Raw genomic sequence first — 70,785 nt, 5'->3', positions numbered from 1 at the left:
TGTCCTCCCTGTTGATAGAGTGAAAAAATTATTCTTTGTCTCCCTAAAAAGGAAAAAAGCCCAGAATTAGGTAAAAAGAAATCTCATAGGACCTTGGAGACTTCACCTCAAACTTAAGGATAGCTAATTGGACAGAAGCCAAGAAGTCCCACCTAAGCAATTTACTTGAAAAGTAAGAGAACAAAGGAACTAATGGCTTTCGTGAGGTGTTTTACCTGGAGCAAGAACCTCTTGCCCTGGTTCAGTTTTTCTCTGTAGAGAGCTTTGTTATTTTGCCTTTTATTAAAACTTTTTTGTTTCCAACACTGCCACAGAAGCCATCCTGCTGATTTTATGCCAGCTGAGGGGGCTGAGCTATCTCAGGTGTGATATGGATCTGCAAGAGTTTATAAGACCTGGCTTGGGGAGACCTTTATATCAATCCTGCCCTGTCCTGGGAGCTGATGGGCAATGCCAGGCTGGAAAAGGGCAGTACAAGCTGTTTCCTCCTCCATCTAAACCCTTGAGTTTATTAATTATTTTATAGCACTTTCCCCATACCTAAAGGGGCTTCAGGAGACCTGGAGAGAAACTTCGGACAAGGGCATGGACGGACAGCACAAGGGGGAATGGTGTTTCACCCCACAGACACTTTTGGCTGTGGGTGTGTGGTGTTTCACCCCACAGACACTTTTGGCTGTGGGTGTGTGGTGTTTCACCCCACAGACACTTTGGGCTGGCTGGGTGTGTGGTGTTTCACCCCACAGACACTTTGGGCTGCCTGGGTGTGTGGTGTTTCACCCCACAGACACTTTGGGCTGGCTGGGTGTGTGGTGTTTCACCCCACAGACACTTTGGGCCGGCTGGGTGTGTGGTGTTTCACCCCACAGACACTTTGGGCTGGCTGGGTGCTGCAGCTGGGCCCGTGGGGACAAGTCCAGGCCTGCAGGAGCTCTGGTGGTGGTGGGATGGAACTTCCCCCCATAACAGGGGCTGCTCCTCAGGTTTCCCTCTGTGGAGAAGCTTTTAAGGGGATGGTGAAGGAAAGGAGTCGGTTCTGATGGAGGGTTTGGATCCAGAGCTTTATTCTGGCCCACAGGCCTCTGAATGCAGCACCAGCTCCAACAGAACTCCCTGAGCCCGTGGTTGCTGTTCCTCTGAACCCAGGGAGAGGGGCAGGGAAAGGGGCAGGGAGCCACCAAGCAGGGACAGGAGGGGAGGGACAAAGGGACAAAGGACACCTGGATGGCCCAGTGCCCCCCAGGGGTAGAGGGCATCCTTTGGATCTGCCAATCACTCGAGGCCCTTCTGCAATTCCAGGACTGACAGACAGTGCTGGGAGGGGTCAGAGTGGGGAAAGGAGAGGGGACTGACACACCTGGGAGGGAAACTGCAGGGGAGGGACCCGGGGTTCTGAGGTCAACCATGAAATCACACTGCAGCACTCCCCAGCTGTTCCAACCCGCTGCTCAGTTTAGGAAAGCAAAGCACAGCCACTCAAGGGCTGCTTCCAACTTGGCTCTCGCTGCTGCTCTTAACCCCAGCGACCTCTCCAGCTCTGCCCTGCCAACACAGAGGAAAACAAGCCACTTGACAGGCTCCCTTCTGCTCCAGAGGAACATTTCCTCAGGAAAGGAAGATCAAGGAAAGCACCAGCTCTCAGTCTAAAAGATGAGGAGATATATTCCAGCTGACATTCAGCACTATCAACATTTTATGAGCTTTGGAATCCAGTTAGTTAGCCAATATTTTACTTAACTCCAGTTTAGATTTAAAAACTTGACCTTCTCTGAGCGTGTGTCTGTGTCACATTTCACTCGGCTGTGTGCAGCTCTGTGTGTAAAGTACCAGGTTATTTATCCCCCCTTTTTATTGCTGCACTGTTATTTGTTCATTTGTAGTGGTCAAAAATCAATAAAAAGATGGGGGTCCCTGAACATGCGCATGGGGCACCCACATGGCTGTCCAAGGTGCTTATCACACGTAGCAAAGGGCAAATCACCCAGAGCAGCTCTTCTCCTGGCCAGAGGGTTGTAAATCAGGGCACAAAGCAGCCCTGCTCCTCTTGGTGAGGGGGCAGCAAATTGCTTTCTAGCTCAGTGTAGGGGAGCAGTTTGGTGTTGGAGCGTCAGGGGTAGGACGGTGGGGATGGACAGAGACGAGAGATCTCTGCAGCCAGGTCTGGAACTTGGGGTTTATTGCAAAGGGCCTGGGTGCAGGGCCCTGCTGGGAGCTGCAGCCACAGCTCAGAGCAGGGCTGAGAGAAGAGAGGGGGAGAGAGGATGAGAGGGTGAGAGAGTAAGAGAATAAAAGGGGTAAGAGAGTAAAAGCATAAGAGAGTAAAAGACAATAGCTAAGAGAATGAAGTTCTCATTACAATACAATAAATCTTCTTCTGTGTTGAATATTCTGATTCTCACTAACCAGTCTAGTACAAGATTCAAATCCTATAGCATTTACATACAGCCTGTAAGAATCACTACATTACCATACTGTGTTATATTTTAAACCCTAAAAACTCCTCTTTGGGCCCCTTCTGCCAAGCTGTAGGGTCTGCTCTGACCCTTGGGCCTGTCTGCAAGCAGAGGGTGTTGTTCCATCAAAAGGGGATCACCTTCAGCCGGCCACACCATTGTTTTCCAGTTGTTCAGTAACTGAGGGATCTCAAAGCTTGCTTTCATTTCATCCTCACTTATAGTTCCCATATTCTCAAAATCTTTTGCCAGGCAATCACATTGATAAGGCTTTCCGGTTTCATCTTCCCCAACAGTTTGGATGTTCACACACACACCAGAGCCCCTTTGTGCCTGGAACTGCGAGGAAAAATCACCAGCGTTTGGTCATGGAAAAGGTCTGAGCACAGGGCAAGGCACCAATTTCAGCTCTAGATGAAACAAAGCACATGGAGCAAGGAGGGAAAGGGAGCAGTGGAACACCCATCCAAAATATCAGAGCTGGAGGATCAAAAGTGTCAAAGGTGGAAGATCACCCCAGGAGTGTGAGGAATGGGTGACAACAGCAGTGACAGGGCAGCAGCACAGGCACCTGGATCCTTTGCCTCCTCCTTGCAGACAGAAACATTGCACTAATGAGGCTAATTAACACCCCAACACCTGGCTGGACATGCAGCTTCCCAGAACATGCTCCTCACTCCACCTGCCTGTCTGGGATCACACACCATACCCAGCACTTCCCTGATCACATCTCAGCACAAGCAGCTTGTGGTAGGCAAATGACCCCATCCCCCTCCTCACACCACCTGCCTAAAGTAATACTGGATGAAAGAAATGTGTTTTAATAAAGAAAATTGATTTAGTTTGGTTTATTCATTAACACGTCGATCAGGAATGATTTATGGCCACAATTTGCCAAATTATTCCTCTATTGATCAGCCCAGGGTTGTTTTGTTGTAGGTTCAGTCAATTAGGAGTACCACTCAGGTGGGTAAATTAATCAGCCTTAAGTAGAGCCTGCCCATGGAGAGGGGCTTGGCAAGCCCTGGTGCCAATGCAAAGCCTCACTGAGCAACCCTGCTGAGGTGAGATTTCTCCTCACAAAACAGCCAGCAAAAAGTGTTCAGCACCTCCTACTTCCCAACAAACTCAGGCTTCAAAACTTTGTTCTGCTTCCCATCACAAGCAGAGTGATTCCAGCCTGCAAAGCTTCAGCCTCTCTGAGCCCAGCTTATCTCAGAATCCCAGATTGGTTTGGGTTGGGAAGGGACCTTCAAGCTCAACTTGTTCCAGCCCCATCCCTTTCCTTTTACCAGGCTGCTCCCAGCCCTGTCCAGCCTGGCCTTGGGCACTGCCAGGGATCCAGGGGCAGCCCCAGCTGCTCTGGGCACCCTGTGCCAGGGCCTGCCCACCCTCACAGGGAACAATTCCCAATTCCCAATATCCCATCCAGCCCTGCCCTCTGGCAGTGGGAGCCATTCCCTGTGTCCTGTCCCTCCATCCTTGTCCCCAGTCCCTCTCCAGCTCCCCTGGAGCCCCCCTTAGGCACTGGCAGGGACTCCGAGTGCTCCCTGGAGCTTCTCCAGATAATCACTCCTATCTCTCCCAGGCTGGCTCCAGAGCAGAGGAGCTCCATTCCTTGCAGCATCTCCGTGGCCTCCTCTGGGCTCCTCCAGCAGCTCCAGCTCCTCCCTGTGCTGGGAGCCCCGAGCTGGAGGCAGCTCTGCAGGTGGGGTCTCACCTGGGGGGCAGAGGGGCAGAATCCCCCCCTGCCCTGCTGCCCAGGTGTTGGGGTCTCTGCTGCTCAGAGTGACCCCGAGAAGAGTTCAAAATTCTCTTTTCCCAGCCCAGCCCATGAAGGAGGAGTCAGAGCTCTTCATTTCTTGGTCTCAAGGTTGTTTATTGTTTCTTATCTATAAAATTCTTTCTCCTGCCCTGCCAAGGTCCATCCAGCAGGAGTTCCAGGCACTCTGCCTGCCCCCAGGGCACTGTTATGTCTTTATACTAAAAACTACCTGTACAATGTTTACAATTACTTCCCAATACCTATCACCTGTGTTAGACAGTGAGCTTCTACTCTAAACCATCTAAAAGTGCCACCATCACAGCAGAAGATGGAGGCCAAGAAGAAGAAGGAGAAAGGCTTGACACACACAGATTCCTCCATCTTGCCTCCTGAACCCACGTTCCAAAAACCCCAAAATCTACTTTTCCACCCCATGATAACTTCACTATCATTCTACCTAAAATGTTGTGGCTTGCGAGTCTTCATATAAGGTTGGTAACTTGCTCCATGGACATAATCAAAACCACAGGGGCATTTTGGGCTCTGTGCCAGGGTCTCTGAGACCCCTGGGAGGGGTCCTGGCCATTCTGGACAGCCAGAGAGATGTCCTGGGTCCTGACACCCACGCTGGAGTTCAGCCAGGTCACAGTTGGATTTCTGGGCTGCCAGTGCCCATCCCCAGGCCTGGCCCAGCCTTTCCTCCACAGCACCTCCAATTCCTCCTCAGCAGGGCTGGACTCCACCCGGAGTCATTGGCACCCCTTGCTTGCAGCCAGCAGCTCCTGCTCTGGACAGACCCTCCCTGGATGCTGCCACCAGGAATCAGCAGAATAAAGGAAAAAATCCAGGGAAAGCAGCATCCCCATGGATCTGCATGGGCAGGGAGCAGCACAGAGCAGATGGACACATCCATGGCAGAGCAGCCCAGCCCCTCTGCTGGGGACAGGGGACAGGCACACAGTGCCAGCAAACCTCTGAGCATGGCTTGATGCTGTCCTGGCCCTGCTGTGCCCTCTCCTTATCTGCTCCAGCTCCAGGCAGCCCTGGGGCTGGGGAAGCCCAGGCTGAGGCACGCAGGGTACAATCACAGGGGCTCATCTCTGCTCCCAAACCCAGCTCTTAAGGACCATTTAAGGCACTTTCCTTAATCTCAGTTTGCAGCACAGCCCAATAAATCACAGCTCAAGTCCCCACAACACTGCTCCCTGCAAATGCTGCTCATCCCAGGTTTTTCCTCATGCCAGAGGGAAGCATCCCTTCAAATGCTGCTCTTCCGAGGTTACTTCCTCATGCCAGAGGGAAGCATCCCTTCAAATGCTGCTCTTCCCAGGTTTTCCTGGATGCATCCCTGCAAATGCTGCTCTTTCCAGGTTTTTCCCTAATGCTATAGGAAAGCATCCCTGCATACGCTGCCCTTCCCAGCCTTTTCCCCCATTCCAGAAGGAAGGATCCCTGCAAGTGCAACTCTTCCCAGGTTTTCCTTAATGCCAGAGAGATGCATCCCTGCAAATGCTGCTCTTTCCAGGTTTTCCTGGATGCATCCCTACAAACTCTGCTCTTCCCAGGTCTTTCCCCCCATGCCAGAAGGAAGCATCCCTGCAAATGTTGCTCTTCCCAGGTTTATCCCTAATGCCAGAACGATGCATTGCTGCTCTTCCCAGGACTTTCCCCTCATTCCAGAGTGATGCATCCCTGAAAATCATGCTCTTCCCAGGTTTCCCCCATTCCAGAAGGAAGCATCCCTGCTGCTGTGCTGAACCTTACAGGTACCACATGCTCAGGGCACAGAGTCCCTGGCCGAGCTCCCCGAGCGATGCTCAGCGCGGCTCAGGGCTCGTCTCTGTCTTTGCAAATGTCAGGGCTTATTCTTTCCTGAATGAGATATGGATGTGGCAGCATGATATTAAATTACAAGTCAAATAGTACAAAGGCTTTTAATTACACGCCAAACACAAGCTGCTGTCAGAGAGGAGACAGGGGCTCGATGGCCCATCAGGCTGTTCCGCTCTGGCAATTCCCATCTAGCCGGGAAAAGTCCAGGAAATTGGATCAGTAATGGGAACGGGGGCCTTTCACCTCCAGCCCAGCCATTCACATCCAGCCCAGGAGGGAGAAGGAAAGTCATTACCAACCTGATGGCCGGGCTGGAGTGACTTGGTGGGGCTGCAAAGCATGAGGAAAATGAGGAGTGGTGTTATGGTGTTCACAGGGGTCCCAGGATGAGAGAAGAGATGAGGATCTGACTCCATGTTTCAGAAGGCTTGATTTATTATTTTATGATATATATTATATTAAAACTATACTAAAGGAATAGAAGAAAGGATTTCATCAGAAGGCTGGCTAAGAATAGAAAAAGAAAGAAGAACAAAGGTTTGTGTCTCAGAGTCCAAGCCAGCTGACTGTGATTGGCCATTAATTAGAAACAACCAACATGGGCCAATCACAGATGCACCTGTTGCATTCCACAGCAGCAGATAATCAATGTTCACATTTTGTTCCTGAGGCCTGTCAGCTTCTCAGGAGAGATAATTCTAAGGAAAGGATTTTTCATAAAATGTGTCCATGACAGAGTGGGTGTCACTGTTGAGTTAGGGACAGGTGAGTGAGCAACTCACAGACTCTAGGTGTCTTCAGCAGGCTAATACCAAATTTATTAGAAATTAATTCTTTTACACACTGTTCTGATAGAGGTGGACCTGACTGGTCATTTAATCAACACCCTTCACACTATTGGCTAATTAAGGAGACACCCTTTGGTAAACATCTTATCAGATATTAGGAAGAATTTTTTCACCGAAAGCATGATAAAGCACTGGAATGATCTTCCCTGGGAGGTGGATTCACCATCTCTGGATGTGTTTAAAAAAAGATTGGACATGGCACTTGGTGCTATGGTCTAGTTGAGGGGTCAGGGCACAGGTTGGACTCAATGATCTTAGAAGTCTCTTCCAACCTCATTATTCCGTGATTCTTTAAAAACAGCTGGTTAAAACACCAGCTGCAAATTGTTTTAATTCTTTCTCTCAGCCTTCTCAAAACTCCCCAGAACAGTTCCTGGGGAAGTTTATCTGGTTTCTCTCTCTAACCAGGCTGTTGTAGGTGGGTTGTAGCCCCTCTGAACAGCAGTTTGGGGTGACAAAGTCATTGGGAGCTGGAGAGAGCAGCCCCTCAGCTCCAGCACTCTCTGCCAGCGGGGATCTGCAGAGCACCTCATCCCCATCCTGGCTACAGCCTGAGGATATTCCCTCCTATTTATGGAAAACACTGGAATATTTACACTCCTCTCTCAGCAAGGGTGCTGCCTCGCTCTGGTCCTGCAGAGATGAAGAACACACTTTGATGCTGGCTGGTTTTAACAACCTCTCACTGCAAAGCCCTCCCCTCCTCAAGTGATGTTCTCGCACCCTCTCAGCACCCTGGGAGGTGGAAAAGCTCTGAATTCATCAAGGACAAGGAACCACAGCAGCAAGGGATGAGGGACCTCAGAGCCATCAGAGAACAGCCACGTTTCATCCTGCTCCATGAACAACTTTCCTCCTCCTTCCAACTCCCCAGGGATGCTGAGGCAAGGAAGGACTGAGCTGCCTTGCCAGCATGATTTAGCCAAGGTGTAAATTGCAAAAACAAAAGGGGGGGAAAGGCCTCTGAGTGTCATTTTTTTTGGCATTTCGCAGGAATTCCCATGCTTTGGTACCCAGGCTGTCACATCTGCAAGCTCTGCCTCCAATCTGTAAGGCTAATTTGTTCAACAGCTTTGTTCCCCCTTGGGAATGGGGGTTGCTGGTCACAGAAGATTGATTAAGCTTTTGGTGCATCACCATTAATGAAAATCAACACTAATGAGTGTTTTTTATGGCAGCCCCATAAAAAGCATTAGGACAGGTAAACACAGGAACAGCCAGGCAGATCAACAAGGTCCTGTGCTCCTACAAGCTGGGCTTGCCTTTGCCAGCTCCTCACATTCCTTGCAGATTTATCCACAGGATTATTCAGCTTTACCTCCCAGTGAGCCCCCGGTGAGAGGCACAGTGAATTTATAATCCTGGAAAGGTTTGGGTTGGAAGGATCATAAAGATAATTTAGTTCCACATCCCAAAAGGGGCAGGGACACCTTCCACTAGACCAGGCTGCTCCAATCCCTCCTAAAAGGGCCCTGCACACTCCTGGGGGTGGAGCAGCCACAGTTTCTCTGGGTTTCATCTCTGCACATTTAGGATGCTTTCATCCTTACATACCCCCTTTCTGTCCTCAGGGATAAATTTGACTAAACTGGCGCAAGGTTGGGGTTTATTTTTTTTTCACTCCCCACAAAACAGGCAAAAAGCAGAATAAAAGACCACCCTGAGTCAAGGATTTGGTTCCTGAGACCAGCCAGCCTCCAAGAATGGAGACAAAGGTGTTTTAGGACAAACAGCACCAGACAAAAAACCTTCCTGGCTGCCCTCTGGGCCCCAAAACGATGCTCAGTTGGAGAAATCATAGATAACCAAATTGTTTCCCCCTTCCAGACTTCAACTGTGGCATCAGGGCTTCAGAACCAGCACAGCCATAGCCTGGCAGGAATTTTTTATTCCTTCCCAAGGTGCTTCAGCCCTTCAGATTTTGCAAGCCATCCTTTAGAGGTTCCAGATCTAAATGGGATGATTGCAGGAGGCTTCTTGTTACAGGACATCATTAAAAATAATGTATGTGCTTGAACTGCAGTCAGCAGGGCCGTGCCAGGGATGAGCGAGGGGAAAGGAGAGTTCTCTGATCTTGGAAAGAGAGAACAACCTATTAAAGAGGAATTTAGTTCTCATGTAGAGCTATCAAACCCTGCTCTCTGCCTCGAGCTCTTGTCCCTTTCAAGGACAGCAAAACTCCAGGTTTAAGCCCTTCTGCTGTATTTGAATATTTAATTTTTTTTTAAAGTCAGCTCTTGTAGTGCTTTGGCACCAACTCATTTGACCAGGAGAGCTGAGGCCCGGGCAGCTCCTGCAGCTTTAGTCAGTGATAGTATCTTCCCCTTGAAACGCCAGCCCCAGTCACTCCAGTGGAACAGAAATAATCTCTTTTGTTAAATATACCAAAAAAAACCTTCTAAGGCTGAAATTCTCACTGAGGTTTGACAGAGGAGAGATGTACACGGCGCCCAGCTGGGAATTCCCTCCTTGTCACGGGGATGACAGCGAGGAGGCAGCTCAGGGATTCCTCTCTCAGCCTCCCTCCCTCAGCACCCCCAGCCCCAGCAGGAGCAGCCCCAGCACCTCCTGCCTCTGAAAAGGCTCCTGCAGACACCACTGCAGGTGAATGAGGAACACACAGACTCTGGGGCTCTTCAGATGTTGGAACTCAGTACATCCCTTCAGGTGTCCAGAGTTGCCAGGGGGCTCAGAGACCCTGGCACACAGCCCAGAGCACCTGGGGATTTGATTTTGACCCCTGAAGCAAATTACCAGCTTTGTATGAGGACCTGAAACCACAGAAGTTTAAATATTTATAATAATAAAATTATCACAGGGTGAAAATGTAGATTTTAGGACTTTTGGTATGGGGGTTATGGGGACAAGATGGAGGAACTTGGGCGTGTCCAGCCTTTCTTCTTCTTCTTCTTCTTCTTCTTCTTCTTGGCCTCCATCTTCTGCTGTGATGGTGGCACTTTGGGATTGGTTTAGAACAGAAGTGCACTGTCTAACATAGGTGATAGGTATTGGGAATTAAGTGTAAATATGTTATACGTAGTTTGTAGTATAAAAGGACAACACAGAGTGCCTGTGGCTGCCGTGCTGAGCAGATCTCAGCTGGGCAGAAAGAAAATTTTATAGATAATAATTAATAAACAACCTCAAGACCGAAAAGTGAAGAGCTCTGACTCGTTCTTCAGACGCGCGGGCCAAAGCAGAGACACCCTGCACATCTCGGGGCAGCAATAACAACCAAAACCCAAGATTCAGCAGGCTAATCTGAGTTTATTAGAAACCCATTCTTCTAGACACCATTCTGATAGAGATGGACCTGACTGGTCATTTAATCAACACCCCTCACACCATTGGCTAATTCAGGAGACACCCTTTGGTAAACATCTTATGAGAAAACAACTGCCCAAAAACCAGCTGCAAGATTGTTTTAATTCTTTCTCTCAGCCTTCTCAAAACTCCCCAGAACAATTCCTAGGGAAGTTTATCTGGCTTCTCTCTCCGACCAGACTGTCACGTCCACAAGTAGGGTTGAAGCCCCTTTAAACAGCAGTTTGGGGTGACAAAGTTGTTGGGAGCTGGAGAGAGTCCCAAATCCTTGGGACTGCTGTAAGAGCTGCTGTGAATCTTCACTAACAGAAAAAAAACAAATTTTTCACTGCTCAGAGAAGCTGTGGCTTCCCCATCCCCAGGAGTGTTCCAGGCCAGGCTGGACAGGGCTGGGACAGCCTGGGACAGTGGGAGGTGTGGGATGACCTCAGAGGATGGGTGAGATGAGCTTTTAGCTCCTTTCCAACCCAAACCATATTGGGTTCCTGTGATTTTTGATAGGGACAAACGAGCTCCTGCACAGCCTTGCACCCAGCCCCTCATTGCTCCACTCCTCTGTGGCATTCACATTTTCTGAAAAATCCCATTGCCCAGGATTCTTCTCCTGGAAAGCTGGAAGCCTCAGAGAAAAAGGAAAACAATAATTATCTCATGTGTTTCTCCTCTGTTTTGCTGCTTTGGAATGTGTCTGGAAATTATTTTGATGGTTTTCTCTGAATTGTTTTGACTCTTTGGCCAATCAGGGCCAAGCTGTGTCAGGGCTCTGGAGAGAGTCACGAGTTTTCATTATTATCTTTTTAGCCTTCTGTCAGAATCCTTTCTGTATTCTTTAGTATAGTTTAGTATTCTTTAATATAATATAGTGTCATAAAATAATAAATTAGTCTTCCGAGAACATGGAGTCAGATTCATCATTCCTTCCTCCTGGGGCAACCCAGATACAAACCCAAATACACAAATACTTCTCCACCTGTTCCCAGTCTCCCCAAAAACCAGACCCACTCCTCATCTCCCCAGTCTGCAGCTCTGCACACCCTTGCACAGATAAAATCCAGCAGACTATTTTACCACACAGACTGTTTTATCCATACCACAGTCCCCCTGCACACAGCCCCTTATATCTCTTTGGCCTTAGCAATGTGTTTATTATTCATGCACTCATTTCTTCCTGCACCAGCTGAGAAAAGTGGAGAAAGATTAATTCCCGAGGAAAAGAAAAATAAAATAAAATAAACAAATAAAATAAATAAATAAAAGCAGGATTGCTGCCTTTTTTTTTTTTTTTCTTTTTAGGGCCTCTGATCCATTCAAAGAGCTGCCTTCTCCAGGCCTCCTGTGTCACTGTTGATTGAGTTTGTTCCCTCCTCACCTCCTGGTTCTGTTGGAGTATCTTGTCTCCTCAGTATTACTGTCGCACTTCCTTTTCATATGCCTGAAATACACACTATTGTGTTCTGACTTTTAGTTTTTGTGCAGGGATCCCTTTCATGTCTCGTCTTCTGTAAAGTCCTTTTTTCTTGGCAGTCAAGTGTATGAATGTTTGCTGCCAGGAGATTTTGCTTCTATTGTATTCCAGACATATTATAAGGGGGTTTTTTTTGTTTTTTTGGTTTTTTTTTTGTTCTATATTGTCTCTGAGGTGTTCTATGTTTTTTTTTTCCCCATGCTGGCATGACTTTTCCCATGTCTTTGCCCCTGTGCACACGGGAACAGCATCCTCAGAAATGAGCATGAGAAGGGGTAAGAGGGCAGGAGTGGGACTGCACTGCCCAGGGACACAATGGAATCATCTCTCCCCACATTACACATCATTCCCTTTGCAGAACTGGGACAGGGAACAGCAGAGTGGTCTATGCCACATCAGGATACAACTATGACCAAAAAAATATAAGTAAAATAAGATTTTGATTCCAGGGTCCATGAAAGGACTTTTCCATTAATCCTGATTTAAACAGCCACTGGATTTTCTTCTGCTAAAATTCACCTCTTCAGGCAACTTCACTGGCAGATTTCAGTCCTAAGAACAGCAAAATCCAGATGAGCAAAACAAAAAGGGAAAATGTGTTTTTAGGAAAGCCAAGGGTGGGATGAGGCAGAGCAGAGCCCAGGAATCCCCGTCCATCACACCCCGTTCTGTCTCCCCAGTCAAACTGGGATACTGAACCCAGTAAAAAGAACCAGTAAAAGGTTTCTCAAAAGATGGATCCCCCAACTCGGAGCATTTATCACATCCCGTTTTCCTCCTGAACTGGAGCAGGGATCTCCCAAAGGGCTGGTGACTTCTGCCCAGGGAAGTGGGGAGTCCCCACTCCTGGAGGGATTTAAAAACCCCATTGTCACAGACATCTTCTATGAAAAATCCTTTCCTTAGGATTTTTTCTCCTGAGAAGCTGAGAGGGCTCAGGAACAAAATGTAAACAATGGTTATCTGCTGCTGTGGAATGCAACAGGTGAATCTGTGATTGGTCTCATGTGGTTGTTTCTAATTAATGGCCAATCACAGCCAGCTGGCTCAGACAGACAGCCGAGCCACAAGCCTTTGTTATTAATTCTTTCTTTTTCTACTCTTAGCTAGCCTTCTGATGAAATCCTTTCTTCTATTCTTTTAGTGTAGTTTTAATGTAATAAATATAATAAAATAATAAATCAAGCCTTCTGAAACACGGAGTCAGATCCTCATCCCTTCCCTCAACCTCAGACCCCTGTGAACACGGTCACACCCCATCACCCATCAAGAACACACATTTTGGTCACTCAGCAGTGCCAAAACTTCCCTCCTCACCTCTCTGCCAAGCTGAAGGAGCCCTTCCTGCAGCTCAGCCTGGTTCCCTGAGCTCTGCTCACCTCACACCCACCTCTCCAGGTCAAGGAAAAACTCTGCAGCCCCTTTAATCAGCGTACACAGCTCCACCAGTATAACCCAGTCACGCTTCAAGAGCAACAGCCTCAGCACATGGGGTGTTTCTAATCCTCCAGAAGTGGAAACATCAGAAAACCCAGAGTTTATAGGACTTCAAACAACTCCACTGGGGGCCTGAAGTCAGAACAGCTTCTAGAGAGATTAGTTCTCCCGTAACACGCTCGTGCCCAGGCTTTCTGATCTCTATCAGCATCCCTCAAAGAGCAGCTCCTTTTTCCATCCATTCTTTGGACCCCTCTCCTCAACTCTTTGACTAATTATAGTTTGTTGGTTGTTATGGCAACCACAGATTTCTCTCGGCGTCCAACTCTCACAATTTGGCTGTAAATTGCAACAGTGGACGAATACAAATAGAGTTTTAAATCCTCCTTTCTTGCCAAGCTTCCTGGTAAATCCCCCCACAATGCAAGAGCTGCCCTGCTGGCTTGATGTGATTGAGGCTGCTCAGGGAGCCTGCAGAGCCCTCAGAATGCCAGGGTGGGTGGGGAATGCCATAATTCCAGACTCCCAGCACACCCCCAGCCCAAGGGGTACGAGCAGGACTCCTCACTGAGCAGACATTAATGTACAATATCCCCCTCTGCAGCTCACCTCTGCTGGGACACTGCTCCCCACAGCTGCTGAGGGATAATTTAATCCAGAGATGCCCCAGGAGTTGGGTTAAAGGCAATTCCACCATTCCAGGCGAGAATGGATGCTCCAGCAGGACTGCACAGCCAAGCTTGGGGTCGCTTTTTCAGCTGAGGCAAAAGCACAGCTAGGAGACCAAACCAAGGGCTTCCTTCCCTTCCCTTCCCTTCCCTTCCCTTCCCTTCCCTTCCCTTCCCTTCCCTTCCCTTCCCTTCCCTTCCCTTCCCTTCCCTTCCCTTCCCTTCCCTTCCCTTCCCTTCCCTTCCCTTCCCTTCCCTTCCCTTCCCTTCCCTTCTGTCCTCATCCCCTGGGGCACACTCAGATGATGGATTTGCACAGCTCAGGGATGTCAGGCTGACTCCAGCAGCAGGTACCAGGTCAAATTAATTTGCCAAACCTCTGACTGGAACCCTCTGTGCTCTTGAGAGCTGGATCACAGCTCAGGAGGGTGCTGCTGTCTCTGCAAGTTCAGGACAAGTGATTTTTTTTTTCCCCCCTCACTTTACCCATTGTGGTGGTGTTCACAGGGGTCTGAGGATGAGGGAAGAGATGAGGATCTGACTCCATGTTTCAGAAGGTTTGATTTATTATTTTATTATATATATTATATTAAAATTATACTAAAAGAATAGAAGAGAGGATTTCATCAGAAGGCTGGCTAAGAATAGAAAAAGAACAATAACAAAGGTTTGTGACGCAAAGAGTCTGAGCCAGCTGACTGCAATTGGCCATTAATTAGAAACAACCACACGAGACCAATCACAGATGCACCTGTTGCATTCCACAGCAGCAGATAACCATTGTTTACATTTTGTTCCTGAGGCTTCTCAGCTTCTCAGGAGGAAAAATGCTAAGGAAAGGATTTTTCATAAAGGATTTGTCGTGTGTCCGTGACATCCCATCTGGTCACCCTGCACTGCCAAGGAACAAGATCCTGCTCCTCACCCCAAGGACAGATGGATGTCCCTGGGTCCTTCCACAATATTTGAGTCAGAGACAGTGGAAACACTGCTGTGGACCCCATTTCTTAGCAGACAGGGTTTTCCATGGCTGGAATGGACAGGCAATGTCATCTGGACAGCTCCAGCAGAGTTTGGAGCCCTGCACTCGCTCAGCTCAGTGTCCCCTGCATGGGGACAGAGCAGGGCACAGCTTTCCCAGAGCACAGGGAATCAGCTCCAAAGCAAACACTGCACTCTGCTCATTTTCACCCACATCAGCACTACAGGGTGACCAGATGGGTAAAATGAGAGGGAAAAAAATCAAATCACTTGTCCTGAACTTGCAGAGACAGCAGCACCCTCCTGAGCTGTGATTCAGCTCCCAAGAGCACAGAGGGTTCCAGTCAGAGGTTTGGCAAATTAATATGCCCCACACACTGCTGGGTTCTGCAGAGTAAAACATTCCCTGCCTTACACTGCATTACCAGCCAGAAAAAATGCAGATCTCATCCACTCCTGACCTGCTGTTATCCATCACAGGTCTCTGCTCACATCCACCTGAACCTGCCATGTTCCAGGAAGGATATTCTGCTCCCTGTCCTCAAGGACCTGCAGCCAGAGCTTTGCAAGTGATGGATTATTTTGGCTCAGCCATGAAACCACAAAGGCTGGCACATACCAAACTAGACCAACTTTCTCCTCACCAGAACTAAACATGAGATTGATGGGGATGAGGGTAGAGCAAACAATTTGGTTTTCCTGTATGTGATGGAATGCAAAAAGAACAACCCCAAAAGATGGATGCCCCAATTTGCAGCATGGATCACATCCCATTTTCCTCCTGAACTGGAGCAGGGATCTCCCACAGAGCTCGTGATTTCTGGCACAGGATGTGGGGAGTCCCCATTCCTGGAGGGATTGAAAAGCCACGTGGAAGTGGTACTTGGAGATGAGGGTTAGTGGTTCTACTCAATATCTTAAACCAAACAAAATAATTCTGTGAATCTTCCACCCCTCTGGTGGGTAGAACTCACTTTTCTTAGGAGCACATGTAATGGGAAGCTCCATAAAGCACCACCAGCAAGTCACCAGCCCACAGCATAAAGAGGACATGATCACCTGCCTGCCACCTGCAGCCTCCCAGGATATTTGTGCTAAAGAAATCCAGCTTTAGGACCACAAAAAAAAAAAAAAAAAAAAAAAAAGAAAAAGGACAGTGGGTGTGCGAGGGATGGCACAAATTCTTCCTCCCCCCCTCAAAAGGCTTCATCCTTTCCTTGCTGTGCTCTGGATGAGGAGGATGTGGCTCTGTAACATTCTGCTGATGGTGGGCTCTGTTTACCAGGCCAGCTGGGGAGGGACCCACCAGCAGCTCCCAGCGTGTGGGAGATCAATACTGTAATTGGGGCTGTTTGTAGCACATGAGCTATTGGAGCAATTGGGGCAGGGAGTGGGGAACAGGCTTAGCAGGGCCTTGCTGCCCTCTGCTGAGCTGTGGGGGCCTCCTTTGCTGTTTTTGGGATGGGGGATGGAGATGGGATTGCATCCCAAGTGCACCATCAGGGAGCACTGCAAACCCACTGCCCCCCCTCCTATGCCAGGTGAGCCCCCCACATCCCCTCTGCAGGCAGGTAAAGGGCTGGAGTCCTCTCCTTTCAACTTAAAAACACATTTACACACAGCACATCTCAAACTGGTTTCAAAGAGGCAGGGAGGAGGGAGGAGAAAACCCAACAGCTGCTTGGATTAGGAGGAAACAAAGGAAATTAAGAATTGACAGGTGGCAGTGATCAATAAAGCATCAGGAGCTGCCAGCAGCCCTGCACCTGGGGCAGCAATCAGGAGCTGATGAGGGAACCCCCCTGCAGAAAGGGGGATGGGGAGGGGACACTGACACTGCCATGTCAGAATTGCTGAGTGGGCCGCCAGCCAGGCTACAGAGGGAAGGGACATCAGCTTCATCTTAGAGGAAATAAAGTGATGGAAGGAAGGTTCTCTCTGCCTCCTTCGACCCCTGGAAGTGTCCAAGGCCAGGCTGCCAGAGGGAAGGGTCATCAGCTTCATCTTAGAGAAAATAAAGTGATGGAAGGAAGGTTCTCTCTGTCTCCTTCCATTCCTGGGAGTGTCCAAGGGGGCATCAGCTTCATCTTAGAGCAAATAAAGTGATGGAAGGAAGGTTCTCTCTGTCTCCTTCCACCCCTGGGAGTGTCCAAATCCAGGCTGGACAGGGCTTGGAGCAGCCTGATCTAGTGGAAACTGTCCCTGCCTGTGGTGAGAGTGGGGGAAAACGAGATGAGCTTTAAATGTCCCTCCCCACCCAAACCATTCTATGACTCTTCAGCTTCTCCCAAAGCAAATCATGGCTTTGGATGTGCTCAAAGAGCCCCAAACATTGAGTTTTTGGCCAGGCTGCCAGAGGGAAGGGGCATTATCTTCATCTTAGAGAAAATAAAGTGATTGAAGGAAGGTCCTCTCTATCTCCTTCCACCCCTGGGAGTGTCCAAATCCAGGCTGGATAGGGCTTGGAGCAGCCTGGTCTATGGAAGGTGTCCCTGCCCGTGGTGGGAGTGGGGGACAACGAGATGAGCTTTAAATGTCCCTCCCCACCCCAAGCATCCCATGACTCTTCAGCTTCTCCCACAGCAACTCATGGCTTTGGATGTTGTGAAAAGTGCACATGATAGGGCTCTACACAGATATTCACCATATGTGTTTTGATAATATGATAAATGTAGTCTTGAAATTAAAAGGTAACTTTTGTAGAACTATGTTAGTAGGATTTTTTAAAGAAAGGAACGAGGCACTTGCACCAGATAGCAGCTACAGGACACCTGAATCTTTCACAGAAAAGGAATTTATTGCTGTCTTATCAGAAGAAACGAACTTCTTCCCACCTCGAAGGCGCTGTTAGGATTAGAAGGAAGAAGTTGATGATGACCAGACAGAATCCTGTGTTTTAATTGAATTTATGCATCATGTATGAGGTGTATGAATATGCAACAGGCTGTTGTTTTTAAGGGTTAATCCTCTGTTAATGAGTCATTTTTTGGGCTTATGCTGCCCAGAAAAAGGTACCCGGACTGTCCATAACTCTTTGTTTTTATTGTCTCACATTGTCCTAATTCAAATTGTCCAAATTATTATTACTCTAATAGCATTACTATTTTTATAACCATTTTATTACTATTAAACTTTAAAAATTTTCAAACCAAGTGATTGGCGTTTTTCACAGTCGTGCTCAAAGAGCCCCAAACGCGGAGTTTTTGGCCAGGCGGGCAGCTCAGACCAAGGCGTGGTTTCACCCCCAGCCCAGCCCGGAGGTGCTCAGGTGCTGCATGGGCACCGTCTGCCATCTCGTGGGCACTGGGAGATTTTCCCGCAGGGCTTTTTCCTCTCCTTTGTCCTCATCGAGCATTTATCCCATGTCCAGGCTCCCCCAGCATCGCTTCATAGGTCACTGAGCTGGCTCTACATGGAGGGGAATTATTCATAGGCCAGTATCAAATATTAAAAGCAGAGTTGTATTGACATATTCTTTGTATATTCAACACTTTTACCAGCAAATTTTCTTTTTTCACACTGCTCCTTTGGAGTCTTTCCTGAGCACCCTGAGGGCTTGCTGCTGCATCTTGCTGCGTAATTGCATCTTTACACTCCCTCACACTCTCCAGCTGGAGCTTTCTGGAGGCACAGAAATCACCTGGGCCAGCAGGCTGCAAATTCTCCAGCAAGGAAAGCCTTCAGCCCAGCTTCTCCCACCTGCCCTGCTCAGCTCAGCAACCAGAGAGCAAATCCTGCTGCCAGTATTTGAAGGAAACGTGACCTCTTTGGTATCACACAAAGTCTTGTGTTCTGCCCAGGAGAAACTCAGAGGAAATCATCGACACCACCGCCTATTCCAACTGCTCTGGAAAATGGAATGGAAATTTTGGAATTTTGGAATGGAAATTTTGGAAATTTGGAATGGAAAACCCTCAGCTCCAAGTCCCAAACCATCCCAAAATGCATCCCAGAGCGTTGGAGTCACCTCCACTTCCAACGGAACGAGGCCTGACCTCACCTTTCCTCCCCTCTGACACCTGCAGCCTCCCAAGAAGGATTTGAAAGAAGAACTAGAAGGAAGAAGGACAAGAAAAAGGGAATATCAAGAAGGACAAGAATAAGGGAATATCAGGCACCATTTCCACAGGGACATGCAGCACTGATGGACTTGGAGGAGCCAGTCCAGCCCCAGCAGCACCTGAGGGATGGGTCCAGAGAGCGCAGCAGGATGGGAGGGGGACAACCCAGGAAGAAAGTGCCATCAGAGGTCCTGGGGAGCTTTTTTACAGCTGGGATGAAGAGTTTTCCTCCTCCTAAGCAACCGTGGAGCTGCTCCAGAGCAGGTTTCACACGCGGCAGGTGGAGACGCAGCCCCAGCCACTTACCGGAACATTAAAGTTCTCCTGAGCCGCCGAGTTAATTCCTCAAACGCCCTTTCAAAGAGCCAGATAAATACAATCTGGGAGCATCTCCGCTCCCTGGGCTCACATATCTTTAGTCAGGCAGAGAGATAACATTTCATACAGATTGAGACAGTTTAAGCAAAGGTTGCTGGTTAACCTTTCCAGCAGTGGCTTTTCCTGCGCTCAGGTTTCCCTCCCCACTGAGCAGAGCCTGTGCCAGCCCAGCCCCTGCCCCAGCACTTCCAGAGTTAGGGCAGGGTGCTGCCTCCCCCAGCCGGTGTTTCCAAAGTATCACCTGAGTTTTGTCAGCTCTGTGACGCTGATGCCTCTGCGAGAGATGAGGAATGCCATGGTTGACTCTCACAATTGAAAGGAGTTAAACAGTCCAGCTAAACTAACTAAAACTCCTCCTAATATATATAAATATATATATAAAATATATATATTTTATATAAATAAAGATATATAAATATTTAATGTATATATATTAGGAGGAGTTTTAGTTAGTTTAGCTGGACTGTTTTTCCTTTCCCTTTTTTGGACCTACTCAAACCTGCTCTTGATTGGGACCTGGGAAACACCGAGTTTGCACCTTGTGGCTGCAGCAGCTGCCCCAGCACAGGACGGACTGATAACAGAGTGAGCATCCACAGGAGAGACTTTCTGAATTTGTCATCTTTTTCAGAGCGGTGAAAGAGTGGTGTCACATGGTATTGTTCATTCTGTGTGCTGGGGGTGCTGTGCCTGATAAATAAACAGGTTCTTTCCACTTCTCTCTGAGGTATCCTTCCTGACCCAGTTGTGGGCAGGGGCTGTGTGGGTTTTCTTTCTGGAGGGGCCCCTTTGGAGGTTTTCTCACAAATTTGCTCTAAACCAGGACAAAGGGACACCGAGGATCTTGCTCCAAACCCCTTGTCCCAGGATGATATGATGCTTGTATCCCCAGTTGCTGTTCTGTTTATGCTGGATATTATGTTCTGTGCCTTCAAGACTGGCTCTGAAGAGCAAATGTTTTGTTTTGGTTTTGCTATCAGCCACCCCCCACTGCTGGTGGGACACAGAGACAGGGCAGTACATGGTGCTGCTTTTGCTTTTTGCTCTTGCTCCTGCTTTGCTCCTGGTTTTGCTCATTAGTTAGTTTAGCTAGGCAGTCTGAATTTTCCCTGGACTGTTTTTCTGTCCCTTTCTTGGAACTGTTCAAACCTGCTCTGGTCTGGGACCTGGGAGCACCAAGAGTTTGCACCTTGAGGCCTAGTGGGGCCTGCTCTGGGCCACAGCCTTTCCCAGTGCCGGAGGGACTGATAACAGAGTGAGCATCCACAGGAGAGACTTTCTGAATTTGTCATCTTTTCCAGAGTGGTGTCATCTGGTATTGTTCATTTTATGTGCCTGTTAAATAAACAGGTTCTTTCCACTTCTCTCCAAGGAATCCTTCCCAAACCAGTATGGGCACAGGGGCCATGTGGGTTTGCTCTCTGGAGGGGTCCCCTTTTGGAGGTTTTTTCCCAAATTTCCCTTAACTAGGACACACAGCCCAAATCCAGCTTTGAAGCCTCAGAGGGATGAGTTTGGAGTGAGGGTTTTAGCAGAAACTGTCAGCCACAGGGTCCAAGCAGGGCACAGCCCCATCACAGGCTCGGCTGGGATGGCTCCAAGGGCAGCAGAACTGGATTCCTTCATCACTCACCCTCACCACAGGAGCCCCTGGACAAACAGGCAGCACCAGAGCCAGGTGGGGAACATCTCCAAAGCCATGGCTGGCACGGGAAGGAAGGAGGAATGCTGGCAAATGACAGAGCCCTTATCTTAATTACAGGCTTATTTGCATTTAAATGAAGGTTATTCTATAATTACTACCAAATGTTTTGTGTTGCAGCTGAAATACCTCTCCATGGGCTGTCAAGCTCCTTCCCATTTTCATTTTCTCTTGCCATTCTTCTGCTTTCTAATCAGCTGGCACACGCAGGGAGGGACCCACAGCGGCATCCCATCCCTCAGAGGAGGCTTGGGTACCACCCCAGTCCAGAATTCCTCCCAGGGACAGGGAAAGGATGCAGCTCCCTCTTCCTCCAGCAGCATCACGGGTGATGAGCAGCTCTGAAGATGATTTACTGGGGTTTTGCAGGCTTCAGATTCAAAACTGGAGTTTTCTCTGTGCACACGCACATTAATTCATTAATTAGCTCAAACTTGTTGCACCAGGGTGCTGTGAGAGGCACAAGTGTGGGGAAAATCTGTAAGAAATCAAATCCAAGGGAGAAAAGGGATTTGGAGCAAGAGCAGTCTCACACAGGCAGCTCAGAATTCCCTCAGCACAGGCTGCTGGAAACCAGCATCCAAGCACATCTGCAGCTTTTCCTGTCGTTTTGTTGTCCCCGGTTTTTCCTGCAGGCAGGATGGACACACAGCAGAACCCAGGAGCTGTGTTTGCACTGGAGCTCACACTTCCTGCAAGGAGACAAAGCTCTCCCACGGAGAAAATAACACCCAATTACATCATTTCGAGCAATCACAGTGAACAAACCCATGCAAATGGCCAAATTAAGGCTTGAAAGGAGCCTTCTGCCATTTCCTAAATTGTTATACCTTTCATCAAACCCCTTTAACAATCTCTCTGAACCTTTTCTCTGTCTAGCCAGGAGATCCACATTAACCAACCGGCCCACCCAGGGCTGAACACAACAACAGCGATTACAGACACAAAGTCTGCTGTTTACGAGGGGCTAGAAATGAAAATAGACACTTATCTCTCTCTAGACCCATCGCTTCTCTCCCTGCTCAATCCTGCACAGCCTCTGCCTCCCCCTGCCAAACTCCAAGTCTCTGCCTCCATCTCATGGAGAGACTGGATCTCTTCAGCTTCACTGAGTTATTTTTTTCCCTTAAACCAGACAAAATCCACCCCCTCTCCCCCAATTTCACATAGCCCCAGGCAGGCTTACAGCATGGAAATTTTTAGCCTGAACAATTACTGCTTGGCAGAGAGTTAACTGGCTGCAAACAGGATCCTATAATGGGCACTCTTGGCTATAAACAACTTGCCTGGCTTCATTTTAAGCAAGTTCATACCTCAGGATAGCTCTGCCCCCCCTGCCTCTCCCGAAGTCCATTTCACAGCTATTTATGTTTAATAAGAGGCAGCACCAGCAGCATGGGAAATCAGCAGCACATCCACCATGCAGGTTGGGTGCTGGTGCACACACTAAACCAATTTATCTTCTTCCTCCATCACAGACAGCACAGATTGAGGTGCAGTGAGTCTCCCCAGTTCAGGACAGCCAGCTCCTCTTGTCCCAGCAATCCCAGCAAGGGATGGAACAACAGATCCCTCCACTGGCCCCACATCCAGAGCTGCCTTTCTGCTATTTCCAAGGGCAAATGCCACAGCTGAGCTGTTTCATCCTCACTCTCAGCCCCCAGACACTGCTGGTTTTCCACATGGAGCTCAGGAGACCCTGGGGAAAATGCTATTTTTACAGTCCAGTCACCCTAAGTTGCACAGCAAGCCTTGAGCAGGGATGCTCTGAGGTGCTGCTGGAATTTTGAGTGGGATATTTTAGCTGCAGAAGCCTCTGCCCATGAAAACTCCAGCAACTCATCACCCAATAACACCCTTACAAAACCTGAAAGGCTGTGTGCTTCCTTTGCCTCCCCCCAGCAACATTTTCATTATCCCACACGGATCCCCAGCTCTAAATTGCATTAGGGGAAGACAATCCTGCAGGCCTGGCTCCCCTGGCAGAGCAGCCTTGTCACAGGAGTTGTCACAGGAGCTGTCAGGACTGTGATGAGCCTTTGGACAGGGACTGCTGGGATGGAGTCACGGGCTGGTAATTAAGTGACAGCATTTTCCTGACGCTGAGCTGGAGCCAGGAGAGGAGGAAGGAGCCACTCCAGGAGATGCTGCAGAGCCTGGAGGGAGATACAGCTGCAGCACAGAACCCTGGGTGAAGCTCAAAGCTGGCAAAGATCTGCTCAGGCAACACAAGACCCTCATCTTCCACCCTGATGGAGAATGACACCTGGCCCTGTCCAAACTGATGGCACAAGGGGAAAAAAATAAGGCAGGAAAGTGCCACATAATACAAGTTTTGCTACTTTCTCTTGTGAAAAAATCATGATAAAGTGGGCCATCCACTGTGCTGGAAGGTCTGGAGGTAGATTAATATTTTTTTTCCCCAAAAAGTTTTAGAAGGTATTTCAAGAGGGGGATACAGCTGCAGCACAGAACCTTGGGTGCAGCTCAGAGCTGGAAAAGATCTGTTCAGGCAACACAAGACCCTCATCTTCCACCCTGATGGAGAATGACACCTGGCCCTGTCCAAACTGATGGCACAAGGGGAAAAAAATAACACAGGAAAGTGCCACATAATACAAGTTTTGCTACTTTCAAGTTTTGCTACTTTCAAGTTTTGCTACTTTCTGTTGTGAAAAAATCATGATAAAGTGGACCATCCACTGTGTTAAGGGTCTGGAGGCAGATTAATATTTTTTTTCCCCCAAAAGTTTTAGAAGGTCTTTCAATAGCAAACCCGTGGTTGTCAGATTCTCTAAACAGAGAGAGACATAATTATCTCTCCAGGATTTTTCCTAATTCTCTTCTCCAGGATTTTTCCTGGAGAAGGCAGTGAGAAAGCTCAGAGGGAGAAGAAGGAAAACAATTGTTATCTCTACTTATGCTCCTGTTGTTTGGCACATGTGGAATGTGTTATGGGGATTGTTTACCAAGAGCGATTTGTGAATTGGACACCAATGATGGCTGTTTGGATTGATTGGCCAATTAGGTCAAAGTTGTGTCATGTCTGAGACAGTCAAGGATTTTTCTTTAATATCTCTTTAGTATAGTGTCTTTTTAGTATTTTATCTCTTTAATATAGTATAGCATTAATGTAATTTAACGTAGCTTAATAAAGCATTTGTTCAGCCTTCTGAAATCATGGAATCAGAGCACATTATTCCCTACATTGGGGTCATTGATACAAACCACTGAATTTTCCAACACATCCAAGTTTGGAGAAATACCTGTTTTTATATAATTTGCTGTAATGCAGATTGTTAATGTGTCAATATTACATGACATGACTGCTGGTGTAATTTTAGTGTATGGATTGATGTGTGGTAAGAGCAGCCAAGGATGCAAGATCAAGCATTTGGAGATGGAAAGTTCTGTTTCAGACTGAGATGAATAGCAGATTTCTCTTTCCAAACAAGCTGTGGGTCTGCTGGCAGATAAAACTGGCACTGAGAGATAAAAGAAACAATGGGAAGGATTCCACTGATTAATAAAATGGAAAAAGATATTTGCTTTTATAAATAAACTGTAGGTTTGCTGAAAAATTAAATTAGACATTGAAAGATGAAAGAAACAATGGGGAAGAAAAACCCCTAAATTCCATAAGAATTAAGAATTAAGAGGGAGGGTTATACATTAGAGGGAAATCTTTGGGATCAGCTGTTTTGGGAAGTCTGAACCTCTCAAGTACTTCAGCCAATGGGGAAAGAGAGAAGGCAAATGTGGCTGGGAAATTGGGATAAAAAGGAGGCTGCATCCTCCAAAAATTGGAGAGACCCCAGGGGATGCCCCATGGCCTCTGCCTTGATTGGAATAAAGTAAAAGGACTCCTCTGTCTCCTTTTTGGACACAAACCTCTGGTTTTTGTGGATTAATTTTCCTAGCAAGACCCATCTTTAAGACACTGGGCTGCACAGAAAGGAGCTTCCCGGTGTTCTGTCTGAAGGCCTGGAAGAGCCCAGCACTGCAGGAATGCCAGACATCCCACCCTGGAGTCAGTGCTACTCTTCCCCATTACTGTCAGGGCTTTCAGCACAAAATGAAACTCTTCTGAGCTTCTAATCAAGTTAAAAATCTCTTACAAACCTTCCCTCCTCTGGAAAGGAAAAAAAAAATAAAAAGAAGCAAGAAACATCGCATCTCTTTTCCTTCTCCATCTCCCTCCCCTCTGCCTTCAAGTGCTCCTTGGAGTGTCTCTGCAGATCATGTTTATATGCAGTGAGTGCTGTTGTTAGTTAATAACATCGCGATCGCTGAACCTCCCTAATGAAAGAGAGAGACAACATAAACTGTCATTTCAAACAAACATGCAATCAGGGTACCAGCAGCTCTGAAAATATTATCTTCCCCAATTTCACGGGCTTCATGCAGGAAATAGGCTGCTTTTCATGGAGATTCTGGTGCATGGCTCCTCACACCCAGGGCTGGGGAGCGGTGGGGACACATTAAAGCCATGAAATTGTCTGGGCTATGAAGGAGGAATTGTTTTAACAGCTGCAGCCAGGAAAGGACAAATAGCAGCAGTGATTATATCTTCATTGCTCGTCGTAACCAATGCACCAGGCAAGTTGTAATTAGGCTGTGAAAGGCTGAAGGTTTGATAGCAAAAGCTTTGAGCTCGTGATTAGACACAGCACATTTGTCCTGCCCCACGGCCACCCTGGCCCCTTCAAAAGCGGGGAGCTAATCTCCTGTCAGGCTCTCTGAGTGCTGAAAATGCTTCTCAACCTGCAGAAAGCACTGCCCAGGGTTCTGTGGCTGCACACTTCTCCCCCTTCTTCCTCACAACCCACGTCATAGAAGCCCAGAAGGGTCTGGGTTAGGAGTGACCCCAAAAAAACATCTCATTGCAACCCCTTGCCATGCTGTGACACCTCCCACTGGAACAAATTGCTCCAAGCTCTGTCCAGCCTGGCCTTGAACATTTCTGTCTCCACAGCTTTTGAAAAAACACCATTTTCCAGCTTTGGGGTGATCTCCAGCTGACAAAGCTGATTTAGAGCAGCTGATCAGCTCCATGTTCTGAAGACCTCAATAATCCAAAGTGCCAATTGTCCTAAAGAGCCACAGTGATGATGGCAATGGTCCTTCCCATGCAGAGGATGTTTCCCTCCAGGTTCAAAGACTTGCTGAGGGCTTGACAAGACACTGGAGCTTGGAGACCTTGGGAGGGATGGGTTGTCTTCCCAGCCACAACCCACCTTGCTCAGAGCCAATGGAGGCAGCAGGAATCCTACCTGGCTTTACCTGGAATGACCTTACACACCCAAAAATATGGGAACCAAACCCAGAATGGATCCACCTCACATGGTCTGACCCTTGGATGTGCTTGGACAAACTGGTTCTTGTATTTTATTCTAACCAGAATTAGTGTCTGACAGTCTGTGCTCCTGCTCAGGCTTAAATGAACACCTCAGCTGAACAGAGAGCAGGCAGAGCCAGAGCTGACACCCTCCGAGGGCTCTCCCTCAGCCCTTTCCCCCATAAACATGAGGGATCCCTCTGGGAAGCAAGACTGAAAGATGAAACCTCCTCTTCCTCCTGATGCCATCACCATCAAGTGATGCCATCACTTCCAAGGCAAGTGGAAGACGGTCAGGGGAATTAATTGGAGGAGAAAAACTTGGAGAAAAAGGACTGAGTTTTCCCTTGCTAAACATTTCTTTTTGGGCACCATTTAAAAAAAACAAAACACTTCAGGAAAAGCCAGACTTCACTTATTTACTGGCCCATGTCTGACCATTATAGGATTGAAGGAAAAGAGAGTGGGAACAGCTCAGCCCCACCCCAATGCCTGTGGAAAGGGACAGGATAAGGGAGGTAAATCACAGCAAAAACTTTCTTCCTGTAGGTAAAAAAGGGGCTAATTTCCCCTCACCCCAACTACTTAATCAACACCCACACACTGAGAGGACCATGTGGGAGAGCCACGCAGGAGGTGACAGCACTGCCACCCAAGCCTGGCAGCCGCATTCAAATCGTGTTTGAAAACTCTCCTGACATTTAAGAAAAATCAACAAGCATCTCAAGTGATGAGGGGACCAGGCATCTCACTGGCTGAATGTCACATTTAAAGCTGCAGAGATAGCAGCTGCTTTATCTCCTCAAGCAGGTGGTTGGGCTGGTAAACAAGGCACTGAGGGTCAGATTCTGCTCCTGCACCTGCATTTCTCCATTGGCAGCAGCTCTGGATTTGCACCAAGTGACAGACAGCCAGGGCAGGACTGGAGAGTCTATTAAACTTTAATACTTTGAGCATCAACAATGAGTGTGCTACCAGCCCCCTGCCTGGACTCCCAATATCTCTATGGGTCACAGCAGTAAAAAATTATTGATTTAAATTGGCGGTGCCCTTTTGGAATCAGTTGTCGTTCTGACTGATGTACAGATATGAGCAAAAGGACATTTGAAGCATTTTAATGCACTTTTTACTGCATTATCTCTCACCAGGATCTTCGCTGCTTCAAGGAAATGACTCACATAGCAAGTAGAAGAACCCAATGTAATTAACGACCTGGCAACTCTATAATGATCCTTTCTACATAAAAAGGTCTTCCCTATGCTATGAATAGACTTCAAGTAATTTATTGTGAGCCATATAAAGAAGAGACTGCTTTGACCTTGGGGATTTTAAGTTGTGGTGGGGTTTTTTTTAACAACCATAATTGCAAAGAATATTTTAAGTGATAGCCCTTAAAGAAAATTTTTTCAATGCAATGTGAAAAGTGAAGAATCATCACAAGCAGCCATCCAAGAGAGTATTAACAAGGATCCTCTACATAATTTAGGGATTTCAAGACTAAACAATAGATTCCTTCCATTTCTGATGGGTGTTACTCTAAGCCTCAATGAACTGAAACACAGGTGGGGTTTTACTCCCTCAAGTAGCTCCCAGGAATTAATGACTTTGCAGAAAAACCCACGGGGAAGCCAAGAATGAGCAGTTTCACTGCATTCTCCAGGCTGTCCCATGAAGCCTTTTATGAACTGAGCCAGGACGAGCCATAGTTTTCACAGAATTATAGAATATCCTGAATGGGAAGGGACCTGCAAGGACTGAGTCCAACCTCTGGCCCTGCACAGACACCCCAAAATCCCACCCTGTCCATCCCTGGCAGTGCTGTCCAAACCCTCCTGGAGCTCTGGCAGCCTCGGGGCTGTGCCCATTCCTGGGGAGCCTGGGCAGTGCCAGCACCCTCTGGGGGCAGAACCTTTCCCCGAGCTCCAGCTTGGGCACAGCTCCAGCCATTCTCTCTGCTCCTGTCCCTGTCCCAGAGCAGAGATCACAGCTGCCCCTCAGCAGAAAGTTGCACACCAGACAGGGTCTCTCTACTCAGTATCTGCTCCAGGCTGGAGGGATGTGTTTTAGACATATCCAGCCCCCACACCCTCCCCCTCCACCTCCTGCTCCTGCTTTCCTTTGCTCCCCATCCCGAGCTCCCTCTGCTCACATCAGCATGGACACCAGAAGGAGCTCAGCTGTGATTTACTGTGGCAGGACTCTGGGTAAATTGTTGGCTTTATGTCCAGCCTGATTGTTTCATTTTGGCTTTTCCCTTTTGCAGTGAAGCCTTCACTCCCTCCCTCTCACTCACACCTTCTCTGCCCGTGCGTGTTTCCTGCTTTCCCCTCATTTCTCATTTCATCTGCCTTTCATATCCCCCAGTCCCCTGCATTTTCACAGGGACAGAGGCATAGGCAGGTGATTTAAGCAGGAGTTGAGTTCAGTCTATCAGGGCTCTTTTCAAGGTCTTTGAGAGAGGCAGGGACACCTGGAAAGGGGTCACATCACACGCAGGATTAGTTGTGGCAGGACATCTAACACGGCGTGCTAGAGCGACTTCCACCCTTTGAAGTACCCAGAGCTGTTTTGATTTCTTTCCCAGAGCTTTGGGGATGTCTCGATTGCAAGGAAACATGTTGAGCAAAGGAATAAATCTGGCCCAGGAAAAGGTAAGTAGCGAGTTTGACTGGAAACAGCTGGGATGGAACCACTTTCCATCAGAGAAATGAGATTTGTTGGAAGAGAAGCACTTTGCGGAGTCAGGTCTTTTTCTGCAGAAATTTCATTTCACAGAAGAGGGAGAAAAAAATCACATCTGACAACTTTGAATCATCCTGCTTTGATACTCCTCAAATCCGGTATTTGCATTGTTTCAAAACAACTTTAACCTCAGTCTTGTTTTCCCTCAATTGTTTCCCTGTTGTGCCTTTGCAACAAAGACATAAATAAGGTAATGCAAACCCAAGATATGTTCCTGCCTGTAATGTTTTAAAGGAGTGAGGAAACGCAGCTTTTCATTCTTATTCAAATCAAAGCCACCAAAACTCACAGCAGAAGACAGAATTTCACTAGTGGAAGGGCATAAAAATGTGTTTCAAATGTATTTCAAAATTGGATGAGGATAGAGTCACCCTTTCCATCAAGTGGAAGTGCTTGAAGTAGTCAAGAAGCATCAAATTGATGACAGCAAAACACCATTTATTCACCTCTTCTAGGCTGTTGTATCATATTAAATATACAGGACTAAATTTTCATATGATTTAAGCTTAAGTATAATTCTCACATTTAATTAAAGAGAAACAAAGCAGCGACGTGTCAATACCTGCTATTTTGATTTCAAATCAGTTCAAATGCTGGTAGAAGTGACTAGGCTCAAAAAAACCTCCAAGAAGAAAGTTATTCCTCCCAAAAAAAAGAAGAATAAAAGCCCTCAGCCATCCTGCTTCCCATTGACTACCAGATCACATCACTCTCAATCGCTACCATAGCTCACATTAAAAAATTAAGTCCATAACTGCAGAGAAGCATCTACCCATTTCTTTTATAGCTTCTTGCCACAACGAGCAATACATCTCCATTATCCCAGCACTCTCACCAACACACAATAGATCTGAGCCAGCATCATAAATAACATTTCGTGTAACGAAGTTACGCTGAGGAGAGCAGGCATAAATTAACACTCAGCCGTGTAACTCTAAATAGTATTTTAGGCCTTGTCAAAAACCAATTATGCAAAATATCCTCCTCACCAAGATCTGCTCGTGATACTTCAAAGGATTACCTCGTTTCCAGCAGCATGGTCAAGGCACGGGGATGTGGATTGGGAAAGGAGGGCTTAGCTGGGGGGTGCTCAGATGATTAAACCCTCTGAAGTCATCTAATTACTGACATCATGGCTCGAAAGCATCTGTGCACTCCCAAACAATGTTTTAATTTGCTGTTTGTAATGAAGATGCTTCCACTCAGAGCCGAGCCCGTTATCCCAAGTCAGCCAACATCCTGAAGCAGGAGGGACTACCAGGAATGAGATTTGCAAGGTTTAATCAAAGATAATACCAGTAAAGCTTGTGCTGCCTGTACCTTTACACTGTTTTGGCCATAACCCAAAGGAATACAGCATCACCTTATTCCAGCCAGGAATGAAGATTAAACACCTTTCTCAAGGTCACACACAACCGAGTGGGAGAGATGGGGATAAATGAGAAGCATCTGTTATCTTCCCATCCCAGGTAGGATTTCCAAGGCTGGAACTGGTCAGAAATCCCTGACTGGCTGTAAAAATCTTGGCTGCTTTCTGTTCACATGAGGAATGGCTCTGAAAATCCCTAAGGATGTTTACTAAAGTCCCCAGCAATTGTTTATCAGCACGGATTTAATTGTCCCAGCAACCCTGTCCCTAAGAAACCAGCAGTTGGGGTTTTAATCCTCGTGATTATGATCCTCCTTACCTCATGCAGCAGCCGTTCAGATTTTAAATTTCCAGGATTCTCCCCAAAAAAACAAAGGCCAAGCAGAGCTCCCGCTGATCCTCGGGCACTGCATTGGCTGCTCACACCTCCCTCAACTCCAAGAGTTTGCTGCAAATCTGATGGCAGATGTGATTTCCAGCTGGGTCTATAGACCGACCACAGCAGGTTCATTAATAACAATTATTAAGTGCTTTATGTTACAAATTAGGCCTGTAGGAATACAAAAAATATCCAGCCGGTCGGCTTTCAGGCTCTTGTCAGGAGGAACTGTAAATTCCCATTGTCACAACAACATCACCATGACAAAATGGGGATAGGAACTCGTCATAAATAAGGATTTAAAATAGCTAAATCATAATTGGGGGTGAGAATATAAATTAATAGTCAGATGAAGCCCCATGGAATGGCTCAGATTAACAGCTTCCATTCATCAAGAACACAGATTTTTCAGAAGCTGCATGGAAAACATCTTCCTTTTGCTGCCTCCCAGCACCCAGAAGTTGCGACCACACACAGGTCCAGGCATTTTGCATAAAATATATTGCAAATCCCTGCCAATAATCTTCGGAAATTGATAGGCAAAAGAGGAGCTGTTAAAATGATAGAGGGAGGAAACAAATCACTCCCAGTCATGTCCTCAAGAACATCCATGTTTCCTCAAGCAGTCTGGGAAGAGTTGCAGCTACCCAGGCAGCCAAACACTGGCTGGAAAATGCAGAGGAGCAGGGTGACAAGAGAAAAAACAAACAAACAAACAAAAAAAAAAAAACCAGAAAAATGTTCATTTAATTATTTTATTCCCCATTTAATTATTTCATTCCCCACACTAAGTGACAGTCTGCCCTGGAGAGGTGAAAGGGAAGAGCAGAGAAGCTCCATACTCCTGTATAAGCTTCAACTCCTGAACATGTGGCACCATGGCACCAAGAAGGAGGGAAAAACACTCAAAGCTGGAAGAAACCAAGTTTTTTTACCATAAAAAAATGATGGTATAAGCCTTTCCCTTCTCCTTACCCACCAGTCGCCACAAAGCAATGCTCCCAGGATCCTGCAGAGGACACAGAAAATGGATCCACGCATACAAGAGATGCCAAGGCCACAGATCCCACCAGGGATTTCTCAGGAATTTATTTCCACTCACTTCTGCCCGAGGCTGGATGTGAGGCAGCAGAGGAGAGGGAGCTTATTCATCCCTTACTGGGCCCTTGGGGCATCCAGCTCCCCCCACCATGAAAATTTTAATAAAACCGGTGCATCGACTTTCAATTAGAAGGCCGTAAAACGGTTCATTTTCATCTGTTTGTTGCACAGTAACACAGATCCTCCGGAGAAAACAGCTCCTTTTCCAGACTGTCTGCGACGCAGAGAGCATTAATTGAATATTCTGTTGAAACCACCTTCAATTAGTGCCTCTGAGTTTTGCATGACATTCATCACTGCAGCTCGCCCCGCTCTGCGTGCGGCACGTTTGGGGTTTGGCGATGCTCACATCACATTAACTCACAGCATTAGCCCGAAAATAACAATTTTATTTGCTAATGAGATGCTGGTTGGGGTAGGGCAGGCTGCTGCATGAGGCAACACCTCCGTGGCATGAAGCAAAATGAGTTCCCCAGCCATTAAATTACCAGTATTGATTATAAATTCCTTATCTAGCCCAATCCATAGCGTTGCTCTTCCACTCTTGCTGAATGGAAAAGATGAGGGCAACCCTAAGGCTGATGTTGTAACGTAGACACAGCTCCCTTCTTGGAGTTCCCCCACCAGAATTAAGTGAATTCACATCCCAGATGGAATTCAAGCTATAAATGATTGTCCTGTGGATCCTGAAGCACCATAAAGCTACAAATTTCCTTTTTTTGGCCATAGATGAGGCAAAATTCAAGCTGAGTGGGGACCAAGGACAAAAGGTCCACTCCAGGTAGCACTGCCACCTGCAAATCTCCCCCACAGGGAAAGACAGCTGAAGCCATTCATCCCAGGGCTGATTTCTTCTGAAAAACAAATAAGTTTTGGAGCAAACACTGTCACAGACTCATCCAGTTCACTGAGCAGAAGTTCCCACTGCAATCCCCAAAAGTCTGACAAGCTGCGATGCTGCTTTCCCCTCCCTCAGCATGGAGCAGAGATGCTGGAAAAGATATTCAGGTGGAAAGGTGCTTTCATTACTCCAATAAAAAAGAGTATTTCCATTTTTTATTCCTCTCTGCTGACTGGGGGATCTTCTTCTGCTGAGTCCCTTCCACTCATTCCTGCAGCTGCCACACTGATGCAAAAGGCAGAGGGGAGCCAAGGTGCCTGCCAGGCACCAGGAGCTCAGGATCAGAGTCCCCAAGGAAGGACAGGGCCAAGGAGGGCAGGGATGGGGGATCTGCACATCTTACACGTGGCTGTGCATGCCACAGGGAATGGGAATGGCTCAGCTGCTGCAAAGCAAGGCATCTCCACAGAATCACTGAGGTTGGAAAAGCCCTTCAAGATCAAGTCCAGGTTGTGCTCAATCCCCACCTTGTCCCCAGCCCAGAGCACTCAGGGCCACCTCCAGACCTTCCTTGGACACCTCCAGGGATGGGGGACTCCAAACCCTGCTGGGCAGCCCCTGCCAATATCCAACAACCCTTTCCATGAAGGAATTCCACCTAACATCCAACCTAAACTTCTCCTGGTGCAACTCGAGGCGGTCCCCCTTGTGCTGTCGTTGTTCCCTGGGAGCAGAGCCCGACCCCCACCTGGCTGCCCCCTGCTCAGGGAGTTGTAGAGAGTGAGGAGGTGCCCCCTGAGCCCCAATTTCTGCAGGCTGAGCTCCCCAGAACTGAGTCTCCCAGCCCTTCCCCATCCCTGGACACACTCCCTCCCCTCAGCGTCTCTCCTCCAGTGAGGGGCCACACCTGCACACAGCACTTGAGTGTCCTGGATTGCCAAGCACATTGTGTTCTATTTGCCATCTGCATGGCAGCGGTCTTCTGTTCAGTGGGCAGTTTGCCTGATCTCTTCCACACCCACTCCTCCCTCCAGGAGGACATCTGCTGATAACAGCTATTGAATGTCACTGCATGGATTCCACTCCATCCCACTGGGAGATGTGAGCCCAGAGGGAGGAGCCAAGCATTCCTGCCTGGATATAATCTGGAGATTCTGGAATACCAGCACGGCTTCTCCACTGGATTCCCCAGAGGAGCAGCAGCTGCCTCTTCCTCTGGATCTTCAGAGGAAGAGACTGCACCTTTCTCCAGGATCCCTGCTCCAGCAGAACCAGCCCTGACACTGCAGGAGGGCTGAGCCACAATTCCAATGGCACTGCTGCCAACACCCTGACCCACAGGGTGTCAGGTTGGGTTCTCTGTCAGTGTTGGTTTAGTTTACTGCATTGTTTATTTTATCTTTTAATTTCTTCCCTAACAGTGAGGGGCCACACCTGGACACAGCACTTGAGTGTCCTGATTTGCCAAGCAAATTGTGTTCTATTTGCCATCTGTATGGCAGTTGTCTGCTGTTCAGGGGGCAGTTTGCCTTATCTCTTCCACACCCAATCCTCCCTCGGGGGGGACATCTGCTGATAATGGGCTATTGAATGTCAGTGAACTGTTATTCCTGCTCCCATATTTTTGCCAGAGACTCCTCCTTAATTTCAAATTTATAGTAATTCAGAGGGAGGGGGTTTACATTTTCCATTTCAGGGGAGGCTCCTGCCTTCCTTAGCAGGCACCTGTCTTTCCAAACCAAGACACTGAGGCACCTCCCCAGCGAAAGCCCAGCCAGGCAAGGAGGATCCATCACTTCCCTGGGGCACAGCCTCAGCTTGCCCAGCTCTAAGACAGCTGGAGCATTGTGAAAAGGAGAAGGAAGCAGGTTTTGTGGAGCACGTTGTCATTTACGAGAGTGCACGGTCACCTCCTGAGAAGGCACTGTCACCTCCTGAGGTGAAACACTGCATTAACAAGGTGATATTAATAGGCAGATCCTCCATGCAGAATTTCACCCACGGAGCTGCAGTGACGTTTAACCTTGTGCCAAGTGCGCAGCAAGCTGATTAGTTTAATTACAGGGTGGGATTTTTGTTAGTTTTTTTTTTTTTTTCTTTCCTCATTGCAGTTCCATTATGAGCTTCAGCCACATCACTGAAAAGCTGAAGGGAGGAGGGGTCCATGGCAGCATCCAACATCCATGTGCAACCAGGGCTTGCTCACCTGGCTGAGCACCACCACGTGGGCTCTTGAGGTCCCCTCCCAGCCCCAAATCACTGCTCAAAACTCTCTGTGCAACACTGCTGGGACATTTAATGCTCAGTACACAGCAACTCATACTATCGCACATAAAACATCTACATTTACACCTGAGCTCAGAGTTGGGCTCTTAGCTTCCACCAAAGCCATGGAAAAATCCACATTTGCCTGACAAATAAACCCAAACAAAGTGTTTTTGAGAAGCCCCACGCAACAACCAACATTTTTTTCTTTTTTTAATTGTTCCTTAACTTTCTATCTGCAAATCTGCAGAGCACTCTAACATAATCAGGTCCTCTGCACAAGGGATTAGCAGGCTTATATCCTGTGGATCCAATCAGCCAAGTCTATCAGCAAAACATACTTATGTTGATACAGCTATTATAATCTGCATAATTCTTCTGAGTTCACATACTTAATGGATAGCAAACAGAGTCATTACTGCTGCAACTTCCATCCGTAGGATCTCTACGAGCCATTCACTGCAGTGTTTTTTATTATTCATAGCTTTAGTTATTGATTTTCAGCAGAAGATACATGCTTTTAAGCACCATAAAAGCAAGAGAGGAAAACAAATAGCACTATTCCAAGATTAATACGCTGCTCATAATAAAAGTATGGCTGTCACATTGCTCTGGGTTGTGCCAGTGGAGCCTTGACAAATTCCATGCAAAATGGCTGAGTCGCTTAAGCAGCTCATTAAATAATTTAAAGGCAAGTTTCACTGGAGGCAGGAAAGTTCTTCCCCAAATCCACTTCCTTCGATTTATGAGTCTGGAGTATGTTAATCAACACAAGCTGGTGCTGCATCCCAGAAGGGCACAGAGTGTGGGGAAGGTTTGAGGGACATGGGATATAGGATTTGATATGATGAAATAAGGATATAGGATAAGAAGAAATGTGATCCTTCTGTGGAAGGTTTGATGGACATGGGATCCGTCTGTTTAAGGGACATGGCATATAGGACAAGACGTGGGATCCCCACATGGAAGGTTTAAGGGACATGGGGTATAGGATTTGATGGAGTGTGATCCCCACATGGAGGGTTTGAGAGACATGGGATATGGGATTTGATGATGTGGGAACCCTCTGTGGCAGGTTTAAGGGACACGAGATATAAGATTTAATGAAGTGTGTTCCCTCTGTGGACCAAGGATCCCGAGCCATGGGGCAGCCGGCAAGCTTAGGTGATTATCCATGTCCAAACCATGGGACACCAGAAATCCTCAGGGTGGGGCACACAAACCTGGAAAGTGCAAGAACAACTCGTCCTTCTCCTTTCCCCGATCTCCAACAACAGATTAGTATTAGTATTAGGATTATCGTTGTTGTTAATGTTATTGTTAATTATTTTTATTTATTTATTTCGTTTTATAGCTTGAAATGGGACACTGAGGTGAGACCTCCGGCCCGCTGGGGGGCGCTGTTTGGCGGCCGCACGGAAGCGGAAGCGCGGGCGGAAGCGGTGGCGGTGCCGGCGGAGGGCCCGGGCGGTGAGTGCGGCCCGGGGCTCCCGGTGTGCCGCGTTCGGCCCCGCGCTCCCGGCTCCTGCGGGCTGGATGCCGGTGCTTGGGAAGGGGTCTGGGCGGTGGGGCTTGACGTACGCGGTGAGAGACCCGTCCCCGTGCGCGGTGAAGGGTCTGTTTAGTCGCGCCGCTGTGGATAGCCGATCGCGGGTCCCGGTTTGCTGGGCTCTGTCAGCCCCAGAGGGACTGGGCTTGGCGGAATCCGTGCCTCTCCCCGGTGCCCGGTAAGGGCTCGGCTGTGCCCAGCCCCAGTGCTCGGCGAGGGCTCGGCCTGGCGGGCTGTGCTCGGTCTCAGTGCTTGATGCGGAGCCCGGTGTGGGGGGCCCGGGAGGCAGCGCCGCGGAACCCACTCAGGGGTCGCGGTGTGCTGGGCGGTGGGAGCCCCGCTGTCCGCTGAGGATCCCGGTCTGGGCCTTCTGACCCAGCCCAGAGAGGGCCCCGGACCCGCTGCGCTCTGAGCGCCAGTGCCCGCTGAGGTTTCGGGGTGGTTGAACCTCCGACCCCGGTCGAGCAGCCCAGGCCGGGCCCTGCCGAGCCCGGTGAGGTTCGAGCCGTGCACCCCTCCCCACCGTTCCGGCTGTGACAGCCGCTGCCCGCCCCGCCATGCCTGCCCGCGGTCCCTCGGGGTCCCGCCGGCCGCTGCTGGCCCTGCTGGTGGCCCTGGGCTGGCTGCTGGCGCTGCAGCTGCTGCTGGACCTGCGGGCGCTGGGGCTGCTGTGCGGGGCGCTGGCCGTGCTGGGCGGCTGGCTGGGCCCCCCGGCCCTGCTTCCCCGCGGCCGCCGCTTGCGCCTGGAGCGCTTCGTCAGCTCCCTGCGGGCCCCGGCCGGCAGCCCTGCGGACGAGGCCCGCCTGGAGAAGGAGATCGCCAGCACCGTCCGCAAGGTGGTGCGGGACTTCGTGGCCTCGTGGTACCGCACGGTGAGCAGAGAGCCGGCCTTCGAGGCCGAGGTGGAGAGGGCCATGCTGGGGCTGGCCGCGGAGCTGCGGCGGCGGATGAGGCGGGTGGACCGGCGAGCGCTGGCCCGCCGCCTGCTCCTGCTCTGCGGGCAGCACCTGCAGAGCTTCCTGCGGGCTCGGGATGCCCTGAGGGCCGACCCCAAGGGCGGCCGGACGCTGTGGAAGGAGTACAGCCGGCTGGCAGGGCCGCACCCCGCGCTACTGAGCCCTGCGGCCGAGGTGGGCTGTGCCCGCGCCGCCGTGGACGCGCTGCTGCGGGCACTGGTGCCCTGGCCGCACCTGGAGACACGGACGGGACGTTTCGTGGTGGTGGAGCTGGTGGCCTGCAACGTGCTGCTGCCGGCCGTCAGGAAGATGTCCGATCCCGACTGGATCAACCTGCTGCTCATTGGGGCGTTTTCCAAGAAGCCCCGGGGTGGGAAGCCGCACCCTGCACCCCCAGTGCCGGATTCCTTGCCTTTCCCGGCACAGACAGATGCAGCTCCCGCCGGGTTCTCCCCGTCCCCGAGGGCTGCTGAGGGGCTCAGGAGAGAGGCAGGGGCTGCTGGAGAGGAGGGAGAGGAGGCGAGCAGGTCATGCCATGCAGAGGAACCCTTCCTGCGCCCCCAAGCCCTGGGATCCCTCTTCCCCTGTGAGGGTTTGGAGCTGGAATCCCCCGCACCTGACACGGGGCAGGATGTGGAGCTGCTGGCTCCTTCCCCTGCTGGAGAGCTCCTTGATGAGCCCCCTCAGGACCCTCCTGTGCCAGAGGGAGCACCTGCCTCGGAGGATGGCACAGGGGACCTGGACCACGCCCCTGGCCCCAGCTCGGATGCTGGCCTGCTTCCCACCTCTGCTTTGAGCTCCTGCCCTGACATCCAGATCGAGCCAGCGGCTGAGAAGGAGGAGGAAAGCCCAGCTGTCCCAAGGAGGTTCTCCTCACAAAGACCCTCCAGCCTGGGGAGAGATCTGGGGGCAGGAGAGGGCCCAGCACCGTTTCCCCCAGAGCCTGGGCAGAGCCTGCCCCTGCTGTCATCCTCCCCAACAGCTTCCATGAGCACCTTCAGCTTCGAGCCCCTGAGCAGCCCCGAGGGCCCGGTGGTCATCCAGAACCTGCGGATCACCGGGACCATCACTGCCCGGGAGCACAGCGGGACTGGCTTCCACCCCTACACCCTCTACACCGTCAAGGTAAGGGCTCCTCACCCCTTCCCACATCCCTGCCACTGCCTGGGCTGCTGTTTGCAGTGAGCACTTGCTCTGTGTGGGTCTCCACAATACATTTTGTCAGTGCCAGTGCCCCCATGAAAATATATTCTCCCTAGTTTCTGCTGTGAGATATGACCAGAAAAATGTGACTTTTAACCCCCTGTGTTCTCAGAGGTGTATCTGTGTCCTCAGTGGCCATGCCAGGTGCCAGTATTCAAATTTCAGCACTGATTGGTTTCACCACAAACTCCCAAAAAACTCATTTCCTTTTCAAACCAGGACAGTCTGGTAGTGGGGAAATACCGAGCACTGTGGCTGTTTGGGATTCCTGTGGGGCTGGTTGAATCTTTTCTTTTCCTGCTTTTGTTCCATCATGATTGGTTCCTTCCTCTTCAGGAAAGGGTTGACTGAGGAATTGCTGGGTGGGGCCTGAGGGGGGAGCAGGGCTGTTGTAGGATGTGTGAGGATGATGCCTTTGCCTTCCTCCTCAGTATGAGACAGCCCTGGAGGGCGAGGCGGCGGGCAGCCTGCAGCAGGTGGCTTATCACACCGTGAACCGCCGCTACCGCGAGTTCCTCAACCTGCAGACACGGCTGGAGGAGAAGCCGGAGCTCCGCAAGTTCCTGAAAAGTCAGTGCCTGCAGCGGGCCTCCGAGAAAATCCTTCTCCCTCTCACCTTGTTCCGCTGCTCCCAGGGCTTCCTGCCCTGCTCATGCAGCTCTGGATGCTGGGCTGTGTTCCCTGCCCTGTGCTCTGTGCAGAGCTGGCTGGAGGAATGATTTATCTCTTCTGAAATTTCAAACCATTCCTCTGCGCATTCCACGACAGTTGGTTTTGCAATTTTGCACCATAACAGTGCATATAAACCCTGGTGTCTGTGCATTACCTTGGGCTGATGCCAGGCAGTGTGTGAGGATAGCCTTAATCATTAGAGCATTAAGGTTTTAATAAAGACTAAAATCTGTATTTAGATTTTAAAATTTTAATTTTTAGTCTTAAAAATTTTTCAGTTTTAAGATCTAAAAGTCTTTTCATTTAAGGTTACTGTGGCTTTGCAGTTTTCTCAAGTTTGTCTGTGGGTTTGTTTCCTTTGTAGACATCAAAGGACCAAAGAAACTGTTCCCTGATCTGCCATTTGGAAACATGGACAGCGATAAAGTGGAAGCCAGGAAAAGTCTGCTGGAATCTTTCCTGAAGGTAGGATGTTTGTGTGCTCCTGTGAGCTACAAGCAGAGCTCAGGACAGCTTTGTGCAGACAGTGGAGCACACCATGTCTCTTCCACATTACACAATCAGGCTGGGAACTTGACTAGGAAATGATCTGAATCTCCATCTGTCCTTGCAGCAATTGTGTGCAGTCCCTGAGATTGCAAACAGTGAGGAGGTGCAGGAATTCCTGGCCCTCAACACCGACGCCAGGATCGCCTTTGTCAAGAAGCCCTTCGTTGTCTCCAGGATAGACAAGGTGGGAAAAATGGGGAGCTGCTTACCTGAGCCCTTTCCAGCTGCTCTCAGGGATGCTCCCTAGGCTTCAGTGTCTCCTAGGAGCCTCAACCCTTTGGAGCTGGGCTCAGCTTGCCTAGAAGCCCATAAAGGGTCAGAGTTTGTGTTAAAGAACCTATTTAATGGAAAACCCAGTGCAAGTCTTAAAACTCCTGATGTATGTAAGTAACAAGGATCAATGCAGTAATTAAAGGCAGTAATAATATCCTTGTCTCCAGGATAGACAAAGTGGGAAAAATGGGGAGCTGCTTACCTGAGTCCTTTCCAGCTGCTCCCAGAGATGCTCCCTAGGCTTCAGTGTTTCCTAGAAGCCAAAACCCTTTCTTTGGAGCTGGGCTCACCTTGCCCAGAAACCCATAAAGGGTCAGAGTTTGTGTTAAAGAACCTATTTAATAGGTTCTTTCTATTTAATAGAAAATCCAGTGCAAGTCTCAAAACTCCTGATGAGTGTAAGTACCAAGGATCAATGCAGTAATTAAAGGCAGTAATTAAAGGCTGGCTTTGCAGATTGTTGTCAATGCCATCGTGGACACCTTGAAGACGGCGTTCCCCAGGTCAGAGCCCCAGAGCCCCACGGAGGATCTGAGTGAGTCAGAAGTGGATGGGAAATCCCAGACAGACGGGAAGAAAACCAAGTAAGGGCTCCCTCAGCTTTGCAGGACAAGGGATTCATGAACAAACTGAGCCCATGGTGGGGAAGAACTGACTTGGGGCTTTATGTGTTGGGTAGTAAATTCTGTGTTGGGTAGCAAATTCTTTTCTGAAGCTGAATTACTTTCTCCTTCCCTTGCTGAATACAGCTATTTGAGCTGCAGTTTATCTAAAGGGTTTCCCAGCAATGCTCAGGTTTCCACACAAGGTAGGTTTCTTCCTAAAAGAGCTCTGAGCTGCTGCCGTTTGCCAGCAGAGACTCTAATGGTCCTGAGGAATTGCTTTTTAACCTTAAATATATGCAGGGAGTGATTGCAAAATACAGCTGTAAATTATCTACCTGAAAGTCCCCTCCTGCCTCTCCCATGTGTTCCAACAGTGGCTTTGCCCAGAAAACATTTAAATAGCTATTTATGAGTAATACTTAAGATTGTTTCATATATGTTCCTCACCAAATATTGGTGCTGCTGACAGTGCCCACTCTCATTATGACTGTCTCATCAGTGGTTCTTCTCTCACCAAGGAAGGGAAGGTTTCTGTACAAGTATGGTTTTTTCTTTCCAAAAAGTGATGTTTTGCTGGAAAAAGCTGCTTTGGACAGAAAGACAAACTCAAAAAGTACAAGTTTGGAACCATTTTGGCTGAAAAGGACATTCCTTAATGATAAACAGGCTATTTTACAATTTGTCCCAAAATCCCAATGTCCTTTCATATCTTTCTTTTTGTCAATGTTTATAATTAGATTTCACAATCCTGCTGAGTCTATTTCATCTCAGAGGCTTTTCTGAACACTTCCCTGTGTGTGCTGCAGTGCTCACACCTTGCTGACATCTGCCTACATCTCCCTATCAGCTTCTGTGTAACAGCTCCTTGTGGAATGCTGGAAAACCTTGGCTCAGCTCAGGTGTATGTGAGGAAAAGTGCTTTACAGCTTTTGTTGTTGGTTTCACTGCCAGTTATCTTGGAGGCAGATGCTTTTTCTGAACCACTTCAGGTCTAATCAGATTTCTTAGCTTGCATGTGGACAGCAGGAACAGGTCATGGGCTTGGCTGAGGCTGGAAAACTCATGACTCACAACTTGCAGGGAAAACTGACTGTGCCATGGCTCTGCTTTCCAGGTCCAGGCTGAGGTTCTCATCCAGTAAAATCACTCCAGTGCTGAGTGTGAGTGAAGCTCATGACAGGATCGTGTACTCCATCAGAGAGGGCAATGCTGTAAGTTCAGATCCTCTTGTAATCCTTTCACAACCCCAACCACTGCCTGTTTGGGAATAATCACCATCCACCAGGGCTGTGGCTGCTGCAGCCTTGTTGCCACATGCCAGCTCTTGGTAGAAGGACAATAAGCAGCCCTGGCTGTGCTGTTGGCTACACCTGGGTGCAAACCAGGAGGTGGGAGGCTGTCTGGGCACTGCAGAGCCCAGGCTCTGTGGCACTAACACACTTTTGTAGGTCTCTGGCACCCTGTCTCTGGCTGCTATGGAATCCTTCATCCAGAAGCAGGACAAGCTGCTGGAAGCAGTCCCCAGCAAGGCCCCTGAAGGCCAGGGAGGCAGAGAAGCCAAGGAAATCTCTGTGCAGGAAGAAATGGATGGGCTGAGCACAGCAGAGCAGGGAGGACATCCAGACACTGACTCTGGTGAGCTCAGCCTCTCTCAGTGCTTGAATTTCTCCCCCTCGGTACCACAGCAGCTCCAACATCTGCAGGTTCAGCTTGAAAGGTTTTCAGGACCTGCTTTCCTGCCTGTTGCATCTTGATTGAAGGGAAAGCAAATTAGGTTTTCCAGTGCTGTTTGGTGATTGCTCTGGGCATCGTTGCTGGTGGGAGCAAATTGGGTTTTGGCTCAGTTGTGTCACTGCAGATCTTCACCTTGGTGTGCTCAGCAGTCACTGCACAAAGAGGTTTCTTAAGGACATGCTGCTTAAACTGGCAATGTTCTAAAATCAAGCTCTTACAAACTAAAAATGGGCCAAATCACAGTTTCTTGGTAGTTTCCAGATAGCCTTGATATGTCTATACTATAAAAGGACCTCTGAGATTAAGTTCAGATAGATTTGATGGGAGTGGCACAAATGTAATCTCAGTTCAAGGAATGATGCTTTTCTGCTTCTAGAACCCTCCTCTGAAGCACAGGGCTGCCCCAGAACAGTTACAAGATTATCCTAAACACATGCAAAAATATGTTCCCCAATCTTTTTTCTTGGAATAGCTGAGCTGTATCAACTGGAACTTCCCAAAAATCTTCTCTCCAGTGGTTCAAGTTTGGCAAGCTCTGACTGAAAGCACGTGTTTGTGATAGGATAGGCCTGGTGTTCTGAAACCCAGCCTGTGCTACCAGCTTTGCCTGTCATCTTGGAACACATGTCTGTGGTTCTGGGGAAGCAGGACTGGAGTTTTGGAGGCCAGGGTTGTGCACAGAGCAGGCCAAGTTAGCTGAACTCTGAGGGAAATGGAATGTCAGTGATCTCAAATGCTCACAGATCTGGGATGCTTCAGGCTGGGCTGGCAGGGTGAGGAAAACAAATGTCTGGATAAAAAGGCAAAGCCATGTCCATATCTGCTCATGGAGTGACTTCTGGGAAGTGGTTGGCCAGCAGCTCTCTGAGGAAGAGGATCTGGATGCTGTGGGAATAAACAGCTTGTGAGGATGCTCCCTGTGTGAGGTTCTGGGCAAGCTCCAGCCTGCTCCAGACTGCACTGGGAAGTCTCAGGGGGCAAAGCAAGTGGGCAGTAACTTATGCATGGCCCAGAGCAAGAAGTGCTAAGTGCCCTGTATTTTCCAAGTGAAATCCTGGAATTAATTAGTCCAGCTTTTAGGAAGAGGAAGAGCAGAGGAGGAGAGGTGTGGGGTCCAGAATCCCTCTTCCCTTTATTTCCAGTAGTAAATTGTGAGTGTAAATTGTCTCTGTAGACAGACAGGTTGGAAGATGAGGCTGAGAGGAGCCAGATTAGGAAAAGCTGCTGCACAGGATCTCACCTGGACAGCAGAGCCGAGGCAGCAGCCTCAGGTTGGGGTGGTGGCCTGGGAGTGGCAGTCTGGGGCAGTTTTGTGGCACATCAATGAGCTTGTTCAGCACAACACCTCAGGGACAAACAGCATGAAAGTAATTCCTTAGTGAGTAGAAACTGTTTTTGCTGAAGGCTCTGACATCCCCCTGAGGATCAGAGGGAGGTTTGGTGTCCCAGGTCTGTGACAGCAGAGATATTCGGGTAGGTGTGTGGGTTTGTGTTTTAACTGGTAAATCTGGTTTATCCAGATGTGTTTCATCCCCCTTCCTGCCAAGCCTGGGATCTGCCACACGATGGCAGCGCACAGCCACCAACAGAGCCTGGTGCCTGGAAAACTGCTGGGAGCAGGGAAAGGCATGGGGAAGACCAGCATGAGAGTCCTCAGCAGTGCACCTCATCCTGGCTACAGCCACCACCTGCTCTGTTACCTGTTTGGGGCACATGGACTGGGATTTGATAATCCCACTGTTTAACTGAGAAGGAGCTGAGCCTTTGGTGCAGCCCTTGGTGGGAGGCTGGGGCTGCCTGGATGAGGTGGAAGCCAGAGTGGGGAGGGCAGGTCCCAGGCTGGCTGGGCTGCAGCAGGTCATTGTGAGTGGACAAAGGGCCAGGCTGGGGAGAAATGAATTAGTTTGTGATGATGCTTTTAATCAGATTTGCCCTGAGGTGGTTTCTTCATCTGCCCCTCCTCTTCCTCCCGGCAGACTCTGAGACAGCTTTGGCTGACCTGGCCCTGGACGTGCTTCGTCTGGTGCTGGTGGATCACTGGGGCTGGCTGTGCACAGAGAACATCCAGAAGGTTTTCAATGTGCTCTTTGGGACCCTTGTTCAAAGGTAAGGCCAAAGTGACCAGCCTGGCTGCTCTGTGAGAGGCATTCCCTTTGGAGTCACAGCTGGAATGGAGCTCGTGCCTGAGTGCAGATAAATGCTGTGTGTGCAACAACCACCAGAGTTCTGTAAAGCAGGTGCTCCATGAATGTGGAGTTAATACCTTAGAGATCTGCACCAGGAGCTGTTTTCTTCATGAGCAGCTCTAATGGGCAGCCTCCTGTCCCTTGAAATCAGGGAAAGGGAAGATCCAGCCCTGGGAGTGCAAGTCTTGGCTCATGCAAGGGCAGCAGTGCCCAGCTCTGGGGCTCTCTGGGGAGGATTGGCCTCCTGCTCTGTGCTGCCCAGGGCTTCAGCTTGTTCCTTCTGCAGAAGTGGAATAAACAGGCCCAGGGAACAGCAACTTGTCAGTGACAGCTCAGAGTGTGGTCTCTGCTCTCACTGCTGCACCCCTCTGCTCTGCCTGTGCCTGGGGCAGGGACCCACACATGGAGCAGGGACAGGCTTCCTTTCCAGCTGGGGTGCACTTGCCAAGCTTTCCTGGGGCCAGGGCCTCTGGGTGGTAAGGCTCCAGGCCAAGACACACAAACAGAGAATTCCTGTTTTTTGGTGTAGGTTGGTGACTATCACTAGCTGAGGATGTGGTTTTTTACAGCACAAGGAAAGCCTTCCCTGAAGGGCTTGGGAGAGTCTTAGAGCAGTGCTTTTCCCACTGCTGTGCCCTTTCTTCTGCAGGCATCCAGAGCCAGCATCAGAATGTGCAGGGCAGCTCATTATAACAGAGCTGGTAACCTGAGCTGCCCTCAGCAGAGATTGCCAAAGTGCTTTGAGGTCAGGACTGCTGTCCTTCAGTCCTGGCCTGTTCCTTCAGTGGCAGGAGGTGGGGGCTGCTCCCACTTCTCCAGAATGGGCTCTGGCCTCTTGGGAGCAAGCTGCAACCCAATCTGTGTGTGTAAGCACAGCGGTATGAGAGCTTCTACAGGCACATCATCACCTCCTAATAAGCTGTGTCCTGGTCACCCAGGGGGCCTGCAGCACCCACACGTGGCATTGGCATTTTCCACTAGAGAAGTTGGGATACACACAGCACATCCTGGAGCTGGAGGGTGGAGGAGCTCCCAGGGTTGTGTGTTAGATTAGGGTGAGGAGGAAGGAGTGAGGAGGAATGTGTTTGTAGCTGCTCCACTTGCACAGGTCAGAGTGAACCCACATGTGCTGCAGGCAGAGCTCTGGCTGGGGGTGATATGGGGAAGCCCTGGGACTTCTTGGTGTCCCCATCAGGTCAAGGTGCAACTGCAACCTCTTTAACAAACCCTGTGTCCGTGCTGAAATCCACATGGTGAGGCTGGCTCTGCTCTTGTGGGACAGTCAGGAGTCCCAGGGGAAGGAGCTGCACAGTGGGGACTGACCTGTCACCAGGAGGATGGTGTTGCACCTGGATTGCTGCAAGGAACATTTTCCTCCCAATTCTGCTGCCTGTATTTACCTCCACAATGGAGATCTGGGAATGGGGAGCCTTCCTGCAGTTTGCCATTCACCCTGGCCCTGAGACTTGGACTCATTCCTGGCCCAGGTGGTCACTGCTGTCCTGAGCAGACCACAAGGTCTCCATCTCAGACCTGCCTGTCCAGGGACACAGTGTGAATTTGGTTCTATTTCTCTTCCATTTAAATATTTGCAACTTGATCACTGCTCAGCCAGACCTGGCACTGCCATTCTGTCTGGCCCTGTGTCTGGGAACCCTTTACAGGTGGAGAAAGTACCAGAAACTCTTCTGGGAGCATCTGCTCTTCAAGGAATTGATGCTCCTGCCTCTGAGAACAGATAAACAGAGGACAGCAGATGGATTTGGGTTGTGTCTTCAACCATTGCTGGTCACAAAGTATGAGTGGGAATCATCCCTTCAGGAGATTAGACCTTCCTGTTCCTGCCAGTGGCTGGGTGAGGTGGTAGGGAATGTAAAGGAGGTGTCCTGGCAGTGTTTGGAGGGGCTGCTGCTGGACACTCCTCTGCCAGCTTGTATTTAGAGGGTAGGTGCTGCTCCTGCTGCCCTCTTGCAGTTGCCAGATGAGAATTCTGCTCTGGCATGAGACACTAGGTGCAGAGTGACAGAAATGACCACAAACCAACAAAACTTACACCAAGAACGGGATCCAGCTTCTCGCAAGAGCCAGTCCCCCTCTTCTTGGAGAACTTTCTGCCTTGGGCTGGCAGTGCTCAAGATGATTCAGATGATTGATTCAGTGTGCTCACAGATGATTGCTGTGAGCACACTGTTACTGATGGTGGGGCCTCCTGACCTGCTCCATTCCTTGTTCTGTGCAAGGATCATCCCAGCATTGCTCCTTCCCTGTTCTGTGCAAGGGGCATCCTAGCACTGCTTCATTCCCTGTTCTGTGCCAGGAGCATCCCAGCACTGCTTCATTCCCTGTTCTGTGCAAGGGGCATCCTAGCACTGCTCCATTCCCTGTTCTGTGCAAGGACCATCCCAGCACTGCTCCGTTCCCTGTTCTGTGCAAGGACCATCCCAGCACTCTACTCCATTCCCTGTTCTGTGCAAGGACCATCCCAGCACTCTACTCCATTCCCTGTTCTGTGCAAAGACCATCCCAGCACACTGCTCCATTCCCTTTTCTGTGCAAGGAGCATCCCAGCACTCTACTCCATTCTCTGTTCTGTGCAAGGACCATCCCAGCACTCTGCTCCTTCCCCTTCTCCCCAGCAGGGCTGGCTGCAGCCAGGCCCATCAGTCTCCCTGCCTGTCAGGCCGGTGGCAGTGGGACAGGAAGGCTCCATGACCGAAAAAGGGATTGTTGAGGAAAGGGCGGCCGCGTGTGCGAGCCGGGTCTGCACTGAGCCCATCCCATTATGTAACAGGGAGTGAGCCTTTTTTGGAGCTGAAAGCAGAGGAGGATGGAGGGGCTGGGAGTGGGAATGACCCTGGGGCCGAGGATTGCTTCCAGCAGCCTCTCAGCATGCTGGGGCCGTGCCTGTAAACAAACCCCAAACCCTCTGTCCCCTCCCGCCTCTGTCCGGCTCCGCTTCCCTCCTGCCCTGCAGGGATCAGCTCCTCTTCCTTCCCCTGGGAGCTGCAGCAGCAACCTGCTGGCACAGGGGAGGAGGTGGGGCTGTTCTGAGCTCCAGTGGAAGCATTTGGAGAATCTGGGTGCTTTTTAGAGCCTTGTGAGTCAATGAGGTGTTAAAAATACGCAGCACGAATGCTGTGATCCCACACCCTGCTGGGACCCTACACCCTGCCCTCAGTTGTCCCCACAGTGGCCACAGGTCTGGGGTCTGTCAGTGCCCTGCAGAGCTGGGCACAGTGCTGAGGCTGCTGGGACCCCACACCCTGCTGGGATCCCACACCCTGCCCTCAGTTGTCCCCACAATGGCCTCAGGTCTGGGGTCTGTCAGTGCCCTGCAGAGCTGGGGCCAGGGTGACAGCCACCACCTCTGCTGTCCAAAGGGGAGAGTGCCAGCACCCCAAGGATGGACCTGGGAGGATTTGAGGGACAGATCCTGGTCTGTCAGCTTTTCCTGGCTCCTTCTCATGCAGCACAACAGCAAGCCATGGCCACAAAGCACTGAGTGGGGGGAAGGTGTCTCAGCACACCCCAGCTGTCTGTGCCCTGGAACCTGAGCAGGGCTGGGCACAGAGTCTGTGCCAGGCTTGGAAGTGCCTGTCTCTGAAAGGAGCATGTGGAACTACTCAGGCAGCTTTGCTGGTGTCATGTTCCACTGAGCAGGAGTTAAAATAAATGGCAGTCATCCCTGCCTTACCCACGAGCTCAGCACTGCTTGGCTTGCTGTGTGCTTTGGGTCATTCCTGTGCTCCTCCATGTCCCCTCATCCCTTGGCCAAACTGGAAGATTAGAGGAGGTGACATTCCAGTCTGTGTGAGCTGTAGGTGGAGAGGCAGGGATGCTTTGAGACTGGCTGCAGGTGGCCATCATGCCCTTGAGAACTGGTTCTTGCAAGTTCATGCTGTCACCTTGGTGTTGGGCTCTGCTGGTGTCAGGCTGAGTGTCACAGGCACTTGTGACTCAAGGAGGTCTGGAGCTTCAGAGAGCTCCTGCCTGGTGCTTTGTTCTGATTTTCTCTTTGGTTTTCTTTGATCTCTGTGCCAACAGAACTGGCACAAAGACCCTTGGCAGCCACCTTGATCCTCTTGACTGGAAAGTGCCACCAGCAGAGAGTGATGCCTGCCCCTCTTCAGTGTCCCTGAGTAAACCTGGAGCAGCCAAGCACCCCTGGGAGCACAGTGCCCATGGGCAGGGAGTTCTGCCAGCCCTGGGGCCATGGAGGGGCCATGTCTGACAGCTGAGACTGTGCTCCTGCTTCCCTTTGGGTCCCTGGCTGGCAGGTACCACTCCAGCCTCAGGCAGTGCCTGAGTTTTGCTGGCAGGAATGCAATATCAGTGCAGCTGGAGCATCTGAATCCACTCATTCTCCTGGTTTGTTACCTGGGGAGTGGATTTGGGCATGTTTGATGAGGATCTTTGCAGCTGCACGCAGAGGGGCTGTGCTGGCAGGCCCAGCTATGTGGCAGCAAAGTCTCCTTGTCCCTAAAAACAATCCTAAAAGCAGCACCAGAATTGTGAGTTAGGGGAACCAACCTCATGGCATCTTACTCCTCATTTCTGGGTTTGGCTGTTTGTGTTGTAGCCATGAGGAGCAGCAGGAACTGCAGCCTGTGGTATGTCAGTAAAAGTGATTTCAGGACTCTGTGTCTTGGTGTGTATATGCAAAGTAAATAAAATCAGCTTGGAAATGGGCCTCGATTCAGTTGTCTCCAAGCACCTGGAAATTTTGGATCTGGCTTTGAATCTCTGTCCCAAACAAAATTTTTTTCCCCTCTTCTAGAAGCAGCATTCTTCCAAAAACAGCCACTAGAATGAAGCCAGCACTCCATGCTTTGATAATAATTGCAACATTATTCTAACTCTGATTCTGTTTCAATAGTTATAACATGCCAGCTTTTTTTCCTGGATTTAAAAAAGCTCAACAACTTCCTATTTCAAATAGAACAAAGAAGAAAAGGATTGAGTGGAAGTCATGTCTCCCTGTTGGTTTTAGTTTTCCCTGGTTTTAGAAGGGTTAATAGTGGGTTTATGTATTTTGATTCTGAAGTGGGCTAATGAAGCAATTGTTCCAAGCAGGGTCTGGCTGAGACAGCCTGGCCTCTCCCTGGGGCACCACTGAGAGCTTAATTGGCTCAATAAATACTTGAAGAAGATGTTATCAAAAGCCAGGATGCTTTGTGAAAAATCAAGGGGGTTTGGGGATGATTATTTTAATCACATACCTTTCCCCCCCTTCCCTGAGCCCCAGGGCATCAGAGGAAGATCCAGGCTGGGAAAAGCAATGGTTCATTCCCTGCAGGGTGAAGCCATTGCAGCCCTGTGAGTTTCCATGATTTCTTCATGCAGCAGGTGTGTTTGGAGGGAGCAACACATGAAATGGCACAGAAATCCCAGCTCCAAGGGGTGCTTTCCTCCCTGCAGGGGTGAATGATTGCCTGCAGAACAGAATTATTTCTTTTCCTTCCTCTCTGCCCCACAGTAAGATGTCCTGCACACCCACACGTCCCTGGGTCAAGCGGGTAGGAAAGGTGGGAAGCCAGCCAGGTCCAGGATGGGTTGCTTACAACTCTAAACCTTCACAGGGCATCAGCAGAGGAACATTTCAAGAAGGAGAATTTGTACAGGAGTTTAAAAGGCCTCAGGATGCTTCATGTCCTTTCATTTATGGAGGTTTTTTTTCCTTTTCTTTCCTCAGCACAGGGTTTACCCATGGCCTGGACAAGTGTGAGGTTGCTTTGAAGGTGCTGAGCTGAGTGTGCTGCACATGTTTCTGCTGTGTGGAGAAGGTGGATTTAGGCTCAGGTAGCAGGTGCTGAAAGCTGAGCCCCAGAGCAAGAAATATCTATTTGTGTTTTTCAGTTCTTGCTGTGCCCACTGCAGCTGCTGCTTCATTTTTACAAGGTTTCCTCAGAAAGGTTTTGCAGTCAAAGCACTGCAGTGTTCCTCCTCTTGAACCCTTGAGTTAAGGATAATCTTGTGCATTATCTGAGGAGGAATCTGGGGAACAAGAGCTGGTAAGGCAGGGATGGTCTGGTGATTTAAGCACCAGACTTTCTTAATTTCAGAGTCATGCTTGAATGCCTCGTGTTTTCCAGATGTTGATTTTTTTTCCTCAATCCTTTTCACTACGTTGGTCCCAGAGGGCTTTTTGAGCTTCTGGATCTCCACACTGTATTCCTTAGGGCAGGGGAGCCATGTTCTGGGGTGGGCAGCACTCAGGGGTGAGCTGGACACGCTATTTCATTTATATTTGTAGAGCTGTTTGTATTTATGCAGCTAAAGCAGAGCTTTGTTCTCCTTTTTGTCATCTTTGTCATCTTCTAGCCTGGCCTTCAGCTTGTGTTTATCTAAATCCTTAAAACCCCTGGGTTTGAGGAAATCACAATTCCTATTGTTTCAGGTTTCAATTACAGTCAGCATATTTAACTTCACTGTTCCTTAGCTGAGGTGATCTCAGTTTTGATCCTCACCTTGATGCACAAAACGAGCGGAGTTTTACCCATTCCTGGCAGGTGGGTGTAAATTTGGAGAGTATTACATCTCTTTGTTCATTTTTAGTACATCTTTGATGTCCATACTAAGCAAATCCAGCCTGTCCTTGCTGAGCTGAGCTCTCTGGATGGTCCAATTATGTGAGAGGCTCCAGCCAGGTAAAACCAAGCCCATTTATCTGTCCCTGATTCTCAGCCTGTCTTTCCTCCCTCCAAGGAGCCCAAGGAATGCAAAGGTTTGCACTCCCCAGCCCTTATTTTTCATTCCCAGGCCCTTCTTATCCTAATGGACCTCTTCAGCTGACCTTGGAGTTCCAGCTTGAACCATGGCATTAATTTGGCTCTTTTTTAGCAGCCATTTCATTCCTCCAGCAGCAGCTATTTCAAACAGAGGTGCCTTACAGCATGGGCAAGTTATGCCCCTGCAGATTATCTTCCAGGCCTCAGTAGCCTTTGCAGTCTGGCTCTTTGCATTGGGCACTATCAGAGCATTCTGAGCCCAGCAGGTCACTTTATCTATTTCTGAAGTGTAAGGAGATGGTTCTGTGATGGGTTTATTTTTTTTCTTTCTTATTAAGGCTATTTCTTCATGAAATAGCAGAATGAAAATAGTAACTCATCAGCCATCCAAAAATAAAAAAAAATAAGAGAGGTCTATTTATGTTTCTTGGTGGATTTATTTCTACCTGAGAGCAGTGTGTGAGTGCTTTCAATGTGGCACATGAATCTCAAATGCTTAGGCCTTTAATAGCACAAAAAATCATCTGTGACCTGCTGGTGAAGGTCAGCTTTGAACCAGCAGATATCTGGAGTTCCTGAGGGGTTAATCCCAATCCTGGTGCAGCAAGTCTGCCTGATGGAAAGGTCAATTTGCCATTTTCTGGGGTTTACTCAGGTAGGAATCTTCAATAAAGTTGGTGTGACTCTCCCTGAGATGCAACTACAGGTGTGGGAGTTGAGGGGACATTTTTGGGATGTCCTGTGCAGGGCCAGCAGTTGGACTTGACTTTCCTTGTGGGTCCCTTCCAGTTCAAGATATTCTGTGCATTAATTCACTCCTCACAATTTAAATGCTGGTGCAGCTCTGTGTGTGTTGGAATGGGATGCGATTCCCCAAAATGGGTGCTGATGTTTGCCTGTGGTTGAGAGGAGGGAAGGAAACTCTTCATGACAGCTCACTGTGTGCTGAGATTTTCTGTTGAAGCCTCAGCTGTTCTCCCAGAGTGGATTTAGAGCCACATGGACCAGTCTTGACAGTTCTCCTCTGTTAGAATCTGAAATGTAAAGAACTGTCAAAACTTTGGGCCTGTAAGCCAAAGTTTAGAATTAAACACAAGATTTGATTTGAGACCTTGGAAAAGGCTTCCAAACTTAAATGATGTGGATTTATAGTTTAAAACAAAGACACATTAAATTAAGTAGAAGAAAGTTTAGAGTTTTAGAGTTTAAAATATAAAAATAAAAGCAGTTACAAAGGTAAACAAGGAGTTTAGAATGCTGTACTGTAGGTTTGTGTGTCATAACATGATTAGCTAAGAAAGCTCACACTGTATCATGAGTCTATAAGATGGAATATTTAAAGATTGAGTCAAAAACATAAGTATCCTTGTTACCAGTGTTTTATTAATCAATAAATCCTTAAAAGGTCTTGTAACTAAAGGTCTTGTGACCTTCTGAACCATACAGTGAAGATGTGAGCCAAAATCACCCTTCATGCCTATGTAGAAGATAAGAAAAGAAACCACATCATCAAAAAAATTCAGAAATCCCATCTCTAACTCATTCAAAACTCCTTCAAAATCCCCCTTCTCCTCCTCCCAGTGCTTTGGAATGGCTCCACTGGCAGAAGGGAGCCCAGAGCAGAGGTGCTTCGGTCTGTCTTCCATTTGCACCTGCCTTTGGTTTCTCCTTCTTTCTTCTCCTATTTCTTGACTTTTCCTTGTAAACTTTGTGGGTTTGGGTGTTCTTTCCCCAGCTCTCTGAGCACCATGGGGCAAGTTGGCCTCTAATAGGAGCTTGTGTGGAGCTGTGCAAGACCCATGGAGCCATTCCCAGATGCTGCCCTCTGCTTCCCAAGGAGGAGAATCCATCCCTGGTGTTCCACAACTCTGGGAATCCAGACCTGCACGCACTCATCTGCTCACAGTATGTGCAGATCACATTTAGATTGTGAGATCACATTTAGAGGTGTTATTTGGAGGCCTTGCTGCCTAATTCTGGTGTTTTTAGGGACATGCAGGAGGTTGGTTGTGTGGGGCCTTCCAGCATTTGTCAGTTCTCAGCTTGCTCTTGAACTGTCTGGAAACATGTGCTGCTCTCTGTAGGTTCAACTTTCTCTCTGTTCACTATTTGCCTGATTTTTTTGCTATTTTAGGAACTCTAAGGAAAAAAAAGCTTGCTCTTTGCTTTCTGCAACCTTTTAAAGGCTGCAAAGAGGCTGTTGCTGTAATGAGTTTGGAGTCAATGTTCAGTCTGATCCCCCTTGGTGCAGGGTTGACTCTGCAGCTCTGTCCCCAAGTCTCTGAACTTCTGTTGCTTGTCAGATGTTTTCTCAGCTAGGAGAGCGGGTTGTGTAAGAAACCATGTTAATGAAAAACCCTGTTAATGAAAATCTGTGTTAATGAAAACTCTTGCCCCTAGAGAAGTCACAGTTCAACACTTTAATTTGCTTGGGAATAGCCGGAGGGTTTACCATGATGCAGAGTGTTAAAATCTGCTGATGGCTGGAGATTAAAACTCTTTTAATTGTATTTCCAACATGGCTTTTCCCTGGCAGGACCGGGATGTGACAGTTTGTCCTCTAAGCCAGTGGGAGGTCGGTACCTCTGGCTTTATCTTGCAGCAGCATCCATACTCTGTGTCCATGGCAATGCTGAGCATGGAGGATGTGCTTCCCATTTCCTGGGAGCACTGGGAACATCACCCTTGTCCCTTGCTCTGAGACATTCCAGGCCTTACCACTGCACTGAGATCCTTTTCAGGTTTTTTAAAGTCCTTTGCTTTCCAGCTGGCATTTCCTAGGTGTGCATCTGTCCTAGGGTGACGTTATGATGCTTGTATCCCCTGTTCTGTTTATGCTGGATGTTATTCTGTGCCTTCAAGACTGGCTCTGAAGGGCAAAGCTTTATTTTGTTTTGTTATCAGCCTGCTCACTCCCTCAGTGGTCAGCAGGACACAGAGAGTACATAGTGCAGCTTTTGCTTTTTGCTCTTGCTCCTGCTTTGCTCTTGCTTCTGCTCATTAGTTAGTTTAGCTAGGCAGTCTGAATTTTCCCTGGACTGTTTTTCTTTCCCTTTCTTGGAGCCATTTGAACCTGCTCTGGACTGGGACCTGGGGAACACCAAGAGTTTGCACCTTGTGGCTGCAGCAGCCATTCCCAGTGGTGGAGGGATTGATAACAGAGTGAGCACCCACAGGAGAGACTTTCTGAATTTGTCATCTTTTTCAGAGCAGTGACACAGTGATGTAATCTGGTATTGTTCATTTTGTGTGCTGGGGGTGCTGTGTCTGTTAAATAAACAGGTTCTTTCCACTTCTCTCTGAGGAATCATTCCCAAACCAGTTGGGCAGAGGGGCCATGAGGGTTTGCTTTCTGGAGGGGCCCCTTTAGAGGTTTTCTCCCAAATTTGCCCTAAACCAGGACAGCATCCCTCAAGAATCACTGTTTACACCTCATTCCCTACTCACTCCTCAGCCCTGTCCCACATGATGCCAACCTGCTTCCTTTGGGTGTTGCTGTACCCCCGTGCCCAGCTGTGTGGGGAAGGACACCCTTGGCCCGAGTGCCTCTCCCAGGAAGAATGCAGACAGTCTGGCAGAGTGCAGGTTAAATAAAGTTTGCCTTGGCAGGGCTCTTGGCTGTGCTGGGAGCTGCCGGGGCGTAGTGGTGACGGAATTGCAAGCACGAACAGCAGCTGCCAAGAGGAACGGCTCTCCTGGCCCTGCTGGCTGCCTCCTGTCCTCTGGGAATCTTGAAGAACTGGCAGAATCACAAACCTCTTCCCTACCCCAGTGCTGTGCTGACACTCCCAGCTTTGCTCCAGAGCCAGTGAGGCCACAGCACCAGCAGTGCAGCACCCTGAGCCCTGCTGAACCTTCCTGTGGGGTTCGTCCACAGCCTCTCTGTTGTAGACATCTTTTATGGGAAATCCTTTCCTTAGGATTTTTCCTCCTGAGAAGCTGACAGGCCTCAGGTACAAAATGTAAATAATGGTTATCTGCTGCTGTGGAATGCAACAGGTGCATCTGTGATTGGTCTCATGTTGGTTTTTTCTAATTAATGGCCAATCACAGTCAGCTGGCTCAGACAGAGAGTCCAAGCCACAAACCTTTGTTATCATTCTTTCTTTTTCTATTCTTAGCTAGCCTTCTGATAAAATCCTTTCTTCTATTCTTTTAGTATAGTTTTAATATAATATATATCATAAAATGATAAATCAAGCCTTCTGAAACATGGAGTCAGATCCTCATCTCTTCCCTCATCCTCAGACCCCTGTGAACACGGTCACACCACTCCTCATGCTGAGGACAAAGATTTTAGGCCGTGCAAGTTGTGACTGATGGCTGTGGCTTGTGCTGTGACTAGGAAGTGATTTCACATCTGGCCAGCCCTTGGGTGTTGGGGACACATCATCCAGTGCAGCTGCAAACCCCTCTGAGCCCTTCTGGGGAGCTGGAATTTGGGGATTTGCAGGTGGTTACACAGAAAGGGCACAGTCCTGCCCCAGCAGGAGGGGACCATCAGCAGTTCTGAAGGATTTTGGATGGGAACAAAAGAATTCTTGGCTGTGACAGTGGGGAAACCCTGGCACAGGGTATCTGGAGAAACTGTGGCTGCCCCTTCCATGGAAGTGTCCAAGGCCAGGTTGGATGGGGCTTGGTCTAGTAGAATGTGTCCCTGCCCACGGTGGAATCAGATGAGCTTTAAGGTCTCCAAATCAAACCTTTGGGGATTCTGTTATCTCATTGCTTCTCATCAGTGGATGGAGCAGGACTGGACAGCAGGGCAGCGTGGACAGCAGGATGAGAGAGGGGTGAAGCATCAGGATATTCATGCCTTGTCATCCTTGGAGTGTGTTTTGGTCTCCAGCAAAGACATCCTTGGCTGTCTCGGTAGCAGAGGGAGTGATGAGAGGAGCAGAGGCTGCCAGAACAGGGCTCGTGTCCTTCCAGTCCTTCCTCGGGGTTGTTTGGAGTTCAACACCAGTTCCTCCAGCTCTGTCTGAGATTGTGCTTGGAGATAACTGAGGAGCTTCAGGCCAGTCATATCCCTGAGCTGGGCTTCCTTTAGTCACCAGTGATTCACTTGGGTCCCTGTGATTAGCAGGGTGATGGGGCTTTTTATGGCCTTTGCTTATCAGAAACACAGGGAACATATCCCACTTTTGGTGCATGAAAAATTCAGCTAATTAAGACTTGTGGAAATCTTCAGTGTACAGACATAAAAACTGCATGTTAACAAACCCAAAGAAGCTGATTTAACCCTCTTGATGGGTGGAAGTATCCCAGCTGGCTCCCAAGCTGGACTTTTCCTGACCTTTGTCCCTCTCCCTGTTCTGCAGGTGGCTGGAGGTGCAGATGGTCACCCTGACCTGCACCCAGCGCTGGGTCCAGTACCTCCAGTTGCTGCAGGAATCCATCTGGCCTGGAGGAGTTCTACCAGCAGTGCCTAAACCCCCCAGGACAGAGGAGCAGAAGAAGGCAACAGCAGAGCAGGCCCTGCAGAGCCTGATGGGGATCTTGCCCAGTAAGTGTGTCCCAGAGACTTGTCAGCTGCCCTGGGGCAGGAAAGCAGCTGGGGAACACTCCAGTGCACTGGAGTCTCTGGAAATGTGGTTAAATACAGAGATGGAGGCTGCTCGTGCCAAGGCACTGGGAAACCTTCATGACCCTTGAGGTTTGATGGTTTCCTGCAAGCAAAACCCAGAGTTTTCCAGTTCTGGATAGTTTGTGTAAGGGTTTGGGAGGCAGCCCAGCTCAGAGGGAAGGGATGTGAGTTCAGGCCATGATTCAGTGCTCAGTTCTGAGCCACCTCACCAAGGCAGGGCTCAGGACAGCTCTGCTCCCACCTGCTGCCAGAGGGTCCCATGGTGAGCAAAGCCACCATGCAAAGGCTGTGGCTTTTGCACTGGACTGAAATCCCCAGCCCAGCTGCACTGGATTTCCCTCTCTTGAAGTTTGACACGGGGACCTTTGGCATTAAAGCAGCTGCTGCCTAATCCCTGTGAGTGCAGTCTGAACTTTTAACTCCTTCATTAGTGTAAAGGGCCCTCACTGTCCTTTGGGAATGAAAAAGCACTGCTGGTATGTGCCCTTCCAGCCAGGAATGCTGTCCTGGCACTCCCTGCTCTCCCAGCCCCAGAGCACCATCTTGAGCTTTGATTCAGCACCCACCAGGAGAAGGCTGACCTGTGGAAATATTCCCTGCCTAAAGCTTTGTCTCCAACACTTCCAGATGTGATCCAGGAAATCCTTGGGACCAGAAAGTGTCAGATGAGCTGGAACCTGGTGCTGGAGTCACTCAGCCAGCCTGTGATCAACAGGTATGGGATTGTGGTCTTCACCCTGATGGACTCTGAGAGCTGTGATAAACAGGTTTGTGATTGTGGTCTTCACCCTGGTGGGCTCTGAGAGCTGTGCTAAACAGGTTTGTGATTGTGGTTTTTACCTGGTGGGCTCTGAGAGCTGTGCTAAACCGGTTTGTGACTGTGGTCTTCACCCTGATGGGCTCTGAGCCTGTGCTAAACAGGTTTGTGATTGTGTTCTTTACCCTGGTGGGCTCTGAAAGCTGTGCTAAACAGGTTTGTGATTGTGATCTTCACCCTGGTGGGGTCTGAGCCTGTGCTAAACAGGTTTGTGATTGTGTTCTTTACCCTGGTGGGCTCTGAGCCTGTGCTAAACAGGTTTGTGACTGGTCTTCACCCTGGTGGGCTCTGAGCCTGTGCTAAACAGGTTTGTGATTGTGGTCTTCACCCTGATGGGCTCTGAGAGCTGTGCCCAGGGTTTTGCCAGTGCTGCTTGGCACCAAACACCCAGTTTATTATTCCATACTTATATCAGGGGACATCTGCATAGCTGGCTGCAGGTTATTAAGCCAGTCATGTTAATTATATTTGGCCTGCTTATTTAGATGTCAGGGAAGTAAAACAGATCCTGGTTTAGTTTGGTTCTGGAGGAGCTGCAGGTCTGTGCAGGGGGTGTTTCTGTCTATTCCCAGTTCTGTGAGTCTGGAAAACAAGGGTTTGGTGATGGAGAGCAGAGACATGAGGGTCAGACTGGACATCAGGAGGTATTTCTTCACTAAAAGGATTGTTAAACATTAAAAGGGCTGCCCAGGGTGGTGTTGGAGTCTCCATCTTCTGAGGGTCCAGGGAACAACAGGATGTGGCACTCAGTGCTCTGGGCTGCTTGACAAGGTGGGGATTGATGATCTCAGGGGTCTTTTGTGTCTTCAGGGATCCTGTGATCCTGTTAAACACATGTTTTGCTCCAGAAGATGCATTTCTGTTTCCTTTGCTGCTCAGCAACTTCAACACCCACTGGTTTGGGGGAGGTGAAAAAAAGCTGAACCACCTCTGGAAACATTTCTCTGGGGACCTGATATTGTTCCTCTCTCCCCTGGAGCATTGGAACACTCTTTCCTTGTGCTGAGCTTTGCCTCCCACGCCCTGACCAGTCTAAGCTTTGTGTTTTTTCCATTCCAGGCACCTGGTGTTCTGCCTCCTGGACATTCTGCTGGAGTTCTTGGTTCTGAAGAGCTCCAGCAAGGAGCCTGAGGCTGCAGCTGCCACACCATGTGCCTGCAGTGGCACAGACAAAGGTGTCCCAGCACTTTAACCAGCCTGGTGCCCCAGCAGTGGAGGAGAGAAGCAGCCACAGGCATGGAGTGTTGCATTTTTATCCTTTACTGAACGTGCCTGGGAGCTTCCTGTAAGGAATTTCTCCAGCCAGTGCTAAATGAAGCTGCTTCCAGGCTTCTCTGTGTCAGCTGGGTGGTGGATCAAACCCAGAGGTGCTGTGCAGCATCTGTTCCACTGCTGACCTGATGGGGAGCCTGCAATGAACCAGCCTGACCAGCTGGAGAAGGAACCACAGACCCTTCTGAACATCTCTAACATCTACAGGAGATCTGCTTTTGTGGCTCCAGGGTCCACCTGGCACTGAGAGTTGGTGTGCTGGCATCTGCTGCTGAATGCTTCTGCAGGACAGGGAAGGGCTGCAGGGCTGTCCCTGCACTCTGAGCAGCCTGCTCTGCACCAGCTGTGTCACCAGGAGGAAAATGGGGAGAGGATGGAGTGTGGAGAAGTCCTGGAGTGTGGAAATGTCCTGAAGTTCAGCATCCAACTGCCCAAACACCTGGGAGGTGAGAGCAGGGCCAGAGGTGCTGCCCTGCCTTAGGGACAGAGCTCAGCTGCTTCTCCCTGCTCTGGTTCTCAGTAGGTGCAGGCAGGCTGGGATCCTGGCAAAGAGACTCTGTTCAGGCTGGGAGGAGTGCTGGCTTGGCTGGACTTTAGGACTTGTTTCTGTTGTGCTTTCTGAGTCACCTTTTAGTCCCTGGGACAGTCACCTGGAAGGCTCAGGCCAAAGGAGCTGAGCCATGTGGGACACAGCAAATCAGCTCCCACACAAACCTGGCTGTCACAGGAAGCTCTGGGAGAGGAGTGAGGACGTTGAGCCCAGGGGAATCCTGGATGTGTGTCAGGGACAGGCAGTGGGTTAGGCCTGGGAGCACTGCCTGAGCTCTGCTGTCCATGGCTGTGTCACTGGGCTCTGCTCTGCTGTCCCTGCTGCTGCCACAGCTCCCTGCAGGGCTCTGGAAAGCTGCTCAGGTCATGGAACAGGGACTTGGAGCTGCTTCTCCAGCCTGTCCAAGACTTGAGTGGTTTTGTGAGCACTTAATGTTCTCAGCAGTCAGGTTCTGGGAGTACTGAGGGACTCGGAGTGTGCAGCCACAGCCCGGCTTGGTGACCAGTTTGCTGACCAGTTTGGTGACCTGCTTTGGTGACCAGCTTGGTGACCAGTTTGGTGACCAGCTTGGTGACCCAGTTTGGTGACCAGCTTGGTGACCAGTTTGGTGACCAGCTGTATTTTGCTGTATTTTCTGTGAGAAGCATAGACTGAGCGGTGCTGCCCTGGGCTGGTGAAGGTTCTCTGCAGATCTAAGGAGGCTCCACACAGGAGCCATGCAGGATCCCAGGTGGTGTCTGTGCTGCAGGACCAGGTGGTTTCATCCCACAGAACATGGAATTCCAGGCTGGAAGAGAGTGCTGCAGTTTTTTGGAGCTGGATGCTCCATGGCATGTTTGGAGGGAAGGCAGTGTAACTCCAGCATGCCTGTCCTGCTCTTCCAAAGCTGCTAAATTATGGATACACAACAGTGTGAGCTGCTCTGGGCTTCTCTTGTGTGAAAATACAGAGAGGGATCATTTTGCTGCAAGCAAAAAGATTTTCAGGGAGCTCTGAGGACATCCCAAGACCAGGCAGAATCCAGTGTCATGAAGCAAATCAATTCTGCATCACCACTGGAGCTATTTCTCTTCAGAGATGGTAGCTTGGCCACCTGCTTGGAGAAGAAAGGACGTGTGAGTTAAGTGGTTTAAGAGAAGATGAGGTGGAGAATGCTTTGGGATTATCCCAAATGGCCAAACAGGAGTTTGGGAAGCAGGACTCAGATAAATCCTTAAATATCTGCTTGTCTTTCACTGCCAGGCTCTGTTTCCCTCCTCTTCCTCCTGCTTCCATTTCCACCCCAGCTGTCAGGAGGGGCACAGGGCACCCTGAGCCAGGGCTGATGCAGCAGAGCCCTGGTGGCTTCCCAGATGTTCCTGCTGTTCCTGTTTGCTGTTGCTTCCCAATGAATTTTGGGCTTTGGAGCTCCAGGACTGAGGTCTGTCAGTGATTAGAGAGAATATTGAGAGGCTTTGCTGAAGAGGATCATGGAGTGCAAATTATGCACTGCCAGCTCCAGGTTAGGGCAAAAGTCTGAAACAGTCCCTGCACACACTGGATGTGGCCCTGGGAGGATGAACTGACACTTGTCCTTTGCCAGGAAGCCCAAATTCTCCCAGCTTTTAACCTCCATCTCTGAAATGATGCAAATGACTGAATATTCAGTCCTCCAGATGGAAATAATCTGTGATTTCTGCCAGTTTGGGAGCTTTGGGTGCTTTGCTGGGCTGGTGCAGCAATGATTTGGGGTTCTCCCAGCAGCACCATCCCCCTCTATGTTCAGATATAAAGAGGTGGGACAGAGAGGCAGAAAGGAGATTTATTTATGTGCACTCTCAAGGCAGAGTGAGGAACAGACCTAAAGAGTTTCAACTGCAAAATGGTTGTTTTACCCTGCAAAACCCCCTTTTTGTCTCAGATATGAGGGGTTGGATCCCTTTCTCCTGACTGGGCTTCCAATTCCCATTTGTGCAGCCCTGCAGCTGAGGTGAAGAGCCCAGGAGCAAAGAGCCCTCTCTGCATCATGTTGTTAAGGACTAAAACCAATCCAATAAAAAGCTCAGCTTTTTTTCTACTGAGAGTTCTTTGCCTCACTGTGATTTTGGGATTAAATTGAGCACAATGGTGGCAGATACAAACTGCTGCATTCAGGTGGGCTGGAAGTTTATTTCTATTGGATTAAGACTAGAAAAACTGCTCTGGTAAAACAAAGTTGACAAAAAAGCTTAAGCTTGCTCAGTGTGTCATATTCCCAGCAAGCTCCTTTTTTTCTGCAGGAATTTGTAGAAGGAATTTGTAGAAGGAATTTGTAGAAGGAATTTGCAGGAGGCTCCAGGCACCTCTCTTAAAGGGTGGGTGGTGAGAGCAGCCACATTTGACCTCAAGGAGGAGTTGCAGCTTTGTGTCACGTTAGGTCAAGAGCAGCACCTGCCTCAGGTGGGTGCTCAGCTCTCCCTCTCCAGGTCCTTCAGCCCTGTGTGATCTCCCTCCAGCCCAGCACTTGTTGATTTGTGAAGTGTTCCCCTTCCCACTGCCTTAGTTTCCCACAGCTGACTGGAATCTTCCTGGAAGCAGGGATGTGAATGACTGAGTGCAGTGGTGTAGAGCTCCAAGGCACCACTCAAAGCTAAATAATTATTAAATTGTGTTTTTAGGGGAAAAAAGCCCCACCATGCACTGACTCCCTGCCCCATTTCCTGTACTCAACCCTTTGTATTAGCTGTTCGTGGTGCTGTTGGAGTCTCTGTGGAATTCTGCTGGCTGGAAAACCCATTTAATTGTTAAATGGGGAGCAAACCTCCACTCCCATGTACTTGTGTGCAATAAGACTTTATTTCAAACTTACTTCTCTGTCAGAGTTTAAAATCTGCCTTTGGTTGTGAATGTGTTCACAGGGGTCTCAGGTTGAGGGAAGAGATGAGGATCTGACTTCATGTGTCAGAAGGCTTGATTTATTATTTTATTATATATGTTACATTAAAACTATACTAAAAGAATAGAAGAAAAGATTTCATCAGAAGACTGGCTAAGAATAGAAAAAGAAGGAATGATAACAAAGGTTTGTGGCTCGGACAGAGCTGACTGTGATTGGCCATTAATTACAAACATCCAACTTGGGCCAATCCCAGATGCACCTGTTGCATCCCACAGCAGCAGATAACCATTGTTTCCATTTTGTTCGTGAGGCTTCTCAGCTTCTCAGGAGGGAAAATCCTAAGGAAAGGATTTTTCATAAAAGATGTCTGCGACATTTGGGAGAGAAGAACAAGTGGGGAGGAGGCTGGGGGTGGATGTGACTCCCAGGGGTCACAAAATGCATGGCCAGGGCAGGGGACAGTGGGCTGGGACAGGTTTTCCCTCCTGGCACACAGGGGGACTGCTCAGACATGGAAGAGACCAAAGTCCTTAAAGCTTGGCCAGGAATCAGAACAATTTCCCACCCATCAGCATTGCTGCTTTCTCCCTGACACAAACTCCTCAATTTGGGCTCTCCAGGGAGTGTAAAACCAGGGAAGCAATGTGGACTATTTGCTTTCTTCTGGCAATCAGGAAAGACTCCCCTAGAAGCAGAGATCCCAGACCATCTCCACATCCCCTGGCAGTGCTGCTTAGGAACCTTTCCTTGCTGCCAGTGCTGGAGCAGGAAAGCTGCTAAGCTGTAAGGAAATAGGGAATGTCTGAAAACAAGGAATTCCACTTGAAATTTGTAATATTATGTCAAAGAGAAAAAAAAAAAAAAAAAAAGGAGGAAATAAGAAAAACCTGATACAATGAATGCTTGGGTCATGTATTTTTGTGGATTAGCTGTGCCACAGAGGAGCCCATGCACCCTAAGAGCTCCATTCCCTGCAAGGCAGCGAACATTTGCACAGCACATGATGTGGGACCATGGCTGAAGCCAAGTTCCCTGGGATAATATCCACCCTGGGGTACATTGGGCCATTTCCAGTGTCAACAGCCAGAGGATTAAGCATTTATCTGTGCAGAACAGGATAATTAATACCAGATCACACTCAGGGCTGGGCTGGAGCTCAGTTTGTGCCTGAGCGAGGTTTCACTGCTCATTGTGGGCAGTGGGAGAATGTTCTGGGGGCTGCCAGATGCAGGCACTGCCTTGGGCTCCTGCAATGGCACTGGGATGCCACCAGAATGGCACTGGGGTGCCACCAGAATGGCACTGGGGTGCTACAGGAATGGCACTGGCATGCCACCAAGAATGGCACTGGGATGTCACCAGTAATGACACTGGAATGGCACCAGAATGGCACTGGAATGGCACTGGGGTGCCACCAGGAATGGCACCAGAATGGCACTGGGATTCCCCCAGGAATGGCACTGGGGTGCCATCAGGAATGGCACTGGGGTGCCACCAGGGATGGCACTGGGATGCCACCAGGAATAGCACTGGGATAGCACCAGATATGGCACTGGGATGGGACCAGGAATGGCACTGGGGTGCCACCAGAATGGCACTGAGGTGCCATCAGGAATGGCACTGGGGTGCCACCAGATATGGCACTGGGATGGGACCAGGAATGGCACTGGGATGCCATCAGGAATGGCACAAGGAATGGCACTGGGATGCCATCAGGAATGGCACTGGGATGGGACCAGGAATAGCACTGTGGTGCCAGAATGGCACTGGGGTGCCACCAGGAATGGCACCAGAATGGCACTGGGGTGCCACCAGGAATGGCACCAGAATAGCAATGGGATTCCACCAGGAATGGCATTGGGTGCCACCAGGAATGGCACTGGGATAGCACCAGGAATGGCACTGGGGTGCCACCAGAATGGCACTGAGGTGCCATCAGGAATGGCACTGGGGTGCCACCAGATACGGCACTGGGATGGGACCAGGAATGGCACTGGGATGCCATCAGGAATGGCACTGAGGTGCCACCAGGAATGGCACTGGGATGGGACCAGTAATGGCACTGTGGTGCCAGAATGGCACTGGGATGGCACCAGGAATGGGACTGGGATGCTACCAGGAATGGCACAGGGTGCCATCAAAATGGCACTGGGATTCCACTAGGAATGGCACTGGGATGCCACCAGAATGGCACTGGGATGGCACTAGAATGACACTGGGATGCCATGAGGAATGGCACTGGGATGGGACCAGGAATGGCACTGGGTGCCACCAGGCTTCCCAGATGAAGCTGAGGGTGAGCTCTCCCACCATGGCCACGTGAGGTCCGTGTTAATTTTTCACCCTTATCAGGAGCACTGTTCCATCCAGCCAAGAGTTGAGGAATGCAATCAGGGTGCTGTGATTTGCCATCTGCTGGGTTTCAATGGGAAATCCAGGTTCTGGCACTTCTGGCTTTGCTGAAATAAATGAATCCCATTATCCTGGCCACAGTCCAGGTCAGGTAATTATATTCTTCCTACCTTAATGCCACTGCAGCCCCTGGCTCTGCTGGATATGCTATACTCTTTAATTCCTGTCTGGAACTTGCTTATTATGTTACAGAGTTGGTTTTTTTCCCCTCTCAGTAGAATTTGTGCACCAGCCAGGCCCCAGCATGGTGCTGAGCTGCTAAAACAGGGAAAAGCTGCTTTAGACATTGATTTAACTGGGCTTGGTGTTCTCCTGGAGCATCTCTCCTGTTGTAAGTCTGTGGAGCTGGGAAGGTGGTGAGGTGGAAGGTGAGAGAACTTGTTACAGCCCTGGTCAATTCAGTGCCTGCTGGAAACCTGCTTTTCTCCCCTACCAGTTCCTGAGGCTGGTGAGTGTTCATGGGAGAAAGTCAGAACCTTCCTCTCCTGTCATTTCTTCAAAGATTTTGGGAGACTAAAATATGTCCTTGATGGGAGAAAGCCCTCCTGCCTTCAAGAACATTTGCCATGTCCAAACCTTGCTGATCAGGCAGAGCAGCCCTGTGTTGGTTTGAGGTCCAGCCCTGAGAGCTCCCATTTCCTGGGGCCCTGAGATCCCCCTTTCCTGCAATGCCTGAGCTGCTTTGGAGTGCCTGCTTTCCCTGCTGTGTTGGTGGCTCCTTGGCCTTTACATCTCCTGCAACTAATGCACTGATTTGGTTTTTGAAAAGTATTTAAAGTCCCTTTCTTCCCTTCCCTTTCAGTCCCACTCTCCCTCTCCCAGCCTCGCTGAAGGGTGAAAGGGCTGCTCAAGCAGTACTTGAGGGCAGCATCCCGTAATTCCACGTACTTCCTTCCTGTTCCCAGGCCCCTGCACTCCATCCCAGCCCTCGAGGACAAGGAGGGTTGAAGGGACAGCAGGGGTGAGGATCAAAGCCCCTGGAGCACTGTTTAAAACACAGAGTGCCCACTGCTCCTCTGGAGTGTCCCATCTGGCAGAGCCTCATTAACCTCCCGCTTCCCCCTCCTACTCCTTTGCCCCTGAAAATCAACAAAGCCAAACATAACAACTCACCTGGCCTGGAGCAGCCTCAAGTGTGTGTGCTTAGTGTGAAAAAGCAAAGCCAAGCCATTGGCCAGAGCCCTTTTTCTGTGCAGGCCACTTCACATTTCTTACCCTCTTTAAGCCCCGATGCTCTTTAGAGTTGAGTTCTTTAACTTTCCCCTTCCTCCCTTGCAGGCTTCATTCTCCCCTTGTCCCGCTCCTTCCGCTCCCTCCGCTCCCTTTAGTCCTGTGAGAAGGACTCTCTTAATCCCCTTGTACTGCAGATTAAAGCTGCTCCAGCCTCCCCAAGCTGACATTTTCTCAGAGAGCTCACGGCCAGACCCTGATGAGAGCTCTGTGTCTGTCTGTCTCTGTCTGTCTGTCTGCTGCCGCCTTTCTCCTCCTCACACCAACCTCCCTCCATGACCTTTCCCTGAGCAGGGAAGGGCTGTGCAGGGCAGCCCCATGTGGGCACTGCCAGGGCTCTCAGCAGGGCTCAGGGTGCAGGAAATTAAGAGCCATGGAAATTAAGAAGTAAATAGAGAAAGAGGTGCAGGAAATTAAGAGCCTTGGAAATTAAGAAGTAAATAAAGAGAGAAAGAAAAGAGAGAAGCAAAGCAACATTCGCCGTGTTTAGAAAGCAAATGCTGGGCTGGGGTCTGAGTTTGGGAGTCAGCCTGGCTTTATGAGGAGCCAGACCATTAACCTGGGACTCATTTCCAGAATTCACCTTCCAGCATCTAAGGGAGCTTCTAAGAAGGCTGAAGAAGGATGTACACATCCACAAGGACATGCAGGGACAGGATAAAGGGGAATGATTGTCCTTCCTTAAGCTGAAGGATAGAATTAGATTAAATATTGGGAAGGAATTCCTCCCTGTGAGGGTGGGCAGGCCCTGGCACAGGTGCCCAGAGCAGCTGTGGCTGCCCCTGGATCCCTGGCAGTCCCAAGGCCAGGCTGGGCAGGGCTGGGAGCAGCCTGGGATGGTGGAAGGTGTCCCTGCCTGTGGTAGGGACAAGATGAGCTTTAATGTCCCAAATCATTCTGAGATTTTTTTTTATTTTTTTTTTAGTAGTAGGAGATTGGGGTTACCCAAACCCCAGAGTTCAGTTTGCATTTGTTCCAAGAATAATGGACTCAAACACCCACAAGTACAGAGGTAGATGCTGCTTGTGAGCTTACAGGGTATGAAGTGACTTCTGCTCCTGGGGGTTCTGTCCATGCCAGCAGCTCTATTACTGTTTGTTATCAAACAAATGACTGTGCTCACCCCTGGGACTGCAGAGTGGATTGATGTGCTGGTCCTTGTCCTGGGCACATCATAAAACCACAAAGGATCAAGGTAACTTGCCTAAAAGTGTGAAAAAGAAAAAGTTCTATTGGCAGAAACATCTTCCCTTGAGGTTTCTGCCTCATCATCAGCCCTGCCCGGCTAAGGTGTCCCAGAGCTGCTGGCAAAGCACCAAGCAAGGTGAAAATCTGCTCCTGAGATGATTTGAGATGAATTTCACAGAGAAATGGTGCAGAGTGGCCCCAGGCCGGCCCGTTCAGGTTTGTGTCCAATATATGAGGAGGCATTGGGGAAGAGGAGAGGTATCTAACACACTTTGTGAGGGTACAGCTTGGGTTCTCTCAGAGCTCCTGCATGGACTTGGCCTGGTTAATCTGAGCCGATGTTTCACCCAGGTAACTTGCCTTTTATATGGTTATAAATGGTTATATAAAAACGGGGGTTTTACCTGACCCAGAGCTGTGCAAACACCCAACAGTGCCATGCTCTGGGTGCTGAGCTGAACTGAACTGGGGAAAGTCACCATACCTGTGACAGGTGAGTAGAAAACTTGATAAAGGTCAGGTTTGCTTCTGGGAGACTTCACCTGCATCCATTTACACCTGGATGCTGTTTTACCTCCCTTGTAAAGTGTGAAAGAGATTTTACAGCAACTTCTGTGAGCCAGAGAGAAGTTTGATAAGATCCATGTTTACCCCTGAAAGAATTTCCTACCACTGTCATTGACATAGAAACTAAGAAAGAAAGAAGGATAACCAAGAGAAACCTGCAGTTGTCTATTCCAATGAGCACTTTATTTGTCTCTCATGACCAATGAGTAAAGTGTAAACTGAAGAGTTTTGTAAGAATGTAGAAATGCATGCTAGAGTAAAAACAGGTTTGAAGCCTTCTTAAAATGGAGTGTGTTGCTTTGTGTTGTGACTGTCTCAACTACGACATAAAAGAAGAGAGATTTGATTTACCTGTGAGAGCAGAGTCTCCACGTGCCTGGGGTTAGGAGATGTTTGAAGGGTTCAGTCCCCCAGCTTTTGCTAAAATAGATGGTGACCACATATAAATAACAGACCAGAGGGATGTGGATTCCCATCCCTGGAAGTTCAAGGCCAGGCTGGACAGAGCTTGGAGCAAGCTGGGAGAGTGGAAGGTGTCCCTGCCCACCTTGCCCATGGCAGGGACTGGAACTGGAGCCTTTGAGGTGCCTTCCAACCCAAACCACTCTGGGATCCTGTCAGAAGTTCTGGGATCCTGCCAGATGTTTTCCTGTGGGTGAGGGTCCACAGTGACACAGAGTCCCTTCCAACCAGGCAGGTACAAAGGAGAGATGCTGTATTGCAAAAACCAGGCTTTTTTACTCAGCCCATTATCAGTTACAAAGTTTTAAATCATAACAAACATAATTCAACAACCACCACACACAACGTGTACATAACTTGTTTTTCTATCTAATGCAGCTGAGTTACTTTCCCACAGTCTTTTTCTACTTAGCTGAAGTAGCAGGCCTGAGCCATGATTTTACAAGGGTAACAAGGCCCTTATTTTATAATATGTGAGATTTTTCCATCCTGACTGGTGCTGTCAGGCCAACTCGTGGCACTTGTGCTCTCCCATCCCATGCAGAGGCTTCTAGGGGCAGCAGCAAAACTGCTTTCAAAGGCACTAATAAAAGAAATGCAACTTTCCCTTTTTGGGAACTCCTTTCAGGGCAGAAGCCTCCCTGCAGCCCAGCGTGCTGATAATGAAATCAAACCAGGAGCTTGCCCCTGGAGGCCCCGGACGTGTGAACCTCTGCCATGTCGAATCCGTCTGAATCCTCCTCCAGGAGCCCCCAGCCCTGTAATTACTGCTTTTCCAGCAAGCAGCCTTTTCTTTCTCTTTGTGTGGGCCCTCTCCCGCCTCCCTGTCCCTCGGTGAGCACATAATAAGAGGATATTTGTAATGAAAATCGCCGGGCAGCAGCAGAGAACAAAGCAGGGGCACCAGGAGGGGATATTGGAGGCGCTGGGCTCCCACCTGGGCCAGCGTGGTGGGCATGGCAGGCTGGGCAGCTCTGATCAACCTCCCTCTGAAAGGGCTTAAATGAGAGATGGGGGACTCCAGGCAGCTCTCTGAAATGCAGTTTATTTTATTTAAGATGTACCAGCAGTCCAGGGTGGTGGGTGACAGAGCTGTGCCTACAGCTGTCAGCTCCAGCTGCAGGCAGGCCTGGAGCCCTTTGGTTTTGATTACAATGCATTATATACTTTTCTTTTGGTTACAATGCATTATATACTTTTCTTTTGGTTACATTACATTATATGCTTTTCTTTTGGTTACAATGCATTGTGTACTTTTCTTTGGTTACAAATTCATTATATACTTTTCTTCGGTTACAATGCATTATATACTTTAATTTTGTTCACAATGCATTCTACACTTTTCTTTTGGTTACAAATGCATTCTATGCTTTTCTTTGCTAAGCATCTTAATACAGTAGAGCAAATCTATACCTTAACTTTTATCTATAGCCTATCCTAACTGCTATAATTACCATATTCATGTTACTATTTTCTAATTCCTAAAAGTTAGTACATTCCAATTTAAGCTAGAAGTTGTTTTTCAGTGGAAAATTCTGAGACTTTTTTCCTACTTGCTACATTTGCTGAGTTGTTTTCCTGTGCTCTCTTTCTGCTTGGTAAAAACATCTTGTTTGAGGTGGGTTCATCTTTTGCTCTAAGTCATAAAAACCCCTTCTAACTAACACACTTTTTGCTTTCTTGGTTATCCAGTAAGACTGGCTCAGCAATTCTTTTCTTCTATATCAAAACTTGCTTCTAACTCTATTCTTTCATTAGACTCTACATTTAAAAACCTTTCTGCCAAGCAGAATATATCTGTGAGACTTCCTTGTCAAACTTTCACCTTTCCCAACATCCCTCCGTGTGCACACAGGGCTGGGAGCCACGCTGGGCCCCGTTCCATGGCTACCCCAGCTCTCTCCCAAGCGTGCAGCCTGATGAAGGTTCAGTCTCCCCAGCAACTCTAATGGGTTTTTGCACCGTGCCCTGTAATCTGAGGTAGAAATGTCACTGCCATCACACCCCAGGCTGGCAGCTCCCAGCCCCGGCCCTGCTGCTGAGCACATATCCAGCTTCAACCTTCTGGTTGCTGGGGTGAAAGGGCCTCTTCATCTCCACAGGGAGAGGCAGATGAATCCCTGGCTCCAACAAGGAACCTGCTTTTTGTTTTTGTGCCCCACTCCCACCCCCCCATCTGCTTCAAGGGCTCTTTATTATGCCCTTTAATTCCTGGCTGCGAGTGGGAGGGAGAAATGAGGCAAGGGGGGAAAAGCCCTCACAGTGGGGAGAGGCCCCAGTCAGCAGAGTGTGAAAAGAGAAGGCAGCGTGGGGATTAAAAACATCAACTTCATGGGAAGTGATTGATATTTAATAGCTTCACTTGATTGCTGTGAGGCTGAGACATGCACAGCGCCCCGAGGGCAGCCATGAGCCCTCGGAGAAACCCACTGGACTTC

General features: G+C 49.1%; 1 protein-coding gene across 1 annotated transcript; it reads left to right on the top strand.

The window, feature by feature from the left end:
• The first annotated feature begins 37,056 nt into the window (after positions 1–37,056).
• Positions 37,057–62,812, top strand: SNX19 (sorting nexin 19). Its single transcript, XM_058819031.1, has 11 exons — positions 37,057–38,580; positions 39,090–39,228; positions 39,695–39,795; positions 39,944–40,063; positions 40,609–40,736; positions 41,872–41,968; positions 42,206–42,392; positions 44,468–44,597; positions 56,727–56,911; positions 57,620–57,707; positions 58,869–62,812. Exons 1-11 carry the CDS (start codon positions 37,057–37,059, stop codon positions 58,999–59,001), a joined length of 2,832 nt encoding a protein of 943 aa, XP_058675014.1. The 3' UTR covers positions 59,002–62,812.
• The last annotated feature ends 7,973 nt before the right edge of the window (positions 62,813–70,785 follow it).

Source organism: Ammospiza caudacuta, chromosome 23 (assembly GCF_027887145.1).
Source record: "Ammospiza caudacuta isolate bAmmCau1 chromosome 23, bAmmCau1.pri, whole genome shotgun sequence".
In the NCBI taxonomy this organism is placed as follows: Eukaryota; Metazoa; Chordata; class Aves; order Passeriformes; family Passerellidae; genus Ammospiza; species Ammospiza caudacuta.
Note: the sequence above shows the minus strand (reverse complement) of the source record. Positions and strands in the feature narration are given on the sequence as shown.

Bases quoted from the DNA above. Each gene is read 5' to 3' on its own strand.
- SNX19 (XM_058819031.1), top strand. From the start codon at position 37,057: ATGCCTGCCCGCGGTCCCTCGGGGTCCCGCCGGCCGCTGCTGGCCCTG. The intron at 39,796-39,943 runs GTAGGATGTTTG...CTGTCCTTGCAG, and splicing joins TGCTGGAATCTTTCCTGAAG to CAATTGTGTGCAGTCCCTGA. The intron at 44,598-56,726 runs GTAAGGCCAAAG...CCTGTTCTGCAG, and splicing joins TTTGGGACCCTTGTTCAAAG to GTGGCTGGAGGTGCAGATGG.